The sequence below is a fragment of the Pyrus communis genome, chromosome 17 (genome assembly GCF_963583255.1).
Source record: "Pyrus communis chromosome 17, drPyrComm1.1, whole genome shotgun sequence".
NCBI classification, from domain to species: Eukaryota; Viridiplantae; Streptophyta; class Magnoliopsida; order Rosales; family Rosaceae; genus Pyrus; species Pyrus communis.
The window spans coordinates 11,158,290-11,228,931 of record NC_084819.1 but is presented as its reverse complement, the minus strand read 5'-3'; the positions used below and the strand labels follow the sequence as shown (position 1 = coordinate 11,228,931).

At 37.3% G+C, this 70,642-nt stretch overlaps 7 protein-coding genes and 3 pseudogenes across 7 annotated transcripts; 6 read left to right on the top strand and 4 right to left on the bottom strand.

Moving 5' to 3' along the window:
- The first annotated feature begins 10,682 nt into the window (after positions 1 to 10,682).
- Positions 10,683 to 11,443, top strand: LOC137721998 (protein SEEDLING LETHAL 1, chloroplastic-like; annotated as a pseudogene).
- A 6,409-nt stretch (positions 11,444 to 17,852) lies between these two features.
- LOC137721677 (beta-1,4-xylosyltransferase IRX9-like) lies at positions 17,853 to 20,483 on the bottom strand. The gene is made up of 3 exons (XM_068460701.1): positions 19,702 to 20,483; positions 18,892 to 19,120; positions 17,853 to 18,198 (listed from the first exon to the last, which is right to left on the bottom strand). Exons 1-3 carry the CDS (start codon positions 20,421 to 20,423, stop codon positions 18,049 to 18,051), a joined length of 1,101 nt encoding a protein of 366 aa, XP_068316802.1. The 5' UTR covers positions 20,424 to 20,483; the 3' UTR covers positions 17,853 to 18,048.
- A 10,334-nt stretch (positions 20,484 to 30,817) lies between these two features.
- On the top strand, positions 30,818 to 34,325 carry LOC137722760 (uncharacterized protein At1g32220, chloroplastic). Its single transcript, XM_068461843.1, is given in 8 exon segments — positions 30,818 to 31,061; positions 31,137 to 31,224; positions 31,470 to 31,558; positions 31,671 to 31,726; positions 32,193 to 32,339; positions 33,323 to 33,448; positions 33,875 to 34,056; positions 34,059 to 34,325. Coding segments are annotated over 8 exon segments (825 nt in total). The 5' UTR covers positions 30,818 to 30,957; the 3' UTR covers positions 34,092 to 34,325.
- A 533-nt stretch (positions 34,326 to 34,858) lies between these two features.
- Positions 34,859 to 36,998, top strand: LOC137721997 (pentatricopeptide repeat-containing protein At3g53360, mitochondrial-like; annotated as a pseudogene).
- An 810-nt stretch (positions 36,999 to 37,808) lies between these two features.
- LOC137723557 (DEAD-box ATP-dependent RNA helicase 57-like) lies at positions 37,809 to 42,089 on the bottom strand. Its single transcript, XM_068462757.1, has 12 exons — positions 41,916 to 42,089; positions 41,694 to 41,826; positions 41,478 to 41,599; positions 41,292 to 41,383; positions 40,980 to 41,076; positions 40,744 to 40,824; positions 40,430 to 40,662; positions 40,066 to 40,260; positions 39,874 to 39,964; positions 39,287 to 39,409; positions 38,728 to 38,878; positions 37,809 to 38,195 (listed from the first exon to the last, which is right to left on the bottom strand). Exons 1-12 carry the CDS (start codon positions 41,994 to 41,996, stop codon positions 37,990 to 37,992), a joined length of 1,605 nt encoding a protein of 534 aa, XP_068318858.1. The 5' UTR covers positions 41,997 to 42,089; the 3' UTR covers positions 37,809 to 37,989.
- A 2,027-nt stretch (positions 42,090 to 44,116) lies between these two features.
- Positions 44,117 to 48,639, bottom strand: LOC137723333 (importin subunit alpha-9-like). Its single transcript, XM_068462498.1, has 11 exons — positions 48,514 to 48,639; positions 47,899 to 48,118; positions 47,568 to 47,721; positions 47,123 to 47,225; positions 46,660 to 46,844; positions 46,309 to 46,388; positions 46,030 to 46,180; positions 45,284 to 45,365; positions 45,093 to 45,151; positions 44,699 to 45,013; positions 44,117 to 44,460 (listed from the first exon to the last, which is right to left on the bottom strand). Exons 1-11 carry the CDS (start codon positions 48,563 to 48,565, stop codon positions 44,296 to 44,298), a joined length of 1,566 nt encoding a protein of 521 aa, XP_068318599.1. The 5' UTR covers positions 48,566 to 48,639; the 3' UTR covers positions 44,117 to 44,295.
- Positions 48,640 to 53,012: 4,373 nt separating this feature from the next.
- Positions 53,013 to 55,843, top strand: LOC137723433 (lipid phosphate phosphatase gamma-like). Its single transcript, XM_068462632.1, has 2 exons — positions 53,013 to 53,839; positions 55,646 to 55,843. The coding sequence occupies exon 1, from the start codon at positions 53,151 to 53,153 to the stop codon at positions 53,817 to 53,819; it is 669 nt and encodes a 222-aa protein (XP_068318733.1). The 5' UTR covers positions 53,013 to 53,150; the 3' UTR covers positions 53,820 to 53,839; positions 55,646 to 55,843.
- Positions 55,844 to 57,993: 2,150 nt separating this feature from the next.
- Positions 57,994 to 61,758, top strand: LOC137723448 (uncharacterized). The gene is made up of 4 exons (XM_068462647.1): positions 57,994 to 58,640; positions 59,780 to 60,231; positions 60,820 to 61,084; positions 61,210 to 61,758. The coding sequence occupies exons 1-4, from the start codon at positions 58,193 to 58,195 to the stop codon at positions 61,344 to 61,346; spliced, it is 1,302 nt and encodes a 433-aa protein (XP_068318748.1). The 5' UTR covers positions 57,994 to 58,192; the 3' UTR covers positions 61,347 to 61,758.
- A 1,098-nt stretch (positions 61,759 to 62,856) lies between these two features.
- On the top strand, positions 62,857 to 64,590 carry LOC137723544 (uncharacterized). The gene has a single exon (XM_068462742.1). The coding sequence runs from the start codon at positions 63,495 to 63,497 to the stop codon at positions 64,470 to 64,472; it is 978 nt and encodes a 325-aa protein (XP_068318843.1). The 5' UTR covers positions 62,857 to 63,494; the 3' UTR covers positions 64,473 to 64,590.
- A 2,093-nt stretch (positions 64,591 to 66,683) lies between these two features.
- Positions 66,684 to 67,959, bottom strand: LOC137721996 (isocitrate dehydrogenase [NAD] regulatory subunit 1, mitochondrial-like; annotated as a pseudogene).
- Positions 67,960 to 70,642: the final 2,683 nt, after the last annotated feature.

The following is a 70,642-nucleotide window of genomic DNA, read 5'->3' as shown; positions in this document are numbered from 1 at the left end:
CTAGGCTAGGCGTGAATTCCGCTATGAAGTCCGCCAAGCCTTTATCATCGTGTAAGGTCGGTAAACTAAGCCGTATTGGCCAATCCAACGCCCATTTCATTACTTGTTGAAAAGTGTCTAGACCATTTAAGATTGATCGTAGAGGATACTGAGTCATGATGATGACTGTACGAGCTTGAAAATGTGGTCTAAGTTTCTGAGCTGCAACAACTAGCACTAAAATCAATTTCTCGATCTTCGGATATTTGGTTTCCTCATCGAGAAGAGCTTTAGAAGTGTAGAATATTGGCAGTTAGGCCTCAAACTCTTCTCATATGAGGTCAAAGCTCACTGTTACTTTTGAGATTGCCAAATAGATGTATAAGTCATCTGCTGCTTCTAGCTTGGATAGTAAGGGATGTGATATGAGATATTTCTTCAAGTCTTGGAAAGCTCTTTTGCACTCATCATCCCATTTGTCTCGTTATGCCCTCTTGATTGCTTTGAAAAAAGGCTTGCATCAATCGATAGATCGCAAAAGGAAGCAGTTGAGTGCGGCTACTCATCTAGTTAAGCCTTGGATCTCCTTCAAGGTAGTTGGAGATTTCATCTATAGGTTTGCTTGGATTTGCTTGGGATGTGCTTCGATTCCTCGTTGGGTTACTAGGTACCTTAAGAATTTGCCTGAAGATACTCTAAATGTACATTTGGCAAGATTGAGCTTCATCTTGTACTTTCTAAGGATGTCAAAAGTTTCTGCCAAGTTGCCAATGTGGTCTGATTGCTGCTTACCCTTCACCATAATATCGTCGACGTAGACCTCCATAGTTACTCTAATTTGCTTCTTGAACATCATGTTTACCAGTCATTGGTAAGTAGCTCCCACGTTCTTGAGGCCAAAAAGCATGACTTTGTAGCAATAGGTGCCTCGTTTGATCACATACGCGATTTTCTCTTTGTCGTGCTCATGCATGGTTATTTGGTTGTAACCGGAGTATGCATCCAAGAAACTAAGCAGTTGGTTTCCGGAAGTTGAATTTACTAGTAGATCGATTCGGGGAACTAGCTAAGGATATTTCAAGCATGCTTTGTTGAGGTCGGTGTAGTTTAAGCAAACCTTCATTTGTCTTTCTCTTTCTTTATGACTAGCATGACGTTAGCAAGCCATGCTGAATGTGCTACCTCTTCTATGAATCCAGCCTTCAATAACTTGTCAATTTTTGTTTCGATGATTGTCACTCGTTCGGGTGCGAAATGTCATCTCTTTTGGATCACCGGTTTGGCAGCGGGGTCTACGTGTAGTTTATGGCAAGCTATCTTGAGGTAAATGTTGGGCATGTTGGAAGGTGAACTTGCTAAGATGTTACGATTCTCCATAAGGAAAATCGTGAGTTCTTCTTTTTCTTTCGAGCTCAGACTCAAGCTGATTCTAGCAGTTTTCTCCAGCTGCTGAGGATCAAGAATGATGTGCTCGACGTCCTTTTTGGGTTTCTATCTCATCTTGTTTACTGGTGCGTTGATTTGGACACTAACTTCTTGACCCATCTGCTGTGATTATTATTTGGTAGCTTCATCGCCCTTTTGGACCTTGGTAGTCTCTATGGAGGTAAAGATCTTCTTTGTTTCCTTCAATACTTGCATAATGCATCGTCAAGATATGACCTGGTCAGACTTGATTTCTCTGACTCCTCATCCTGGGATGCGGAATCTAATTTTTTTATACTTGATAGAGGTTATGCCATTCAACTTTATCAGTCAAGGTCGCCCTAGAATCCTATTGTAGGGAGATGGGTCGCTTACTATCGTGAACATTTTCTTTGAGACAACTGGCGGTGTTCTCACATCAAGTGTAATGTTGCCGATGGTAGTCCAGGTGTGTTCGTTGAATCTGGTGAGTACCTCTGCTTGGCCTATGATTGTGTTTTCTAGGCCCATCTTCCAAATTACTGAGATCTGAAGTAGATTGATTACACTTCCATTATCAACCATCATTCTGTCAACTATAGCGTGGGCTAGTTGGATAGATATCACTAGTGAGTCGTCATGTGGGAAATCGACACCTTCGACATCCTGCTCGGTAAAGCCAACGATGGGTCCAGGTTAGGTGTCAACTGCCTGGATCTGGAAGACTAATAAAGTCTGTTAGATCTTCCTTTTCTTGGAGTTGTTGGTGGCCCCCAAGTGCTCGAACTCAGTGAAAATGCCATTGATCTGAATTATCTTGGTTGGCAGCTCTTAGTCTGTGTTTGCATTCCTTATAGGTTGCATAGCTGGCTTTTCCAAGTATCCATCGACCTTGTCTTTTTTCACCAGCTTCTCTAGGTATTCTTCCAAGTGTAGCAGTCGTGGGTTGTATGATCGGGACCTCGATGAAATGCGCAATACTTGGTGTGGTTCAACTTGGAGGTATCTCTCTTCGATTGCTTCAGTAGCTTGAACCATGGTTTACTCTTGATGTCGTGGAGGATTTAATGGATTGAGATAAAAAACTTTGAGTAGTTCGTGGGCGTCGAGCTTTCTTTAGTCGGGGATCGGTCCCTGCGCTTAGCTTTATGCCTACTTTTGTTGTTATACTGTTTCATGTCCTCATTCTTTTGAGCTACTGCCAATTCTTTTTTAGTCTACTCAGGTGTCTTATCTGCTTATCGAGCTTCGTTCCAAAGTGTATGCTTATCTGCCAGAGTGAAAGGGCCTACCAGAGTTAGATATTCTTTCATAATCAATTCTCTGAACATCGGGTGGTTTGCTGGGAGTCTTTTTACGAAGGCTGCACTAGCTATCGAGTCATTGCATTCGACTATCTTTGCCTTCTCTGTTTTGATCCTCTTCACATAATCGCAAAACGACTCTTTTATGTTCTTCTTGATGTTGAACAGGTGGTCAGACTTCTTCTTGATCGAGCGATAGAAGAAATACTCTTTGGTGAAAACCAAAGAAAGCTCATTGAAACTTTGGATGGATTATGGCGGCAAAGTGCGAAACCAATCTTCCGCCTCGCCTTGTAAAGTGGTGGTGAATATCTTGCACATGAGAGCGTCGTTGTTCAGATAGAGGATCATTGCGCCTCAATAGTGCTTTAGGTGTATCTCCAGGTCTCTATCTCCTTTGAATGATGTGAAATGTAGTATGTTAAATTTACGTGAAGGCTTTGCTTGCTCGATTTTGTCTATGAAGGGTGACCTGCTGATGTTGGTCATGTCTCGTTATAGTGCCTCGTCAGTGACCTCATTGCATTAGAAATCACGTAATCGCTCAGGCATGAGCCTCTCTACTTCTTCTTAAATTTGTCTTTGTTGGGTGTATCGGAGCTCTCAGCTACCCTCAGTCATGATATACTAGCCTAGGCTGCTCTTCCATGTGCTTGGCTAGTCTATGTTATGGTTGTAGTGCATATGGTACGTTCCTAGCAAGTAAGCGAATTACTCATAGGTTGTCGGTTGAACTTAAATCGGATTGTGTGACTGCTTATCTCTATCCTTCGTGCTGCCTATTTCGATGTGAGGTGGAGAATGCTCCTTGTGAGTTTAGCAGCAAATGAACACTTCGCTTGGAAGGTTGCTTATGTTGATTATCAGCATATGGCTTTAACCATGAGTGTATGCTCGTCCGTGGGCCTAACTGAGAGTGCACGCTCCTCCGTGTGCTAAGATGAAAGTTTAAGCTATCTTGGGGGCTCAGTTGGGAGTGTATATTACCCGAACGCTCGATTCGTGGCTGGTCGAGGGGCTGTTTGCCGAGACGCTGCTGGAGAGGTTCGTTGTCTACCTTTGTCCTAATTCGGGACATCTTGTCTGGGGCGTGCTGTATCTCAATACGTTGTAAGAGCTAATTCACCAAGGTCATCTGCTGTGTGAGGTCACTTATCAACTCTATAACTTGTCGGGACAAGTGTTATTCGCCATTTGGGTTAAAAGAGGTTGGACGATATGCATCTCCTTGAGTAGTGGAAGTGTGATGGACTCTGGATGTGAGATTTGAGTTGTGATATGTCAAATCTGCAGAGAAATATGGTGAAAATACCCTTGGTTCAATCGTCGGTCCAGAAATCTGAAGCTGAATGGTTGGATCAATCTTGGACCGGTTTGGATTGCTAGGTGGGCCATGGGAGTAGGTTGGGCCAAATGTGTGGGTTGCCCTACATGCGATGCGTATGAGCGCTAGGTATGCGCTCGGCTCAGGAGCGCATTGGGCTCGCACTAGCCTTAGGCCCACGAGCATTGGGCTTGGACAACTTGGGCGTTGTTGCTTCCTGCTCACTGTGGGCTTGCTGCCACAAAGCTAGCCCACTCCCCACTACCATGGTGGTCTCTGTGGCTGTCATTGTGGTGGTGCTCCGTGGTGGCAAAGTTGATCATTTTGTCATTGGGTTGAGCCTCATGGATCGTCGTAATGAGGCTACTTCTCATCCTCCATCATTTGATCTGGATCTTTGAATGTATGAAGTTCTGTTTATTGTGGTTTCCGAATTTCCTGCCATTGTATTTTTCTCTTACACCTATTCAAAGAATTAAAAAATTCTAGGAATAAGAACATACGAAAAATTTACGAACGAATGAGAAATGAGAAACTTTGAATGTGGGAGTCTTCTATCGAACTCTCAATGAAAGCACCAATTTATGGATATGAATTTCCACCGTCTTCTCCTTTGACAAAAATGCACTTGCAAAATAATAACACCCAAGATTAAGGCCAAAAACCTTACGCATCCATGATGAATATAGGGGCTTTGGCCAAACAAAAGAGTGTGTTTAGGAGTTTATGGGTAGCAAATGGCTTAGCTTTTTGGTGGGATAATATGGCTATTTATAGGGGAATGGCCGGCCCTATTTGGAAAATAGTGGCCGACTACGATGCATAGACACGGGAGAAATCCATCGTATCCCGTATCTGACACGCTGAGGATACGGATACGCGAAGGATACGCGTGGATACGCGCCCGATACGTATCGGAATGAAGAGATACGTTTAGGACTGCTAAGATACGCGTATCGTATCGTCCAGATACCCGTATCCTACGTTTCGGATACGTTTGAAACTAAAATAAAAGGATAATCAGAAAAAAAAAAAAAAATCACAATAAATCCGCATAGAATCGTGATTGATCGAAGCTAGCTAACTGAAATCACTCTAAAATCGGAGGATAATTAGAAAAAATAAAATAAAACTCAGATTTACTCGAACCTCATAACATAAATCACTCTTGTTGGGAGACTTTCACGAATCAGACCGTCATCTGCAACCGTTCCATCGTCTTCATCTGCAACTGCGTCGTCTCCATCTTCTCCGTCTACAAGTGCTCTGTCGTCTCCTTCGCTGTCTGCAACTCCAGGTGAGTACTGAAAGTTTGAAAGAAACAAAAAGCTTTAAGCCTTTTTCCTCCTCTTGTTGAATGTACACCGTCAGATTCTGGTTGTCCAAGGCTTTAACAGATTATAAAACGTAAAGCCACTTGCTTTTCCAAGCAATAATATATTATAATACCACTACCCACTTGCTTTTTCAAGCAATAATATATTATAATACCACTACCCACAATAATATATTATAATACCACTACCCACAATAATATATTATAATACCACTACCACTACCCACAATAATATATTATAATATTCTTTACTTTTCTGATGAAGGTTTTTTACCTTTCTGTTTGTAATATATTATAATACCATTACCTTTCGAATCTGATGAAGGTTTTTTACTTTTCTTCTGTTTGTAATTTTTTGTATTATTATAATATTCTTCTGATGAAACTTGTTGCTTTTCTGTTTGCTTTTCTGTTTTTAACTTTTTGTATTATTATAATATTCTTCTGATGAAGCTTGTTGCTTTTCTGTTTACTTTTCTGTTTTTAGATTTTTGTATTATTATAATATTTTTCTGATGAAGCTTGTTGCTTTTCTGTTTTTAACTTTTTGTATTATTATAATATTCTTGTATTTTGCATATTATAATATATTATTGTGTAGTGGTATGAATATTTAGATTATAATAATTTTATGTATATGCTTTTATGATGTGTTTTTTTATGTATATGCTTTCATGATGGATTAACTCTTACTGTTTATAACTTTATATGTTTGTTGATTTAGGAAAATGAATCATCCTGATAATCATGTGAATGATAATACTAATCTGGATGATAATGCTAATCCGGATGAGATTGTTGAAAATTATCACACTCCGTTGTGGAAGTATGTCAAAAAGCTCGAAAAAGTGGGAAATAAAGGAGGAGGAAATACTGAATTTAAATGCAATTATTGTCAGAAAACTTATAAAGGATCCTACCCTAGGGTCAAGTATCATTTGTTAAAAATGGCTGGAAACGGGATCGCGCCTTGCAGCAAGGTTACTAATGAAAATCTTGCAGAAATGAAAAAGTTAATTCGAGAGTGTGAATATAAGCTGAAGAGTTCTGCTCTTAAGAATGTGTCTTTGCCCAATACTGGTTCTTTCTGTTATGATCTACCTGAAGTGAATCTTGATCCAAAGAAGAGAAAAGGAACAAGTGGGCCTCTCAGTAAAGCTTTTAACAAGGAAGCTCGAGATCAATGTGATGCCGAGGTTGCAAGGATGTTTTATACAGGTGGCTTATCATTTAACCTTGCAAGAAATCCGCACTATCGAAACTCATATGTTCGTGCTTCTACACTTCCAGGGTATGTTCCACCAGGTTACAATGCACTAAGAACCACTCTTCTGCAACAAGAGAAGAGTCACATTGAACAATGCCTCCAACCAATCAAACGCACATGGAGCACTAAAGGTGTAAGTTTGTGCAGTGATGGGTGGACAGATGCACAAAGGAGACCACTAATTAATATTATGGCAACTTGTGAAAGCGGGCCTATGTTCTTGAGGGCAATTAATTGTGAAGGTGAATATAAAGACAAGCATTGTATTGCCAACTTTCTCACAGAAGCTATCAAAGAAATTGGTCATGAAAATGTTGTTCAAGTGATCACTGACAATGCTCCTGTCTGTAGAGCTACTGGGTTACTTATTGAGGCTCACTATCCCCATATCTTTTGGACACCCTGTGTTGTTCACACTCTTGATCTTGCTTTGAAGAGTATATGCTCTCCGAAACAAACAGATGTTTCGTACGATGACTGCAATTGGATTTCAACTATTGCTAGTGATGTTTGGTCCATAAAAATTTTTATTATGAACCATAGCATGAGATTGTCCATGTTTAATGAACATTGCAAACTAAAGTTGCTCTCCATTGCCGAAACAAGGTTTGTTTTCTCCACTTTTTTTTTTTTTTTTCCTTATTCAATTATAAGCTATCCTAATTTTAAAATTTTTTAGATTTGCTTCCACACTTGTGATGCTTAGAAGATTTAAGGAAGTAAAGGAAGGTTTACAACAAATGGTGATTAGCCCGAATTGGGCTTTGTACAAAGAAGATGATTTGGTTAAAGCAATGTCGGTGAAGCAAAAAATATTGGATGAGTACTTTTGGGAGAAGATTGATTATATTCTTTTCTTTACAGCTCCAATATATGAGGTTATTAGAATGGCTGATACAGATAAACCTTGTCTTCACTTGGTGTATGAGTGGTGGGATACTATGATTGAAAAGGTGAAAGCTGCTATCTACAGGAATGAGCGCAAGGCATTACATGAAAAAAGCAGCTTTTTTGATGCGGTGTATCGCATTTTATTGGAGCGATGGACTAAAAGTAGCACACCACTTCATTGTTTGGCGCATTCATTAAATCCAAGGTAATGATTTTGCTAATATCCTTATAAACTCTTATAAATTAATCTTTAGCTTTATGATTATATTTTTAAAGTGCTATTTCTTTTATTTTAGGTATTATAGTTCAGAATGGCTCCAAGAAGACCCTAGTCGGGTTGCTCCACACCGAGATGTTGAGCTTACAACTGAAAGGAAAAAGTGCTTTGAGAGATACTTTTCCAATGAGGAAATTAGAAGAAGTATCAATGTGGAGTATGCCTCTTTCTCTATGTGCTTGAATGACTTTGGAGCTATTGATTCTATGAATGATAGGTTTCATTTGGAACCAGTGATGTGGTGGATTGTCCATGGAGCTTCTACACCTAGTCTCCAATCCATAGCGTTGAAGCTACTTGGACAACCTTGTTCCTCCTCTTGTTGTGAAAGAAATTGGAGCACTTATAGTTTTATTCACTCTCTAAGAAGGAACAAGATTACACCACAAAGAGCGGAGGATTTGGTATTTGTGCATAATAATCTTCGTCTTTTATCAAGGAATAGCTCAACCTACAAAGAAGGTATTACTCAATTGTGGGATGTTGGAGGAGATGGCTTTGAAAACTTGGGTGAAGAAAGTGTCGGGATGCTTGATATTGCTAACCTTTCACTTGATGAACCGTCATTGGAGACTACTTTGATTACTGGAGGAGACATCATGAACGTGGAAGTTGAATGAGACTTTTTTTTTATTTTTTATTTTAATTTCGTTTGGATGATCTTTTTACTTTTTCAAGTTTTAAGACTAATTGCTTATTGGATGAACTATCTTTCTAAATGTTTAGAGTTTATTGAAATAAATTTGAATGCTTATTTTATAATGTTTTAGATATGTGTGTGTGTGTATATATATATATTTTTTTTTTTTAATTGCCGTATCCTTGACGTATCGTGTCCTCATTTTTAGAAATTTCACGTGTCGCCGTGTCGTATCGTGTCGTATCCCCGTATCCGTGTCCGTATCCATGCATCACAGGTGGCCGACCATATATGGTGAAATTGTGTGAATAATTGCAAGATATTATATGAAATAATATCTTCCAATTAACATGGCAGTTAATCCTAAATTAAATAGGAAAATTAGGAGTTACCTTTTGAATAAGGATTTGACGAGGAGTGATGAGAAGTATTTGAATAAATATCATTTTGATCACCTTTGACTCTTCCTTGATTGAGTCGTTATTGTCAATTGCATGCGCGTGGGAATTCCGTGTGCCTTAAGGGTAATTTTATCCCTTTAATCCAAATGTTCACTTGTCATCTCCGATGACCTTAAAACTCAATTCTATCAACCACTGTTTATAAGCACATCGGAATGAATGCCCTATTTTACTATTCCTCACTTCTTTTCTTTTTTTCCACTGGCACAGGACAAAAATGACCTTATAATTTTTTTTTTGCTTTTCCTGTTTTTCCCATGTCTCTTTTACTTAGTTTGGCTACCGTTGGTTCTAATGGCTATTGCATAAATTCGAGCACTCATTAATGAAATTTTTTGTAATTTAGACAAGCTTCTATATATTATTTTTAGAGTAAATTGTAGCAATGATCTCTCAACTTTAATCAAATTGGAGCAATAATCCTTCAACTAAAAATCCATTACCATTGGTCCCTCAACTCATCAAAATTGGTAGTTATGGTTCTTTTCATCAACTTCGTCAAAATGAGTTATGTTGGAATGACCATTGCTACAATCTGGGTCCCTCAACTCATCAAAAGTGTAGTTATGGTTCTTTTAGTAAAACTTCGTCAGAATTTGGTCAAAATGAGTTATGTTGGAAGGAGCATTGCTACAATTGAGTTAAAGTTGATGAACCATTGCTCCAATTGGGATAAAGTTGAGGGACCATTTCTCTAGTTGGATTAAAGTTGAGGGACCATAGCTGCACGTTTTGATGAGTTGAGGGACCCATGGTAATGAATTTTTTAGTTAAGGGACCATTGCTTCAATTGAGTTAAAGTTAAAGGACCATTGCTACAATTTACTCTTATTTTTATGGAGAAGGAAACCTTGGTCTCTCATTTTCATTTATCCCCTTCTCTGTTAAGATGATGCCATATGGCATCCCTCTAGTGACTAATGTACAATGGAAGTTGTAAGTTAGTTATAAGTTGTTAGAGTTAGTGGATTACTACAAATAGAAGCTTGTAAGAGAAGAAAGAAAGTGAATGAAATATTGTTGGTATTCAGTTTAGTTATCTCTCTGTGCAATTGTAAAAGACGTATATAGTAAGGTTCTAACATTCTCTTTCTAAACTAGATTTTCTCACTCTATACTCAGTATCCAACCATCCACAGTTTATAAACAGAGTAACGAAAATGACCCTTTAAAAATTTATTCATCTTTTCCTTTTTTGCCTATCTCCCACTGATCTCTCACACTTGTCTCTCACAAAAAACCTTGCCTGCAGTCCAAGATAACAATATCGAACTAGGGTTCTATCCCCTCCTCTTTTCATCCTCTTCCATCCCCTCATCTCACATTCTCTATTTTGTCTTTCTCTTTCTATAAAAAAAATTAGGGTAAAGTACAAAAAACTACCTCAACTATTGGTCTCACGACACTTTCATACCTCATCTTTTTAAAATGACAATGTCATACCTTATCTTATTTATTTGTGCCAATGTCATACCTCCGTCAGTTTTTCTGTTAATTTCTCAGTTAAATGCTGACGTGACTAGAGATGGGGCCCACTCACTAATCCAACTAGACTAAAAAATAATTAAATATTAAAAAATTAAAAATAAAATTATTTTTTTATATATTAAATTATGTTATCCACCTCTCTCTCTCTCTCTCTCTCTCTCTCTTTCTCTCTCTCTCGCCTTTCTCTCTTCTTTGCATCCCCAAAATCCCAAAGCCCATAAACCCTTCCCACCCATCCCCCCTAACCTTCCTTTACCACCCCCCTCTCTCTCTCTCTCACATCTTTCTCTCGCCTATCTTTTCTCTCTTTCTCTGGGCAACCCTTCCCCACCTCCATCGCTACCACCAAACAGCCCATTTTCTCCACTCCCAATCCCATTCCCAAACTCCAATCCCTATCTTCCTCTCACCATGACTCTTCCTACTGCTTTCCGCCGCCGAAGAAAACCCTCCACTTCCCAATCCTCTCCACCGCCAAAACCACCGTTTCCCTCAAATTCCCACCAACCACCGACACCCCCACTCCAACTTCCAAGAAAAAGTCCTCTACCTCGACTCCATCGGCCTCGACTTCTCCCTAATTAACCACCACCCTCCCATCATTTCCTTCCCTCTCTCCCACATCAAACCCACCGTCCACGTCCTCCTTACCTCCATCGACTTCACCTCCCCGGAATTCCATCGCCTGATCGGCATGTGCCTCGAAATCCTCTCCACCCGCATCGTCGAAATCATCCCACTCCTTGTCTTCCTCCTCCGCGAAGCCCACATCAATGGCTCCGATCTCCGCCACGTCATCAATCGCCGCCCCAGACTCTTCGCCTGCAGCATCAAAACTTGCCTTCACCCCACCTTCTACTTCCCACAGAGCATCAACATTTCCTAAGTCAACAAACACACCTGCCTCATCTCCTACAGCATGGAAGACAAGCTTCTGCCCCGAATCGACTACCTAGAAAAAATCTGCTTCTTCTGCCGCAACGCGACGTCAATGTTCCGGTGGTTCCCGCAACTGTTCTACTACAGAAAAAAAGAGAAGAAATGGAGGTTTGATGGGATTTTTAGGTTTTGATATTTGTAATGGGATTCTGGGTTTTGAGATTTTGGGGATGCAGGTTGCCCAGAGAAAGAGAGAAGAGATAGAGGTGAGAGAGAGGGTGGTGGAGGAAGCTTGGGGGAGATGGGTGGGAAGGGTTTCTGGGCTTTGGGATTTTGGGGATGCAGAGAAGAGAGAGGCAAGAGAGAAAGGAGAGAGGTGAATCCCACAATTTAATATAAAAATATAATTTTAAATTTTAAATTTTAAATTTTTAATATTTAATTATTTTTTAATCCAGTTGGATTAGTAAGTGGGCCTTGCCTCTAGCCACGTCAATACTTAACAGATAAATTAACAGAAAAACTGACGGAGGTATGATATTGGCACAAATTCGTAAGATGAGGTATGAAAGTGTCGTGAGACCAATAGTTGAGGTAGTTTTTTGTACTTTACCCAAAAAATTAATATAAGATGTTGACGTGACTTAACCGTGACTGTTCATATAGAAGGAAAAGGAAAAAAAGAGGGGAGAGAATCCAACTCCAACAATAACCTTCTCCACATTTCCTTGCAGTGAGCCAAAACCCTCTATAGAACTGTCCAAAATTTGACCATTATCTTCAATTACATTCCCCATGACAACAAACAATATGTCATACACACACATGACTTCGACTGTGATGAAAATTATAAACTGAATATATTCTCTCCATAATTGGTCATGGACGGTGACCATTTGGTGTGAGGAAGGCGGGTGGTGTTTGGGGGATACTCGATATATTGTTTCAAGTCCCATCTCATTCGTGTGTGTGTTATTTATTTATTTATTTTTTTTTTTTGAGAACTGGTGTTTATGTTTTGGGGAGCGTATGGAAATAATATATTTTTTCCGTCATCGTCTACACGTAGACATATTCATGGAGATTCATCTCTCATATATGCCTAAACAAAGGTTCCTTCATCAAGAATGGTTCAACACACATCACACATCATTCCTTATAACTACCCTCGTGATTTGATTCTCCACGCCAAGAGATATGTAGGGAATCCAACACGAATTCAGTCATACACCCCAATCAATCTCATTCTCTCTCCCCATAACGTTAATGGATGATTCTGACGAGTATTGTCACCATGTGTAGTTTGTGCACAAATTTAATTCCAACATGATGTAGGGATCATTAGAATTAATAAACCTGAATTTAAGTAGAATATTTCGTAAACAAAATGTAGTGGAAGGAAATGGCACAATTGAATTTTGAAGCACAACAAATAATGACTCAAAACGTATTAAAGAAATAAGAAGAAAGTATGCCGCATGATTGACTATTTGTTCATAATGACCAGAAAACTAATTAAGAAACAGTGACAAGTCAAAATGTATTGTAACGTAACCGAGTGATATCAATAACTAAATCTGGAAAATTAAAATCTTTGACATTCATCCCCATTCATACATTGATTTGGACGTCAAAAATAGTCCAAGGATAAAAACCGCAATAAAAAAAAAAAAAAAAAAAGGGCAAAGTGCAAGCTTTAAAAGTATGTGAATAACACAAGAGGAAGGTTGTTTTTTTATTTATTTTTTATTTTTTATTTTTACAAATGATAGATTTTGTTAGATTAGCTAATGACGGGGTTTGAGCTTACGCCATCATACAAGGGTTCAACACCTTTTCACCACTATGGTAAATGACAACTTTGCCAAAGGGAAGATTGTTTAGTTGGATCAATAGCTAGTCAACGGCAATCTATAAACAAAATCTTCAAGATTAAGTCTAATGATTAAGTGTGAAAATGATCCTAAATCTAATTATCTCTATATTTTTGTTCAAAAAAATTATCTCTATACTTTATGGCCAAAGTTAATCTATATTTTTCATTGGATTAGAGTACACGTAAAGCATTGAAGATTCAACTTTATTTTTTGGTGGGTGATGCTTCCTATATTATCATGTTTTGAGATTTTGCTTTTGAAGAATTGTGTTTACGTTTTTTTTTTCTTGTAAGTTCACATTGATTATCTTCAAATTGACTCACAAGTGGTGAATTACCCTGATGGTTCGGTCTTCCTCTTCCATTTATTTTCACCTCCAAATCCTTCCCTTAGCATAAATTAGTGTAGAATATTGTTTGTAATAAATAAACTGAAAATATGACTTTAACCCCTCGAATTCAAATTTTTCCATATAAAACCCGACATAATTGTTTTACTAAAAAAAAAACCAGTGATTAGGATCCACCTAAGTGAATTCATTAATTTCATATTACTTTACACATTTTACATATTTTAGATGCCTAAAATACCCCTATTGCATATATGATGTGCACAATTAATTCTATGCAGATTGTAAGGAGAGAGTTAATGATTTTGCAAAAAGAAAAATAAGACATTAATGTTTAAAAATTCATTGCATATTAATATCAAATTGTTGGCTTAATTCTATGTATTTGGCATTATGAGTTCATAATATATATATATATATATATATATATATATATATTTCTTTTTTTACAAAAAAAAAAAAAAAAAAAAAAAAAAAAACCTAATATATGTACACATAAAAAAAAAAGTAATTTACCTACCATGTACAAAAATGTTATTTGATTCAACATGTGTATAAATATATATATGTGTGTGTGTGTGTGTGTTTGTATAATTAGACCATATTAATTTACCTACCTACTATTTGAACATTTCCAATTATGCAAAATATTGTATACCAACAACAAAATATTGCATAAACTTAGGAATTGGATCATGCTTTTGATTTTATATTTTACCTACAAAAAATCATATACATATTACTTTATATATTTTTACCAAAATACATGACACACCCCGACCTAAGGAGGGCGTGCTGGCCATCACGTGATACCCATCATGGGATTGCTTGTGAGTTCCCAAAAATAAAACCGTGAGGGAATGGTAAGCCCAAAACGGATAATATCGTGCTACGGTGGTGGAGCACGCCCGGGAAGTGATCCGCCCAGGGCCGGGATGTGACATTTGGTATCAGAGCCTAACCCTGGCCGTGGTGTGCCGACCAGGACGTCGGGCCCCTAAGGGGGGTGGATTGTGACATCCCACATCGCCCAGAGGAGTGATCCTTATATGTATATTCTCATCTCTACCTAGCACGAGGCCTTTTGGGAGCTCACTGGCTTCGAGTTCCATTGGAACTCCGAAGTTAAGCGAGTAGTGCGCAAGAGCATTCCCAGGATGGGTGACCCATTGGGAAGTTCTCGTGTGAGTTCCCAAAAACAAAATCGTGAGGGCGTGGTTAGGGCCCAAAGCGAACAATATCGTGCTACGGTGGAGTCGGGCCCGGAAAATGGTCTTGCCAAGGCCAGGATGTGACTTTCCCATAAACAAAACCGTGAAGGCATGGTCGGGGCCCAAAGCGGACAATATCGTGCTACAGTGGTGGAGCGGGCCCGGGAAGTGATCCCCCCCGGAGCCGGGATGTGACAAAACATCCCTAATAATATATGTAATAATACATAAAAAAAAAAAATTACCTACCATGTATACAAAAATATTATTTGATTCAAAATATATAATCTAGGTTTTCTCAAAAAAAAAAAAAAAAAAAAAGAACTTTTTTGTATATATATATTTTTATATAATTGGAATAAATTAATTTACCTACCTACAAATTAATTTCCAATAATTTACATACAAAAAATTATACCCCGTGTGTAATATAATATCTCTTTTTTCACTAATACATGGAGAATAATTTACCCATTACAAGAAGAAATATAATTTGATGTATTATATTGAAAAATATTATGTCATACCTATATTTATACAACAATAAAGCGTGCCAATATATGTAACAATACATGAAAAATAATTTACCTACAAGTTAGAGAAGTGTTATTTGATTCAAAATATATAATAGGGATTTAGTATAATTTTTTTTAATAATTGCAACAAATTTATTTACTTCCCCATTAATGCAAAAAATATATATATATATATATATATCACAAAAAAGGTAAATTTTTGGTATGATATGGATACAATTAATGCAATACAACAGTTCATATATTTTATTTCACTTTTTCTACAACTTTTAATTTGCAATAAATTTAGGGATTTGGGAAAGTAGCATGAGTGTAAATAAATTGTATTAGTAGGTCAATAGTGTTCTGATGTAGCTGTAGATTTTAAATTTAGGCTTTTATTGGACGTTTATATGTAAATGAGTTTTTGTCTAGGAATCATGAATTATAAGAGCCAAAATCTAAAGCATCCTAAAATAAAAATAAAAAACTTCTAATTGACCCCTTTTTAAGACGTGATAGATATTATGCCACTCATTTTTATTTTGTTTGTACATAAACTGCAACGTGATCACTCGGCCTCCAACTAAGTTCAAATAATAAAAACGAAATGAAAATGATGTTTTATATGACTATCATAAAGTAAATGATGTTTTATATGACCATCTTAGAGTACACTTTATTGTGTGAAAATGTGCCTCCAAGTTCGAAGTTTTGTTATTATAGTAAATAGCTTGAGTTCGGTATTGAGCTTGAATTTTTTAAGCACGATGGAGATTAACTTGTATAAAAAGTAAGACAAGCTTAATTTGAGCTTGAAAATATTGAACAAGCCAAATTTAAACATTGATATATGATTTGGCTCAACTTGTTTATAGACAATAGACATGAGTCCATTACTGTATGTTTCATCCAATAAACAATTTACTTTGGCCTACTCACATCTCTGTCTACTTGATTCTAATTAAGATTCTTCGCTGAAAGACCTCAGTACAATTATAAATGTGCTTAATATATCAAACTCATAAGAGCATCTTCAAAGGAGATGTTAAATTTTAAACATAAAATTTAAATTGTATGTGGTACTTTGACATCTTTCTAAAATTTGCTCTCCACCCGTTATGTCAAATTAAAATATTATTTTATTATATTATTTCTTTTCATAATTTCTGTTTTATAATTACAATTTGATTACATTTTTTTTATTTTATTCCCTTATTTTAATTTCCTAATTTCCCAAATAGCATGTACACGAGAATGGGCATCTGAATTGATACCCAAGACATAAAAAACTGAGGCTTCTGAGCTACAAAGTAATTTAAATCATCTCAATAAGTTTCATGCCTATGTAACTTCAAGCCGTCTGCTTTTCTTCTTTTCTTTTAAATTGGATTCAAAATAAATTGAATCAATACAATATCGCATAGTGTCACATTCCGACCCGGGCCCCCATCACATTCCGGGCTCGACTTCACCGTAACACGATATTGTCCGTTTTGGGCCCCGACTACGCTCTCACGGTTTTGTTTTAGGAACTCACACGAGAACTTCCCAGTGGGTCACCCATCCTGGGATTGCTCTAGCAAACTCGCTTAACTTCGGAGTTCCGATAGAACCCGAAGCCAGTGAGCTCCCAAAAGGCCTAGTGCTAGGTTGAGATGGGAATATACAGCCAGTGAGCTCCCAAAAGGCCTTGTGCTAGGTAGAGATGAGAATATACATATAAGGCTTACAGGATCCACTCCCTTGGGCGATGTGGGATGTTACAATCCACCCCCTTTAGGGGCCCGACGTCCTCGTCGGCACACTCGACCAAGGATTGGCTCTGATACAAAATTGTCACATCCCGGCCTAGGTCCCCACCACATCCAGAGCTCAACTCCACCGTAGCACGATATTATCCGCTTTGGGCCCCGACTTAGCACTATATTGTCCGCTTTGGGCCTCGACCACGCCTTCACAGTTTTGTTTCTAAGAACTCATACGAGAACTTCCCAGTGGGTCACCCATCCTGGGATTGCTCTCACGCGAACTCGCTTAACTTCAGAGTTCCGATGAAATCCGAAGCCAGTGAGCTCCCAAAAGGCCTCGTGCTAGGTAGAGATGAGAATATACATATAAGGCTTACATGATCCACTCCCTTGGACGATGTGGGATGTTACACATAGCCTCTTCCCTTTGATTCAAATGCATTGCAAGATTTAGTGGTCAAATATTCAGTACTCAAATATTGGCTGGAGAGAACGCCAAGCTTCAAAGATTTTGTGACGGAGTTGGGTTTTCTCTGAACCAAGAAACTAGGTTTTGCAGTTTGCAGATTGATATTTTTAGAGTTGGAGACGGTGTGGGAGGAAGATAAATGTTTTCAAACAATAATAAAATTAATAAAAAGTATTTAATAATTAATCAATAAAAATTTAAAGCTGCTGTCAATTTTGAAAGCAAGGGTGAAAACTGTCATTCTATGTCATGTCACATCAGATTTGACTTTTCGATTAAAAAACAATGTTACTGCCTTTGACATCTTTTTTGGAGATGCTCTAATAAGCTTTTGGTAGTATATATAAATATAAACACCCAACAAAAGAGTACTGATCCTATTTTATTGTAAGTAGGCAAAGTTGTAATAAGTGTGATAGGGATCCTTCAATGATCATGTAAGCTATTGACTTAAGTATACTGGCGGCGTAAAATCTACTACAAAAATTTAGGGAAAAAACAAAAAAGAGAGAACAAATAAAATTATAAAGAATTACATGCATGATAAAAGAAAATAAAACAAAATGATCGAGTAATATCTCTATTTGGTACGTAATTATTTTGCCAACGAATTAATTTTCCATTTTTCATTGATTAATTTGGTGTGGTGCAGTGGCTCCTCCTGCAGCATGAAAACGAAGACACCAAAGCATGATCTTGGAGCATTCTTCTGGTGGGATTCCCTTTAGTTTTGTTTCGTCTTCAAGAACCACTTCCTTTACAAATTTGATTGAATTCTGTTGCCAAAACAGCAATTAAAAAACCTTCTTGTTAAACTTAAAAAATATATAAACATATATTCAAAAGCAAAAAAAGCATCCACATGCTTATATAATTCAAATAATAATTGAAAGAGAGTAACCTAATTATATATAAATACGATTAGTTCTGATATTGTATTTACTTTTATAATTTTTTTTTTTTTTGTCAATTCCATCTTTTTATCTTTACAAGAGTTTTTATATTTATTTTTTTCAAGGGCATTGTTAGTTGAATGATTTTAAAATGGTTGGAGGATGCCAACCTCTACTAAACCATTTTACTTATAATATTTAAGCATAAAATACTCTGACAGGTTGGTGTGACAGGACCCCAGCTACACCTACACCAACTTAAATAATTTGATTTCTTCCATATATCTTTTTTCTTAATGATACTTTCCCTTTTACTGTAATTTAAACTTTTTTCAGAAAAGTTATGATAATATGCGTTTGCATAGAAGCATGTCTATCATCGATGGGTGCATATTAAATTTCACACAGCTCCACTTTCATGAGGTATATAAGAGGGAAGAATGACAGATATGTGACATGCATTTTATATTATCAAATTATGAATTGAGACATTATCCTAAAAAACATGATTCTACATATTTAATAACTGTAATTTTAAAATTAACGTCATACTATGATAAGAGACAATTCATGTACCTGATAGGAGCTTTGGAGAGATGAAGTGCGACCCCATCTCTCGGGGTCCCAAAGAATTGAACTATTGAAAGCAAAACTTGAGATATGAATGGGAAGCCTAGTCTCTGTTTCATTGTTCATTTGCTTCAAATGCCATCCTATGACTTGTGAAGAATCACATACAGGTCCTTCAATGATCACCTTCTTTCTGTTTGCTGCAAGTAGAGCAATTGGCCATGTCCCAAAAACCCTGCAAATTAATAAACAAATGAAGCACTTGACAAAAGATTATTTCCTTCAACAAATTTCTGTTTAGATATTACAATGTATCCATTTGTATATAGTGATAAATAAATCAAAATTAAATTATACCCAGTTGTTTTTATTTATAAATTTTGATTGAAAACTATACATATATAACAGTCACGCATGCACGTAAACAGCTGTTAGCTATTGATGTGCGTATATCCCACTATGAGACTCGCAATTGTTTCAAAAACTTAGACTTACATATGCACTTTAGAATATTGGCGAAGTCCAACAAAATTCACTAATCACAACCTTTTTAGTCCGAATAAGTAATAAGGGATACTTATTTTTTTTCCCCTTCCGGCAATCACACCTTTCTTAAAAACTACTCGAACTTTGAAACCTCCATCCCTCCAGCTAAAGAACCATAGGTTCTTACGTTCAAAAAAAAAAAAATTCAAGATATCATGATCCATTCCTAACAGCATAAAATACTAGGTAAAATTAATTTACAACATAATATTCAAAGTTAAAAATTTTAATCGAATGAAAGAAATAAGGAATTAAGGAATATTTACGTACTCAATTTCTCTGAGTTGGTCGAAGAAGCCAAGATCGTAAACATTAGAAAGCCCAGCAAAGTGAACAATCCCACTAATCCTGTGCTTTTCAATGTGCTTAAGAGCAATGTTCCTCTGGCGATCCCTTTCAGCTTCTGCGTCTGTAAAATTCATTCTCGAAACCAAATGCCTGTACATAATCCCCGTTCCCATCAGCACTTCGGACACTTCATTCGACTCCGTTTTCGGCGCCACCACGATCCAAAGCAACGGCTGAGGAACCAACCTTATAGTATTGGCTAGTCTTCTCAAAAACACACTTTTAAACTTAATGTCTTTCGTGCTCGTTGCCGTCGCAGTGACTATGATTATGAACCTTCTCGGCGTCACTTCGGGTTCTTTCTTTTCCTCTGCTTCTTCTTCTTGTGTGAACCTCGAGTTTTCGGAGCTCTCTTTGTGCCTTGCAGGTTCTGCTGCTGCTGCTATCGACACATTTGGTGTCTCTGCAGCTATCAAACTTCTATTAATAACATCCGGTACTATTTCTTGCGGCGGTTCTACCGACTGCGGCGGAAAGTCCAGTGATTTATTGGAGGAAACCACGGCATCGGTTCTAGCGAAAAGCGAAGCCTTATCCGTTGGAGCAAAGCCTGAGAAGAACCCCATAACAAAACACAAAGCAAAATGGACGGCAGCTTTCTTCCATAATTGGACCCTCTTCTTTGTTCTTTCCGTTGTACCCATTTCTTTGAAAAATCTATTAAATTTGGAATAATTAAGGGTTACTGGGTTTTTTGGTGGGTTTTGGCCAGTATAATATATAATGTAGGAATTTGCATGAGAAATTTTATATCAGATTGGTTTATGCTTTAAAGGTGTTAATTTATAATAAAAAAGAAATAAAAAATAAAAAAAAAGGTGGAGCTAGCTAACTTGGTTATGATTGATACTGGCAAACTCAAAGAACATTTGTTTTTGTTATGAGGTGCTTCTTCTGGTGAGTAATTTTTCTTTTTGTTAGTTGTTGCTTCAAGTAAAAGGAAGTTGAAGAGAAATGGGAAGGACTTGAGTTGCTGTCTCTGCACCAAATAGTTGTTGGGATAGAAACCCGTCAACTAATTGGCATCAAAATTCAATCGATTGCTAGATAGTGTTTGTTTTATAATATGGAGTCAACCAAACCTTATATATAAGACAGAAAGTAAAAGAAGGATAGAGTATATAAAACTGGTTCAAAGGACTGGGAGAGTCTGCATTATATTTTAGAGTTACTAAGCAATGTTCTTACAGCTTTTTTTAACATAAAAAATGGAATTAGGAGGGAATGTAAGTTATGTTTGAGTTAGAGACTTTTAAGTCTTAAAGGGGTTCTTTCTCAAAAAAATAAAAAATAAAAATAGTCTTAAAGGGGTTGACAAGAGATGTTAGAAAAACATCATAGGAGTATTATAAAGGTATGTAACAAAAATTTATAAATTCTTTTAGAACAATTCTCTCATATCGAATTTCAACGATCCAAACTGTCTATTTTGTAAGTGTTGATTCATAGATCATCCTTGCAAAAATTCAATTCAATCTGAAACCATTTGCCCATTTAATTGTCACAATAAAAGTTCAATGTTTCTTAGAATATAGTGTTCGTCAATTTCTTTGAACTCAATTAGATGCCTCAAATATTTCCGATTTGGCTAATATTTTGCAAAGATCATCTATGAGGTGCATCTTAAAAAATAAACATTTCAAATCATTGAAATTCGATGTGGTATGGGTCTCACAACAAATCCTTTTTTTTCAAAAATTAGAAACCCCTTTTCTTAAAGAATCTGTATACATCGCTATTATTTATTAAAAGACTGATCAGTTTCATTCGTGTAAACTTCTGTAAACGTAATTGAGTTATCTATATTCTACTAGACTCTGTTTGGGAGTGTTAGAGAAAATTTTAGAAAGAAAATAATATTAATTTGGTTGCCATCATCATGATTCACTAGTCACAACTCACAAGCTTGATAAGAACATTTTGGACTCACATAACAGCCAAAGTAACACGTGTGTCTTACAAAGATAGTTCTATTCGCATACTTGTTTTTACTTCTCACACATTTTACCTAATTTTCAGTCGTTGGATCGAATAAAAAGAAGAAGATCAATGACAAAAAATTAATAAGAGGGTGTGAGAGATCAAAATGGATGTTTGAATAACTTTATCCTTTTTTTTTCTTTTTTTTTTCTTTTTTTTTTCTTCTAAACAAACAATATTATCTACAGTAAAGGTGAAAGGTAGGTTTAATTATCTACTCTAAAGGTTCTACAATAAAGGTGAAAGGTAGGCTTAATTATCTACACTAAAGGTGAGAGGTAGGCTTAGCCTCATAATAGACTAACAATAATGTGGTTTAAATTCGCTTTAGGAGAGAATCAAACCTAAGACCTCTCACTTACAAATGAAGAGAAATACTATTAAACCGTAGTATTAAGTGGTAACACTATCCTATTAAAACATAAAAACTCAACCGATTGCTGCCTAGGGTATAGAATTTGGAATTTCACTTCAAACATCATGTGTTATTAAATAAATACATGTATTGTAGCTAGTCTCGTATTTAAATTTAGGCTAAGTTGTAGTAAAGGTCTCTCATCTATACCACGAGCTTAGTTTTTGTCATTGAATTCTATGAATAGTTTCTCTCGTCCTTGAATTATGGCGTTGCACTAGTAGTTCTTTTCGTTAATTCCGTCAACTTTTCTGTTAAATTGAGGGATAAAACACTAATTCATCCAAAAAATATGAAAATGAATTTTATCGAGAAAACTTAGCTCCTCAAGGATTGAGGAGGAACTCCTCCTTAAAATACTTTGTGACTTATTCATAGAACTTCGTTCTTATGATCAGAACTCTTTAAGGATTGACTATACGATATCTTAGTTTTAATTGATTTTTTGCAGAGATGATCTTTATATAAGGATTTATAACATGAACAGTTCTGCTAAAAACAAAATTCTTTGAATAGGCCACAAAGTATTTTGAGGAAGAACTAACCTTAAGGAGTCAAGCTCTTCTCTTTTTTTTTTCTTTTCTTTTTTAATAAATAAATTCATTGTTTTTTCATACGAAAAGACTACTATACCCTCAAAATTGACAGAAAATAAAGCAGATTCGACGGAAGGACCATTCATGCAACACATAGGTAAGTTAAAGGACAAAAGTAACTAATATGAGAATTCAGAGATGAAAACTAAACATGAGGGAAAATTCAAGAATATTTGCTATCACGCACCCTTAAACCTACTAATTGATTGTTGATGCAGATTTAGCTGAAAGCTCAAACTTAATAACTCACTCGTTTTTTATAAGCATAGTACATTAGTGGCCTCTTGTTAAGCTAAACCTACCACGTACCCATTCCTCATATTCGAAGGAACCGTTAAACTAACCCATCATGTCAATCCTTATATATGTTTTGATTGAAAGCAACAAACACGGATGCCACCACACATTGAATACCATACAAAAGACTTCAAACTTATGGAAGACATTTTTTTTTTTTTTCCTTTTTGGTTTGTACATTTATTCTTAATTTGAAGAGTTTAATCTTTTAATCAGCTAGACTCGTATTTAGTTTTAAGGGGCACATATGTAATTAAGCTAAAAATGAATGAGTACTAGTTATACTTGGTTTAGCAGGAGTTGGCGTTTGAATTAGTGAACCAGACTGAATCAAACCGAAAAAAATAAACTGAAAAAGTTGATTTTAGCTTGAACCAGTTCAGTTCTCCATTATGTTATAAAAAAACAACATGGTCTAATACATGACTAATTTTTTTTTGTATGGTCACACTGTAGTTGCAGAAGCATTTCCTCTAGGCTATTCTTCAGTTTTGGAACCAGAAGCCACTGGTCTTAAACGCGGTCTTTTATGGGCATCAAGACTGAGTAGAGAGATGGTGTTAGTTATTCAGATAGTTTTCTTAGCCAACCCTTATGAACAAACCAAATTTCATCGTAAATTAACCGAATCTCATCCCTCATTCAAATCAAAAATCCATTCAAAACCAACTAAATCAATTTGATTCCAAGCGCAATTCAAGAAGTTAGAGACGTTTAATATCTTGCTTGGCTAGAACGACCCTTTTACCAAAGAGGGACGATTTGTGAAGTTGAGCAGCTGGAAGATGCAGGAATTTCTGCTCTTCAGGAACCCCTCAATCCAATGCACTTGAGAGAAAATCGAAACGAAGAACTTAGGATGAACTCAGGTAGAAATAAAAGATTCATCACTTGTGTAATATCTTCCCAAAAATGGAGTATTGATGCCCAATGCTGTTAGAATTCCTCTATCTCACATTGGCCAGAAGGCTTGAGAACAAGATCTTTAAATAGAATTACCCTACTCTAACTAACATCGAGGCCTTTTGTGATAAAATCTCACATCTGACGGATTGAGCAGGTGGCCAAGTGGGGATAGTATTAATGTTGTTGGAGTGGGCCCTCGGCCCGTCTACCTGAAACTTAAGATGGTATCAGAGCCAGGGGACGAGCTCGTACATCCACGTGAACGGGTGGATCCCCTTTGACCCCGCGTGAATGGGTGAGCCCCGACTTGGCTCCATGTAGGCCAAGAGATGCCACATGAATGGGTTAGTCCCCATTGGCCCCATACGAACAAGTGAGCCCCAGTTTGTCTCCATGTGGTTGTCGATGTGTGGAACTCCACATATGACCCATAAAATAGGGTCTCACGTGCGAGAGAGTGTTAGAATTCCTCTGTCCCACATTGTCCAGAAGGCTTGAGAACAAGCTCTTTAAATAGAACTACCCCACTCTAACTAATACCGAGGCCTTTTGTGATAAAACCCCACACTTGACAGATTGAGCAGGTGGCCAAGTAGGGACAGTATTGATGTTGTTGGAGTGGGCCCTCGGCCCGTCTACCTGAAACTTAAGAAATGCCTCTATAAAAGTGATGTCATGGTTGTATCAAGAGGGAGATTCAATCTCATGTCAATCATCTTCTCACCTGAGCTAGTGAGCTTTGAAGCACTCCTCTCACGACCATATTTAAAAGCCTTAACCACGATAAAAATCTCATACAAACACCTCATAGATCTCAAGTATGGTAGCAAAAATCCGCCATTTTCAGTGTTGATGAATTTGTACCTACAAAACAATTAACATTTTTGATCAAAGACCAAAGCCACACTCACCCATGAGGCGGGGAGGGGGGTTGGCCAAGGATCTCCGATCTTTGAAAAGATTGAGTGTTTAGGACCTGTACGCGTGGCAAAAAAACTTACCAAAATTTTGTGGAGATGGGTGCATTTATTGGGGGTGTGACTGGTCATACGGTTAGGGTTAGGGTTTGCCCTACACATGGCAGCATCACGTTGGCCAAGGTGTGTCACCCGCTGTATGAATAAATATAGAATATTTCCAAGATATTAATTAGGAGATAATGCCTGAGGATGATGACGGAAGTATTTATGATTGATTGCGAGATGCATTCCTTACTTGATAGAGTTGATCTTCAATTGAGAATGTATTAAAGATAAGATTTAGTAATTAATCCTAGCTTTAATGCTTTTAACTTTTCCACGCCACGAGCACAGGGGCTTTGAGCAGTCATAGTCAGCTGTTCATGGATGTAGAGCTGCGCATGAAAGTATTTGAGAGCCTTGCCCATTAAATGAAGGTATTTTTGTCTTTATTGAAAAAAACTCACGTGTCATCTTCCAGATTTTTAGGATTATTTTTTGATTCACATCAAGCACAATCAAACTTTAAAAAAAAAAAAAAATCTCCCTTGCTAAACTTGTAGATGCTTAGATTCAAGCCAGTCATTAAAGATGAATTTTTCATTTCATTAGTCACAGAAGATGATTCTCTCCAGATCCACTTTGTAGAGATCTTAGGGATCCCCACATCCTAGTCATTCATCGTACATCGTGTGACCAGTTTTCGCTAGGTACTATTTGTGTTTAATTTTAAATAAAAAGTCAAATAATTTCTGATCACACGATGCACGATAAATGACTAAGATGTGAGGATCCCTGGAATCCCCGCAATTTGGATCCTGATGAGATCCAAATCCATTAGTCACAAGTTGCCATGAAATATGATCAAGGCATCGTCAATAGGGAGAGGATCATCTCCAGAGCTAGTTCCACCGGGTCCTCCTCTTTCCTATTCTTTCTTTGCACTTTTTTGGCCCACAAAGTCGGCTTCGTGCTCCCCCGAAGTGGGCGTCGATCGGAGTCAGCGTCATGGCCTCCCTAGAGCTAGTTATTAGCAATGGTGTAGTAGTCGTCACTGATTGTGTGGTTTTGAAGTTTTTCGATAACTAGCTCCAGGAAGGCCACGACGCCAACTCCGACTGAAGCCCACTCCGGGGGAGCACGACGCTGACTCTGGGGGTCGAAAACCTACAGAGAAAGAAGAGGAAGGAGGAGGATCTAGTGGAATCGGCTCTGGAGAGGATCATCCTCCTCGTCAATACACACACATGCTTTATTTTACTTTGTTTTTTGGCCTAGCGTTGGAACCCTCAACACACCCACTTTGGCAATAAACAATAACAACCTACAGTTGTTAATCATTGAATTTGTTTTGTAATCTTTGAATTTGTTTTGTGAGTTCGAAGTAATGCTAGGGAAACCATCTATTTAAACAGTATTTTGTAAACCATATGAAGTTGTTGTTGATGATTAAATTATCACTTAAATATTGATTAACGTGATTATTACCAATTAGTGAGTCTGACACGTCACATAATTTGTAGAAGTGATCCAAAAAATTAATTTACCTAACATTACTTGTAAATTTGTGTATGAGAGTTGATTTTTAAGTTTGGACTTCAAGTGATTAGAACAAACTCAACAAAAAAAATCAAATAGGCTAAAGCCTAAACCAAGTAGAACTCATCAAGCCAAACTAAAACCAAGCCAAACCGGTCATTGACTTCAGCTCATTATCGATTTTGCCAGCAAATCGAATCGAATCAGATCGTATTTAAGATTGATTGTGAGAGGCATTCCTTACTTGATAAAGTTGATCTTCAATTGAGAATGTATTAAATATAGAATTTAGTAATTAATCCTACCTTTAATGTTTTTAACTTTTCCACGCCATGAGCAGGCAGTTGTAGTCAGTTATTCGTGGATGCAATGCTGCGCGTGAGAGTATTTGAGAACCCTACCCATTTAATGAAGGTATTTTTATCTTTATTGAAAAAAGCTCACGTGTCGTCTTCCAGATTTTTAGGATTATTTGTTTATTCACATCAAGCACAATCAAACTTAAAAAAATAAAAAAATAAAAAATAAAAAAAATAAAAAAATAAAAAAATCTCTCGTGCTAAACTTGTGGATGCGTAGATTCAAGCCAATCATTAAAGATGAATTTTTCATATCATTAGTCATGGAAGAGGATCCCTCTCCAGATCCACTTTGTAGGAATCCTAGGGATCCTCACATCCTAGCCGTTCATCGTACATCATGTGACCAATTTTCATTAGGTACTATTTGTGTTTAATTTTAAATTAAAAAGTCAAATAATTTATGACCGCACAATGCACAATGAATGATTAAAATGTGAGGATCCTTATAATCCCTATAATTTGAATCCGGATGAGATCCAAATCCATTAGTCACAAGTTGCCATCATATATCATTAAGGCACTGTCAATACACACACATGCTTTATTTTACTTTGTTTTTTGGCCTAGTGTTGGAACCCTCAACACACCCACTTTGGCAATAAACAATAACAACCTATAGTTGTTAATCTTTGAATTTATTTTGTAATCTTTGAATTTGTTTTGTAAGTTCAGAGTAATGCTAAGGAAACCATCTATTTAAACAGTATTTTGTAAACCATATAAAGTTGTTGTTGATGATTAAATTATCACTTAAATATTGATTAACGTGATTATTACCAATTGCACCCCAGCCAAAATCAAGGCGTGTTGGCCGTCACGTGAAGGTGACGTAACTAAAAGTGCAAGTGATGAAAGAAAAATGTGAATAAATTAAAACCGAAATTAGAACTAAATTAACTAATAAGGTGAGTGCGCAGTAGTGGTTACAACCCAAAAAATATTTAGAGCATAGATAACATAAAGGTAAAGCAGTCAAACGAAAGAAGTACTTATTACACAACTAGAGATAAGTTCTTACGTTAAAATGAAGATATGTCAGAAACTCTGGGTAATCCTCGAGTGCCACAGAGTAGGTCAGCTATCTAGGACCTGGAAGGGCGAAAAACAAAAGGGTGAGTGGGCACAAAAATAAAGATTTATAAAATCCATTTGTTTTCTTAACATACTAACCTATCGCTATAAAACAAGTATAGTTTCCCGAAAATCATACTAAGTATAAATATGATATCAAATGCATGCCGATAATAAATCTAGAAATATGCCACAATAAAATATCTCAATGGCAATATGAATAAAATCATGCATGTGCTTAACAATCTATATTAGCACGCAAGTCTGAGTCACCTAATGTGACCTGTACGACTGCACCTATGGCTCATCAATCTATGCTAACACACGAGTCAGAGTCACCTAATGTGACTTGTACGACAAGACTAGGTGTAATAATATACGCTCTAGTGCTACAATCACGTGAAGACTAGCGCTATGCGCGTCACCTACAAGTCGAAGTCCTAATGCGACCTGTACGACATGACTAGCACCTACTTGGATCCAAGGCGATTTTGGGGTGCGAGGTGAACATCATGTGAAGGATTGGCCCTAGTCCAGGGCGAGCACTAACACCGGTGCAGCAATGATGATTGAACTATATGAATATGAGTATGCCATACAATTCAATCATTCCTAACAACACAATAAACTCACCTAAACTTACTTGCACGTCCCGTAGAATGACTTGGCATTTCACAATAGCATAATATTTATGAGCAAGTAAAATGCATATGAATATGCCATGATCAAATATAAATCTCAACCACCATGGCATTATTTTAAAAGTAAGTAAAATGTGGCATAACATGCATAAATCAACTTAAAAGTATTTGTGGAAACTATACAACATATATATATATATATATATATATGAAAACAAAATGCTCACTCACTGGTATGTCATAGGATCGTAGCCCCCTAGTCTCGCTTGTCCTCATATATCCTCAGGGTAAGTCTCCCCTATATGCGAAACAACTAAATTAAATTAGTTAATAAGGACATACTCTAAAAACTAGGAATAACTCCCCATAATTTGATCAAATGGAAGGTTTGAATATACGAAAATGTTCTACTTGAAGTCACAAACCTATACGTGTCAACCACTCGTCGCCCGAAGGCCGGACACGCCCTCATATGCAGTCCAACCCACGACCATACGCGCGGCCACACGCAGACAGAGACTGACGGAGGCCTTAAGGGTCGTTAAGAATATTCTGTTAAAGTGACGGAATATTCAGTTAAATGTTAACGCCGTTACCTGATGCCATTAAGATATTCCATCAGAGTTGACATAATATTCCGTCGTCTTCTCTTATCACCCCATTGGCCGCAGTCTGGTTTCGCCGGAAACTGGAAAAACTCACCTGTTTTCTGGAAAATTTTCAAACCTTTATAACTTCTTCATTTCTCAACCATTTTCCATGAAATTTATATGGATTCGAAGCTTATGAAGAGTAGAACAAACTTATACCTTCCAAAAGTCCAAAAGTGGATGGGAAATGGCCTGAAAATGGCTCGAAAGTCTTGGCAAAAAGCTCAACTCCTTAAACGTGCTTGTTTCAACATCAACACTTCTCCAAAGTTAGTCTAATGGCCACGGGGAGTTGAGTAGAAGCTTCCCCACGTCCTAAAACCTAGTAACTCGATCGGGATCACGATGATGCCAACTCGACCAAGTCGGAGCTTCCGAGTTGCTCTGCATTGACCACTCAAAACTCAACCATAAAACAATCGGTTGGTATGGTTGTGATCATGAGGACAAGAGGATCACGATGTTGGTATTTTGAGTCTCGATCTGTGAATGTTTGATGTCGTTCTTGAGTGTTGCAGCGGAAAAATAGAGCTCGGGTTAGAGAGAAAGAATGAAGAAGAAGAGAGAGTGAGTGAAGGTGGAATCTGATTGGCTGAGAGAAAGAAAATCTGATTGGTTGCAATAATGAGGGAAACAAAATAATTGGTGGTGAGGTGCAAGGCACGAATCACCCTTTTTAAGAAGAAAATGGATAAGGTTTGTACAGATGAAATCACAAGAAATCTACTACCTTATCAAAAACAGTGTTTTCGACACTGAATAATTTAACGCACACTCGTAACGACGAGTATAGTTTAATCACGATAGCGAGAAAAGTAATTTAAAAAAATGAATAAATACGTCCACGTCACAGGCCAACAAGGGCATAAATGTCAATTCACAAACTCGGAGAGAAATTACATAGAAAATTAGGGACGGGTCGTCACATGGTGAGTCTGACACATCACATAATTTGTAGATGTGATCTAAAAAATTAATTTACCTAACATTACTTGTAAATTCGTGTATGAGAGTTCATTTTTAAGTTTGGACTTCAAGTGATTAGAACAAACTCAACAAAAAAAATTCAAATGGGCTAAAGCCTAAACCAAGTAGAACTCGTCAAGCCAAACCGATCATTTACTTCAGCTCAGTATTGATTTTTCTAGCAAACCAAATCGAATCAGATCGTACCTACCCAACAGTCCAGCCCAAGTACAACTTCCTTGACTATTTTTTTCCTTTTTGAGTATATAAGTGGAGCTTCAATCACCCCAAAAAAATCAAATGGACTGGAACTATCTCGGTCTCAACAAGGGAGTAGGATTATCTCTGCTTCTAATCGCTTCTTTTTTTTTTCATCTCCTTCTATTTAAACGATTATGATTAGCCATCATTTTTCTTATGTAAAGAAAAAGACAAAAAAAAGTGTGAGAAAAAACGGGAGAAGAGAATCATAAGAGAAGGGGAGGGAATCATACTTCTGAGTAGACAAAGCGAAGCCTTGGTGGCTCCAATGACATCACCCATGAAAAATAGAGCCAAACCCAGTAGGCCACAAGATTTTTTGGGCCTAACCATTTCAGCGTCCCCCGTCAACATTTTCACTTCATGTTTTTGCACCACTAGCTTCCTGCCTCCTCTCTCTCTCTCTCTCTCTCTCTCTCCCTCCAGTCGTTTGCCGGCTACCGCTGTTTCTTCCCCAAATTCGGAAGTCCTGGAAAGTCAAAGCAGAAAACAATCCCACCTCAGAGCTGAGTGACCGTCGACTGTTTCCAGTCAAATGTCGTCCTTTTTGCACTTCCCTGCCGTTTCTACGCTCCCCTCTTCTCTTCCCGGAGCTTTCTTCCCCGCCCGGCCCAAACCCACCTCGCTTCTCCACCGCCGGTCCTCTCTCTCTCCCACTCTCTATCTCTAGAATTCGATCGTATAAACTGTGATAAATATTTGCTTTATGTCCAGCGTTAAATGCAGATATGCAGAGGTGAATGTAAAAACGGATTTCAATTCCACCACAATAGACGTTGTGGCCGATGTTAAACCTGAACGGGTAAGCCTAAGACATTGCTTTTTAATTTTCAATCCCTCAGCTTTAATTTCATGTTGTGATATGTATTTGCGGGCGCAGCCACATTGGTTAGAGCGGATATGCTCCCATTATACACTCGAGTTCAAATTCCCTTCCAGCGGTTTATATTAGTTTAAAGTAGAATATCGCTTAAATAAAAATAAATTAGGTTGCAATTATTTAGAAATTAAGAAAGTAGATGATGTGATATATTCTTGTCTTAGTAGGTTGTTGTATTAGGAGGCACCGGTTTTGTTGGTTCTGCTATATGCAAGGCTGCGGTATCCAGAGGAATAGAGGTCGTTGGCGTGAGCAGGTGCTGAAAATTGCTCTTTTTTTTCTTAATTTTTTTTATATTTTTACTTGGCCTGCACCTTTTCATATTTGAGTTGATTTTTTGTGTCTGAAATGTTTGCTTGGTTTCGCAGGTCAGGGCGTCCCACTTACTCCGGTGCGTGGATAGATCAGGTTAACTGGGTGCCAGGTATGTCACGTTCTTCAAATTTTTCTACAGCTTATTGCCATGTAATGCTGTCAGTCAAGTGTTCTGCTTTCAAACTTCATTTTGCTGCTGTAGAAATGTGAAAATCGGGTTTGCCTTTTGTGATTAGGATATCCGAAGGGGAAAAAACAATTATATGATTGGAAGTATTGCAATATGGGGGGTTTTTGTTTTAGTCTTTGGTCTTTCATTAAATTTTGTGCTTAGAACCATTGTGCTCCTACAACATTGCTTTTACTGATTTTGCATTCAGTGACTAAGATTCTATCAGCTGTGATTTGAAAGTTATTATTAGAAACTGCAATTAAACAAAAAATGTGCAAAATCCATTTTTAATATTAACTCATCGGTAAACTGGGATGAAGTAATCTATCTGCAGTTTGGTAGTATTGGTAATATATCTGCAGTTTCAATGGATGCATATATTGAAGTAAGTTTTGTTTTGCAGGAGATGTTTTCTATGTAAACTGGGATGAAGTACTTATTGGGGCCACCGCTGTGGTTTCAACCATTGGTGGTTTTGGCAGCGAGGAACAGATGCAAAGGATTAATGGGGAGGCAAATGTTGTTGCTGTGAATGCTGCGAAGGATTACGGTAGCAATGTCAATTATCATATTGCAGTAAATTAGTCCTTTGCTTTCTTTTCATATTTTTATTATTTGATTCACTCGTCTTTGTAATGAAGCTTCTATCTCACCCCTCCCTCCCTTTTCTCTTCTGTTCATTCCAACTCATTACTACCCTTTGGTATCACTTCTCCGTGACAAGGCACTGGATCTATCAGTTGCAGTAATATTTCTTCAGTTTTTGTTAGAATTGAGGACTTTGAGTTTTTGTTTGTAAGTCAAAATAGAGAGGATGACATAGGGCTCTCAAAAAGTGAAGAGAAATTTGTAAGATACCTTGCCTACGGCCCTTGTATTCCCATGAGAGTTAGCACTCAATAGGAATGTCTACAAGAAGCTTAGGAATTCTTCTTATCAATTTCTGTGAAGGCAGGATTATTTGAATCAGGGAGACTGTCAAAGTTTGAGGTCTGACTCTGGTCAAGCCGGAGGTCAAAGTATATGTTGGGAAATCCTCAAATGCACAGCACTATGCAACCTAATACACACTGAATAAATCAAATCATTTGTGTTAACCCCATATTGGGTTCCAGGCTCCATGATATGAATGGTTTAGGTTCCCCAAGGTTATGCATGCAAAAGATCGAAAAAAATAAAAATTCAATTAGCCATGTAACACTATTCAAATAATCAGATGAATCACGATGATAATCAAATGGCTAATCGATCTTCGATTTTGTTGATTTTTGCATGGATGGTTTAAATGAAAACTTACATGAACCATCATATTGTAGGCTGGATCCAAATGAGTAGTTTTTCTAGAAGTTACATATTGGTGCATTTGAAAATTTCTCGTTAGATGTAAATGTATCAATGTATTCCTGACTAGAACAATGATGTTAATTTCTCATTATGCATATCGTGGTCACTTTATGCTACTCTTTCTTCAATTCTACGCAGAGGACGGCTGAGATATATAGCTTTCATTTTCTTGTTCTTTTCCTTTGGCAGGAGTTCCCAAGTTTATCTTGATCTCAGTGCATGATTACAATCTACCTCCATTTTTGCTTTCATCTGGGTACTTCACAGGAAAGAGAAAAGCTGAATCAGAGGTTCTCTCCAAATATCCCAATTCTGGTAATACCTAACTCTCGTCTTTCCTTTTCATTTTTCAGAAATTTTAGGAGACTAAATGTGAGGACTTTCTAGAATTGGCTATTTATTATCTTTACTAAAGAAGCGAGGGAGATGGGTGATTTAAATAATTGGAATGCATTATTATTTTGAAGCCATTTGGCCCATTCGTTTAGGATGTTTAGGAATTCTCAGGTATATTGGATCAACTGGCAAAATGAGGGAGTAGTTTTTTTTAATTTAATACTCACTAATTTTCTGGCAAACCTAATTAAACATACTTTTCTGGATTTGATCACTTCTATTTCATTGACTCCCATTTTATAGGCTGAAGTAAGATATATAATTCCAACTTTGTCACGTCCCCTCATATTTATGTGTGTACTGTATTTCTCTCCCAACATTTCTTTGTAATTCCAACTTCCGCAGGTATTGTGCTTAGACCTGGTTTCATATACGGGAAACGGAGGGTGGATGGTTTTGAGATTCCTTTGGATTTGATAGGTGAACCATTGGAAAGATTTATTAATGCTACCGAAAACTTTACCAAACCGTTGAGTTCTCTTCCAGCATCTGATCTGCTCTTGGCTCCACCTGTTAGTGTCGATGATGTTGCACTTGCCGCAATCAATGGAATCAGAGATGATGATTTCTTCGGCATTTTTACCATTGCACAAATTAAGGAGGCTGCGGAGAAGGTGAGGGTGTAAGAATATATTTTGGTATAGGAAATTAACAGGTGACAGTAACGCAAACAGGTCCAAGTATAAATAACACCTGGTTCGGAAACCCCATCTTGGTGGAGGATAAATTACGTTTTGCTATTTTGTAAAGACGAACAAGTTTTTTGTATGACTATCTGAATCAAATTTCATCTGAACATCGTTAGCAATTCGATTTCCTTGAAATCCATTATAATTTTTGTAGTTTTTGTATTTCAAATGTGACTTGCATCGACACTTGGTCACCAGAAGGCCATTGGTTGAGGCCTTTACTGTTTGGAAATGTGAATATGGCTCATTCTCAAGCTTCTGGAACTGGTTTGGTAATTGGAAGAAAGTTAATATAAGATGGGTGAGAAAATATGACACGTGGGTGGGCACAATAGCACTCTCGAGTCTCGGATGATTGCACAAATCGTTTCTGGACTTGTACACAAGACTAAAATTTTTGCATTCAATTTTCGTACACACAATTCCGTCAAATATGGTTTAGGGAGAAATTTTTTTATCTATTCAATTCAAACGCTATAAATGAAAATGAATGTAGGGAGAAAATGAATGAGCGGAAATTATTTTCTTTTCAAACAAAACAGGAGAGCGGGCGATGAGACGAAGAAAAGTAGCACTCTGCTTTTAAACTTAGCACCGTAAGCCAGAAACACAAACAGAAAATCTCCCTCCTCCGACCAAGATGAAAAGATTAAAACCCCCACTGCCGTTGACCTTTAATAAAAGTCAACCAAGTCAACCTCCACCATCTCTTTTACCAAACCTCAAGAACGAACAGCTTAGCAACGACTACATAATCTTCTTGTGCAAGCAAAAGCTTTACAAAGAAGCCATTGAAGCATTTGAGTTTTTACAAACGATCACCAACTTCCCAATATATCCCAGCACACAAATTTGGTTTCTGCTTGCTCATCTCTGAGGTCTCTCGAACATAGCAGGAAAATCCATGGCCATATTTTGGCTTCCAATTACCACCCGGACATTATTTTCCAGAATCATGTTCTTAACATGCGTGGAAAATGTGGGTCGTTAGCGGATGCGCGTAAGGTTTTCGATGCAATGTCTGAGAGAAATGTGGTTTCTTGGACTTCACTGATTTCTGGGTACTCTCAGAATAGTCAAGAGGATAAAGCCATTGAATTGTACTTCCAAATGCTGAGATCGGGTTGTATGCCTGATCATTTCACCTTTGGAAGCGTCGTAAAAGCCTGTTCGGGTCTGGGGAATGAATTGTTCGGGAGACAGCTGCATGCCCATGTTATAAAATCAGAGACTGGTTCTCACCCTATTGCACAGAATGCCCTTACTTCAATGCACACAAAGTTTGGTCTAATTGCGGACGCCTTTGATGTATTTTCTCGTGTTCCGACTAAGGACTTGATTTCTTGGGGTTCGATGATTGCAGGGTTTTCTCAGCTTGGTTTTGACAAAGAAGCTTTGGATCATTTTAAAGAAATGCTCCGTCAGGGAGCTTAGCAGCCGAATGAGTTTATATTTGGGAGTGCTTTCAGTGCGTGTGGCCGCCTTCTTAACCCAGAATTTGGAAAGCAAATACATGGGATGCGCATAAAATTTGGTTTAGGGAGAGACATATTTGCCGGATGCTCACTCTGTGACATGTATGCAAAATGCGGGCATTTAGAATCTGCAAGAACAGTGTTTTATTGGATAGATAGGCCCGATTTCAGGGTTCTCGAATGCTGGAGATTCTGATGAAGCATTATCATTCTTTTCTCAGATTCGGCATAAGGGACTGATCCCCGATGAAGTTAGTGATCTCCCAATACTTACTGCTTGCACAAGCCCTGCAACGCTCTATCAGGGTATGCAGATCCACTCCTACATTATCAAGGGGGCTTTTGATTCTATCGTTATTGTGTCCAACGCTTTGCTAACCATGTATGCAAAGTGTTCAAATCTCTATGATGCATTTCTTGTGTTTGAAGATATAAGAAATCACGCTGATTCAGTTTCCTGGAATGCTATTATTACCGCGTGCATGCAGCACAACAAGGCCGGGGAGGTTTTCAAATTACTAAATTTAATGCGTATTTCTGAAACTAAGCCTGATCATATTACTTCGGGTAATGTAATTGGAGCTTGTGCAAATATAGCATCTCTAGAGGTTGCGAATCAGATTCATTGCTTTACTGTAAAAAGTGGGATTGTGCTTGATGTTACTGTCAGCCATGGATTAATTGACATGTATACAAAATGTGGATCAATTGGAAGTGCACAAAAGCTCTTCGGCTGGATGGAGGATACAGATGTTGTCTCGTGGAGTAGTTTAATCGTGTGTTACGCTCAGTTTGGATATGGAGAGGAAGCTCTTGACCTTTTCGAAAGAATGAAGGAATTGGGCATAAAACCCAATGAAAGGTGTCCTTACTGCTTGCAGTCATATCGGACTGGTAGAGGAAGCGTGGAAAGTATATAAAACCATGGAATCCGAGCATGGGATTGTACTGACAATAGAGCATTGTTCTTGTGTGGTTGACTTACTTGCTCATTCCGGATGCTTACATGAAGCAGAGGCACTTTATCAAGCAAATGGCATTTGAACCGGACATTCTGGTATGGATGACTCTACTTGCTGCCTGCAGAACCCGTGGGAACGTTGAGATTGGAAAACGGGCAGCAGAGAATATACTAAAATTAGATCCTACCCATTCTGCTGCTCTTGTGTTGCTTTGCAACATCCATGCTTCTTCTGGCAGTTGGGATGATGTTGCCTGCATCCTGAGAGAGGTAAAATATATGCAATGCTAGAGGAGTTGTGGTTGCAGATGCTGGATGATGGTTATGAACCGCTTCAGGCATAGGCTTCTAGTAACAATGTTGAATTATAGTTTCCGGAACAAGAGGAAAGTGATACCAGGATCATCTAAAAGTTCTATTCCAAACAAGATTGCGTCAGTAAGTTATGATCTAAGCCCCCATTTCGATCAGAAGGTAGGGAGGCACAGTCCCCACCTAAGGGAGTGGTTGCGTCCAGTGTGTCCTCAGAACCTGAGGAAATCCTTAGACCCTTAACAATGATTGGAGCAGCTGGAGAACAAGGTAGCAGTCAGACCTGCAGCACCAGGTAGTACACAGCGGCACTCTTCAATCGTACGTCAGAATTGAAGTCTGCTGTCAAGAGGAAATCTTTTCACGTTCCAAAGTTTTGAGGCTTAAAACTATGAACTGTAAAAAGATACTTGATGACAGGACGGGCATCGAACTCCCACAGGTAGTTATCATTGGAGCGAGAAGTCCGCTTAAGGCTTCAATTTTTTTGCCCTGTTGTATCGACTATCTCACTTGTGTTAGTTCTTCTACAACTGTGTAATGGGTGTATTAGGCTACTAGCGACCAAAGGACAAGCTACCTTCAATGGAGGATGTTTCGTTGTCGAATTCTAGACCTGCCAGCATACATTTGACTGCAAAAAATCAAACTAGCTTGGACTTGGGATGCAGTTATGGACTTCTGAAGCTAACTTGGACCGTTCAGATGGATGCAAGTAAGAAAAACGAAAATATTAAGACGACGAAACAGCATTTTCCCTCACATCCACAACACTCAAACTGAAATTACGAACAGCTTATTGATGGCTAAACAGATAAAGGAGCTTTGAGTTGTTTCATAACTTGAATAAAATAGATGTTACTTTGTTTTCGACTTCAATTTGTAAATATAATTCTTGTACATTCGATCTGTACAGCATCCCAAACTCTTCAGTTTGTAAATATAACTCATCGATAACAAATGGTTGCTTTGAGGACTTCGGAGTCAAAATTGCAAAATCTGGTTGCCGATATGACAATTGCTTTACTCCTCATCTTTCGGTTGGGTTGATATCGATTCTCTTCCGGGTCGGTGTTTTTTCCACTTCTGTTTGCGCAAGGCCATGATCCAAGACGGAACTTCACAACCTGATGTTGACATCACATTAGCTATATTCCGTAGATATGGAATATCTGCCTCTGTGTAGAAAGTAATAGCTTCTCCGCTCCTCCCTGCTCGTCCACACCGACCTTCACAGAAAAATTACAAACTTAGATTCAGTGAGCTCGTGAAATCATTCCCCGAAAACCAATTCAAAAGGTTATAGCAATAACGTGAAGAAACTTGTCTCGGGAAAAAGTGATAAAATCAATGACTACGTAAATCACATACACCGTAAAACAATTTTCCACAGGCATCAAACGAGCAATTGAAAGCCCTAAACAGAATCATTAGGAACGATAAAAGACAGTTGCAAAAGATGCGCAACAAATATTCATGCATAAATTTGCAGAGTTCAAGATCTGTTTAACAACAAAAGTACTTCAATTTGACAAAAATAAGTCTTATGAAACAAACCCAAAAACCAGTCATATTTGTTCGATAGTCTTACAAATTAATCACGGATTAAAGTTTCTATTAATACATTCCCATAAACCATATACGATATTTCTTCTATAGAATTCTTTTTTGAAAGAAACTACTGACCATTATATCTTTTGTTTAACATATCCCATATTTCATGTACATAGGTTACAATCATAGGGGCAAGGAGAGGCATACCGATCCTGTGAATGTACGCAGCGGCAGAATCTGGAAAATCATAATTAATCACACAGTTGACACCTTTGAAATCCATACCCCGAGCAATAACATCAGTGGCAATTAAAACCCATGTTTTTCCAGCTCTGAAGTCATCTACTGCATTTTCTCGCTGCATTCCAATTTATAATTAGTATAAAGGAGATTGAAATTACTGTTCAAGTACATAGAAATAATAATGCATATAACATGGGGAATCGAGTATGATAGTAGTAGTGGAATCTAATGTTAAATGAAGTGTGCCCAAGTATTAATTATGGAATTCCAATCCACTGTAAAATGAAAATGTAAGCAAGAAAATGTCAAAATTCAAGTTCGTTCTTATTTCCATGCAAACCTCCTTAGAACACACAGATATCCAGACCCAGCCTTTTTCATGATACCATGAAAACAAGTGCATAATCAAGTTTTAACATCAGTTAAATGTTTCCTTTATGTCGATGGAATGGTAGAGCGCCGACATAAGTAGACTATGTAAGGTTTAAGGTTGATCATCTGATAACAATTGGGAACAAATTACCTGTGTTTGTGACAGATCAGAATGTATGGCACCAACTCTTACATTCTCAAACAACAGTTCTCCATAGAGTTCCTTAGCTCGCTCCTTGCTTTGTAAAAATATCAGCACTGGTGGATTCAGACTCTACTAACAAGATAAAACCATAACAAGAAATTGGTCAACACATCAAACCGATCCAGCTGAAAGTCTGGAAATGTTTACTAACAAAACATAAATGCCAATTACATAAATTAAATTCTCTAAGAACTTCACATAATTGGTGGATATTAAATAACATTTGGTTAACTTCACATAATTCCTTGTTTCGCCATTATCTAGATCTTTTAGCATTTTCAAAATTGCCTCTCCTGTGCTTTACTATCAATTGTGTATTTCCAGGACAGGACCTACTGTAGATAATGGCCTTATTCAATTAACACAAGGTCAGAAACTGTATGAAGTGCCCTTGGAATACTATTTGATACACGAGGACTTGTATTCCATATCATCTTTGAACTCGATCCTGAAGCGGTTATTTAGAAGAGGTTGTGAATATAACCATTCTTTCTTAAAATCAAACTGTTGCCTCTATCACCAACGAAGCATACCTCCTTAAAACTTTGACGAAGTGCTAATAGCTTCCCTTCTTCACTTCCAGCAAAGACCAATTTTTGCTTGATAGTGTCAGAAGCAGTATTTCTGTATGGAAACATGCAAAGGAAAGATGCAAGTCAATGGAACCACTGATGCAAGTAAAGGGAACCACTTCATGATTTTCAACAAGATAAAGTCAAACTCACTTCCTGCCAATGATAACTCGAACAGCATCATGCATTATAGTGCGGGCAAGCTCCTCAACGAAATCAGGTAAAGTAGCACTAAACAAGGAGCGAATAATTGAAGGGTTTGAACATGCTTTGACCACAGAATCAATCTGCTTTAACAAGCCAAGCTCAAAAAGCTTATCAGACTCATCCAATACCAGATACTCAACCCTGTACAACACAGAAAAAATTATGAGGAGAAAAATAAATGAGTCACTATAAGAATGATCGTTTTTACCGCAAAAATCTTCATTTGTACACAATGATTTCTTGTTTCTACCAGCATTTTTTAGTTTCAAACTTTCTATGAACAAAAGATGAATATATGCATCAAACGCACCTGCTTAAATCAACCTTCTTTTTCTGGATAGCCAACCGTAACCGAAGTGGAGTAGAAATGAGTATATCACAGCGTATTTTTGAAAAATCGGCATTTCTTGCAAGCTCTTTGGTCATTAACTTGATGTAAAATTTATTTCCTTTTGCCATCTTTCTGCACTCTCTGGTTGTCTGAGCAGCTAACTCACGTGTTGGACAAAGAATAACAGCTCGGATGCCATCCTTAGATGTATGCTAGTTGTATGAAAAAATTTCATCAGAAAATCTCAGCCATCAACATTTGCAGAAAGAAACAGTTGAATGCATGAGCAATACCTTAAGTTTCATTAGCATGGGACAAACAAAAGCAAGAGTTTTTCCAGATCCAGTCGGAGCACAAGCAAAGCATTCTCGACCCTAATAAAAAACGATGACAAAGGCGATGAGGACATCTTTCAAAACCAAAAGTCAACCCGTGCTGAAGTACTGTTGAAACTGAAGCCTTATATAACCCAGTGATCTCTTACAAAACAACGTAAAATTTAGCAGATAGCATAAGTAAGAGACCATACAGATAAGAGGACTGGAATAGCCTGCCTTTGGATTGGCGTTGGTTCTTTAAATCCAAGTTCTGCCAAATTCTGAAGTAAATATGGCTCGCATCCATATCTGGAAATAATCAAAGATTAAAAACTCTCATTTTTATCATGTTATTAAGGAAAATATCAAGCTCGTAAATGAGAACTTAAAAAAAAAAAAAATCTATCCAGCCATTCACAAAAACAATAATATCCACATACGAATCCTCGGCGTTGGAGATCAAGGGCAATACTTATACATATCCTATCTATGAAACACTAAAATAAAATGAAAATAAGGAATACCTTGAGGTTAAGTCTGCAAAATTATCAAGTGGTGAAGGGATGTTATTCCCGGACACATGAATGTCATACTTCTTTCGCGTCAGCGAATCCCGCTGAATCATATAAAAACGTATAAATCCCTCAACTTTAATTTAAGCACAAGGAAACTGACAAACACGAAAAAGATGAAGGAACAAGAAGCACAACCTCGAGCTGCCGATTCAACTTCTTCTTCTGCTCCGTTAGTTCATTGCCAGGCTTCTCTTTCTCCGCTTTCGCTGCCTTCGATGATTTTGAGGTCTTAAAGACACTAATCCCCTCCACACCCTCTATGCCATCACAAAATCAAACAAATCATAAGAAAAAAAATAAATCTTAGGTTTCAAATGCATACAAATTCAACACCAAAAACAATGAAATTACCGGAAACCTGCCCCTTCCGCTTCCTCTTCTTAACCGGCACTACTAGCTCCTCCTTCTCTGCCTCCACCTCCGCCTCAGATTTTGGAATTTCGAACAAGCTCGAATCTTCTACCACTTTCTCGCTCTCTTTGTTCTTCTTAATCAAATTTCAAAATTTTAATTTGACAAATAACGGAAAAATAAATAATGTGATACGCTTTTCTGAGAAGAGAAGAATCGGACCTGGAATCTGGAGAAGTCCGTGGCAAACTTTTTCCGGTTGAAGTTGACGCCGGAGAACAAAAAAGAAGTGCCTTCTTCCATGATTGGCGGCGGGTGACAGGCGGCGAAGTGGCAGCGGTGAAGTGGAAGCTCTGTTACAATTTGCGGGTTTATGAGTCGCTCGTTAAACCCTTCGGCTTTTGCTCTTCCCCGCGACCGCGAGTGCTTCCTTAACCGCAGTTTTAGGTAAATTACATGGACATCCTTTAACTTTTTGAAAATGATATCTCTGCCCATATAGTTACTTTAAATTGCATTAACGTAATTTTATTTAGGGGGATTTTATTATAGGTCACAAAATATTATGAATATTAGAATTGACCCAATCAATATTCGCGCTTTTTTATTAGGGTTTAAAGAGAAATATAAAGAAAGGGGGTATTCACCTTAGTTGCAAGGGCAAATGTATACTGAGATCAAGGTGATCCCAAAACCATGCGGAGGTCGAGAAACACACGTGTAAAGTTTTTGTGGGACACTGTGAATGCTTGGTATGGATTCCTTTTGTGTCCACTAAGTGATTTATATAATGTTCGTTAGGTATATTTTGACATCACTCCACAAAAAGCTCTTAATAACACTTATCATATTGCTTTGGTAATGTTGATATCTGTTGAGATGTGCATAACATGGTTCGACTTACGACAACAAGACCACCAAGCATTCAATGAAATACCTCAATGAATAAACTGAATTTTTTGCGAGCTTTACGCTCTATTTCTATCTAAAAAACTTGAACTTTAACATTAGGCCCCCCAAAGGTGGAATCCTAGATTTGTCACTCCTTAGTTGGAGAGGAAATTCTTTTTATTAACCTTAGTTGTAGAGGATAATTGTTTTTATTAGCCTATACTAGAAAATAATAGGGAGTTTTAACAAAACACTTCTAGTACTGTTCACTCTTAACGAAAAACCACATTTTTACATTTTCCTGATACTATTTACTACATCTTTATTTGTCATTTTTCATTAAAACTAAATTTTTTTTAAGACTTTTCCTTAATTTTTCTAAAATAAAATGATCATTCACTTGTACTGAAATATGAAAATATTTATTGACTTACATCAAATTTCTCATTTTTTTGGTATGAACGGGTATGTTGCATGGACACGGGACGACAAGAATACGACAACTAAAATAATATATGAACTATATATATATACATTCATTCTTTCATATCATCAAATGGAAATTGAAATAAGATGTTATGTTTGGAGGAGTGATTTCCAAGTCATAAAGAATTTAGATAAGTGACGAAGAAATACAGTACAAAGTGGCATTAAAATGCACCACATACTTATTGCAAAAACATGCGTTAGGGTTTTGTAAATTACTTTGTCCAAAACTCATTATTTACAAATATATCTTGTATGTCTTTGCAATGCTCATGAAGTGCCCCTTAGTCTCCTATATCTAACATAGTTACATTTTGTAGTTTATTTCTTACAATTTGACGACATCAATCACTTTGGACTTGGAAGTCCCTTTCCCAAACAAAGCCTAAAGCATGCCCATTCCATGATAAGTTCGTACTTTCATTGTGAAACAAAATACAAAACCTTGAATTTAGAAATTACAATCCAAATTCTAAATTTTCAAATATACCCCCAAAAGTTTCGAGGGCCAAAAAACAGTCAACAGAACAAAAATAGTCAATAGAACAAAAAAAGTTGACGATGGTTACGATACATTATTGTGGATATTTTTATTTTATTTTTTTTCTAAAAATGGGACAACTGGTGGCAAGTCATGGTTATCCATCTCTTTCGGGGGCCGGGAAGACTCACCGAGGCATTTCAACCTTCATCTGACCACAAGTCTAGCTTCCACACAAGCAACGAGTTTCGAACCCGAAACCTCTGATTTTTAATTTAAAGGAAACCTCGTAATCTGCGCTTTATCACTGGGCCAATAGCAGTGGATATTTGATACGTATCAGAGCGTAGCGCAAGGGCATTGGCATCAGATACACTAACCCAAATTTCAAATGTTCGTAGAAAATTCGGTCCAATTTTAATTGGTTTCGCGCCTCAACTACGGCCAACTCAGTATCATTGTTGAGCGGGTGTAAGAAGAGAAAAATGTGCAAAATTATTATTTTCTTTGGGAACAATAAGAATTTCTGTGGACAAAATTGTAAGAATCTCTTCAATCATGTACGAAAATTTGAAATCTCTATAACCAAAGGACAAATCATAAATCGTATTCCATTCCTCACATTTAACGAGAAACCACTTGATCATCAAAATTGTACATCTCTTACAACAACAAATCATCCATGGCATACAAGCATGGAAAGATACAAGATATAAGTCACTGGAAACTCCTGCATCAGTCTGCCTATTCATCAAGCCCATAGTCCTCTCCGAAGTACTTATCCACCAGACTGTTCGCCATGTTTCTCAAGTCCTCGTTTTCGTGAAACTGAAACCTTTCCATTGCATCGATCCCATTTTCTTTCTCAACAAGCTTTGGGCCCTCACCGTTCGGCATCCCTCTCAAAACCTGCATGAACCGCAATATATTTATACTGTGGTTTAGTTGTCAAGGAGTTCCATTATTCATTCGGGAGTGGCAAACTTTAATTTACGGTGCACCACTTCATAACATTTATGACAACAACAAATGTACCTAACGAACCCTTTGGTAGTCACAAAATCAATTTTTCTATGAACCGTATTCTATAAACTCATCAAAAAGTGAAACCTATAATACACCCAATGTTTCACAGATGTTTGCTTACCAGTTCCGTGAATTGTAGTCCTAGTCTTGCAGCTTCAGTATCAGCCAAGTTAACCAAATCAATGAAACCAGCGAGGCATCCTCTACCAACAAGTGAAACCAAGTGCTCCAGAATCAAGCTTGGTTTTCCGTCACCTTCTGTAGGTGAAATAGGAGACACACAGAGGTTGCCTAGTACATATGCTACTTCCTTTCTTATATCAAATGGTGCTGTAGAAAGGAGGCGTAATAGCACTGGCACCGCCTCACTTGAATAAATCAACTGCTTGTGCTCTACAGAACCAGCCGCAATATTAGATATCACCCAAGCTGCTTCCTACATAAATGGTTGAACTTTGAATAAGCATGGGTGAGTAAAAGATCCACCTCATAACATTAACGACAAGCTTATATACCTTCTTCAGGACCCGGTGCTCACTATTCAAACATTTTACCAGGACTTCAATTATGTTTCCTGAAAATTTTATCATCATAAATCAATGAAATTGTCTTATACTTCTAAAGGAAAAACAAAAAGGCAACGAAAATGGTCTTGTATATATGTGATCACAATTACAGTTTCCCATCAAAGGAGCAGTGCACTAGCCTGTGATTTCATGCTCAGGAACAATAACAGCTTGGGTTGTATGTGAATCACCAGCTATAAGATTGCCTAAACTTCTTAGCACCTTGATGGAGTCCATTTGTTAGTACGATCCATATACTATAAAATATTAAAAACATCTAAAATCTATCTACTCCGAAAGCAATTACAGTGTCATCTACTCATGAATGGATCAACTTATGATAGTACATCAAACATCACATGAACTATGAGTTATGATACATTATAACTACAAGACCACAATTTTAGCTCAACAATGGAACCATGTCATACTTCTCTAAATTGCCTTGTCAATTTAGTTTTCCTATAAAAATATGTAAAATTTAGAATTTAAATGTTCGCCTAGATTTTATCATCAGGATAAAATCTAGCAGCATCTTATAGGTCAAGAAACACATAGAAACTTATTTTCTTTTTGGTTAGGGCACAGAAGGGGATATTAGGACCCAACACACAACTCACATACGGTACAAAATTTCCAAAGAAATATGGCCAGGGGGGAGGCTTCTGCAATGGGAACATGTACAGCCATACAGATAAGATAAAACATAAGATGTACGGAATGAAAACTTGAACTAGTACAACCACTCTGTAAATGAAGCATTAAAAACTGTAAACCATTTTAACCTTCAATTAAATACATATACAAAAAGTTGCTCCACAAGGCATTATCTAAAGAAAGAGAAGGTCAATAAAGAGCTTATATATACAGTTAGATTCCACCTTACCGGAATAAGCAACTGCAAACTATTGGACATAGCCAATCTCTGCATGAGCAATTGAAGGACATCACTCTTCACTAGCATACTGGTGGCAAGATTTGAAAGGGCTGAGAGATACACAACCACCCATGCTACTTCAGTTGCTAACTCATCATCTCTGAATTTAAGAAACAAGTTTATGGTACACTGTAATCATAAGGAAAGGCAATCCAAAAGTTTAATGGCAAGAAATCATGATGACAGAACTATAGTGCAATCTGTTTAGATTGATGAAACACAACTTACGCTTTTCTCAAGAGTCGAACAAGTGCATCCAATAACCCATCAACTCTAATGAGCTCCGTTGCAGCCTTTGGATTAGGTCCCTGCATATTTAACAACCAATGTTATGTTGCAAGTTCTTCTCAAAGATGATGTGTAAGTCCACATTGATGGTGATACGTTATTAAGAACCAAAATAAAACACAGTGAAATATAAAATGAAAAACACACTAATGGTGCAAAAGAAAGGAACCCTGAATCTCACACTATGGTGGCAAATGGGGTAAAAAGGCCACCAAAATCCAAACAAGTTCGACTTATGAAGAAAATGTGCATGTTGTTATAAATTTATTCACGAGGCAAGTAATCTAGCACCTTGATTAGGTTTGATAGTGCCCAAGCAGCTGTTCGTACGGTTGAACCCTTGTTTGGAAGCATCATTCTTGCAAGAGGTAACAATGCACCTTGAGATAGCAAAATATTTCTCAGCTCTTCCCCTTCACCAGCAACGTTTCCCAATGCCCATGCACATTGCTCAACAACAGGCAAGGAACCATTTTCTGCAAAAGACGTGCAATTCTAGATGCAATATCAAAAGCAGCCATCTGATCAGACAGCTTAAACTTCTGCACTAAGTATCACATGCCATGATCTCAACTTTGAAGTGGTACTTCAAAGGTTAGGTCCTTACAACCACTACCTATGCCAATATCACATTACATATGCAAAGTGTAGAGCCAAAAATTTTGGTATAAAATATGCGCAAAGATAAAGAAACTTAAACAGGAGAAAGAAATTGTTACTGGGATCTAAAAGGAGGACAGAAGACATTACCAACCTCCAAGATGAGCAATAAGCAACGGTAAAGCGGGCAACAAAGCTTTTGTTTCCTCAGGTTTCCCTGCTGCTATGTTCGTGAGGCACCAAGCCGCCTCAAGCAACTGCATTATATAAAAATAAAAATAAAAAAAAATAAAAAAGGTGAAGAGACAGAATATATCCTCAAGTATTTCTCAAGAAGTTTATTAATTCCAAATCATTTCTGAAAACATTCTCTGGCGTGTGATACTTTAATGCCCAAACTCCATAGGTGTGTCTGATGGGTTTTTAGAAACCGAAATTCGGAAAGCTGCTAATTACTAAATGGAACCTAACAGAAAATAACATCAAAGTTCCTTCTTTCCTTTTTTTCTTGAAAAAAAGTTCCATAAAAGCACTACTTATCAACAGTCTATGCTGGATATACAAATTAGAATTTATAAAACCAAAAAAATTGGCTGGACCTGCTCATCTGGAGAGCCAAATGAAAGACATTGCACTAATAAAGGTATTGCTCCAGCTTTAAGGGCAGCTTCAACAGGAGGGAATTCTGATCTTGACAGTAAGCGTCTGAGTTCATGAAGGGCACTCACCCTCTTTTGCAATGCACCTTTTCCCCTATAAAGTACACAACGAAAATGGTGTCAAATGGGTCTGCAGAAACCATTGAACGGCTCCATGTTTTCGTATCTTTCGATGAAGATTTGTTTTCATATCTTATGTTTTCACAAAATAGAGCCTGATGTTCCTCTAAAATTCTCACAGTATTTGTGTAGACGAACTAGATTCACATACTGATATGCAACCACAGACTTCAACCCTTCCACTGCTGAAGAAGTTTGAGCCTCCAAGATGGATTGCTCTTCATCAATGATCATTTCACTGTCAACCGTATCATCACTATCCCCGCTAATCCCTACTCTGCACAAGCGCTTCGCACGCACCAGCGATTCTCTTCTTTCCTTTCCTACAGAAACTGCTTGCTGCCGCCTTCGCTGTCCGGCAACATTGGCAACTAAATTTTCCACACAATCAGCATTGTACACATAACAACTCAATACAGCTCCAACAAAATTAACAAAAATTACAAGTAGTCCGGTTGCAAGGCCAATGATAAAAAGTTGAATACTTTTGTATCTAATTAATTGTTAAGTGGTTTAGGACCCCCAAAGAACAGAACCCAATTCAAGTAATCCCCTCTTTGTTCTTACTTAGCATCTAATTGCTTGATTTTCCATCTGGATAACGAGAAAAAAAGGTGGAAAAATTACAGAATCAAACTCTGAATTGAACCGAACCCACAAATCACAGAGACCCAATCCAGAATTCAACATAAATTCCATTGAAATTTTGATTTTCCCATCCATTTCCCTAATTTTATAAGCAACCCAATAGCGTAGAGGAACTTACCAGAGGACTTGATAGGGTCTCTTCTATGGCAAGCCATATTATCATCCGCCATTAGAGATGCAGAAGAGAGCTTCGAAACTAGCTTAAAGCCTAGGAGCAGAGAAATGTACGAAAGGAGGGTTTTGAATTGCATTTAGAAGGTGATGATGACGTGGCAAAACGTCATCGTTCGGATGTGAAAGAAAAAAAGAATTTTGCACAAATACCACATGAACTTGAAAGCACGTGAGCAAATACCATCTAAACTTTTAATTTTGTAATTTTACCACCTGAACTTTATTAATTGCTAGAATCTAGGGGCACTTTGATTCAGGTCCAAAAAATTCAACTGTTTTTGAATTGGGTCCAATTTTATTTCATTTTCTATTACACCTATTTTGCCCCTGGAATTTTTTTTTTAATTCTTTAAATTTGAATTTTTAAAATTTGAATCTTCAAACACCTTTATCTACCCGTTTTTTAATTAAAAAGACATTATTACAAATCTTATAAGTTTATCAAAAATTAAAAGAAACATTGCTAGAGGTAGATAAAAAATTTGTGATGTAGGTAGAATCTATGATAGAGGTAGCCTATGAACAAAAACCTATTGTATAGATAGATAATACAAAATAATCTATGATACAGATAGACTATGAACAATACCTATTGTATAGGTAGATAACACAGTTAATTTGTGATATATAGGTAGATAAACACAATTAATCTTATATAGATTATCAACAAAATATGTAATATATAGGTAGATAAATACAATTCATGATACAGGCACAGTATAATATAAAAAGATAAATAAATAAAGGACAAGTGATATAGGTAGATAAAAACCAAAAAAAATCGTGAAGAAAAATGATATTGAGGGAGGAAACACTAGACAAAATGCTAATTCGATAGAACTTCAAAGTTAAAAAAAAAAATATATATATATATATATATATATAAAGGAGAATGAAGCCCAAAATATATATATATGAGACGAAGAACCCAAAACACAAGATTGACTAATACAATTTTATTTTTTTTTTAAAAAGAAACCAATCAAATGTATATTGATCATCCTTATGAAAGGAGGAGCAAAAGAATAATATTATGGTAGAAGACTACTCGGAAAAATAACAGAGGAAGAGAAAGATATTGTGAGGGAGAAACAAGAAAAGAGAAATGAACGATTTGGGGAAGGAGAAGAAAAAAAAGGAGATTTATATCCCTAATCCTATAATTAAGGATACGATTAACATTAATCACAAACTTTAAAAAAACAGTAATTACTTAATTGGTCAATTTAAGGGTAAATTTGGCAAGAGAATACAAATAAGCTTATGTGGACAATGAATCACTGGACCTAACCTAAAAATTAAATAAAATTGGACTATAACTAATAATGGCTCATAAAATTGGACTCATATTAAGTTTCCCCTAGAATGAATCTACCACCTATCGTTATTTTTCATTCATTTTGCTGAAAAAACATCACTTGTGTGGGCTTTTTTGTCAATTAACCTTTTAAATTTCTTGAAATCACTTTATCCGAAGGAAAATGATAAAGTAGCATTCGGAGGGAGGGTCTTTGTTGTAGCTGGATACAAAGGGTTTCACGGAGAGAAAGGAAAACAATTATGTTTGATTTTGGCAGGGGTTGTTGAAGAATTGAAGAAAACATTGATTGTTGGCATCTATTTTGGCGTCAAGGAAAGAGGGATGAATTTCGTTGTGATTTGAGTTCATTTTCTGTTAAATTTATTAAAGATTAAAATGAAGGCATGGATTGCAATCAGTAACTGCAATTTATTTGAGTTCCTTTTCATAGCTTGCAAACTGTAATTGCAATATGTACTAGTTTCATTGAGTGCAATCTCTAATTGCATTCTGAACTAGTTTCGTAGGTTGCAATCTCCAATTGCAATAGACAAATATATCAAAACTTGAATTTCATTTTAATCATTTTATTCAGTTTTTTTAGACTACTTCATTGTAATAACTTGTGTCATTTGATTGGAAAATATACACCCAGCCTTATGGACCGCTGAAAATACATCATGGCACAAGATATATTCTGGTGCTAGTGTGGATTTTGATGACTGCTAAAGCATTGGGATATCGAGAACCTCTTGATTATTGCTATAGAGTGTCAGGTACAAAGTGCAAAATGGGGTGGAAAGTAATTTGGTAACAGAGGAAGCTCTGCTCAACCGTATAATTCAGAAAGTAATTTGGTGGATGTGGATGTACAAGAGGTGGAAGAAGAGGAAGAAGTGGAAGTGGAATAAGTATATGGGTGAATTATGTTGTTTTTAAACTTTATGGAATTACAAAAATCATGAATCTATTGTTATGATGAAGAACTAGTTTTACATGTCATGAAAAACACCGGATAGTCATCATTTCCCCCACCACATCAATTATTTTACCCTCTCTAAGAAGAGTAGCAACCAGAATTTTGGTTCACAAGTTGTCCCCTAATCTGCACAGTTGGAGGCCTAACATTGTTCATCAGTTGGCTTGCCATTAAAATGTTTTAGGACTATGCAATCATAACTATAGCATACTCAACGAATTTATGTAAAAATCTAGTAATTTTTTATAAAATTGGGGGTTTGACTTATGGTTCCAATTTTGGTGCCATATTGACTTGTACAGTTTTTTTAGGAGCTATTTTATTCTAACCAGCCCTATGAAGTTAATTGACAAAGATTACCCCCACAAGTGACATGCTTTAACAGAATAATGGATGGAAAACAACTGTAGGTGGTAGATTCTAACAACTAAGAGAGTTCAGGTGGTAAAAACCTACAATTGAAAGTTCAGGTGGTATTCGCGCACATGCTTTTAAGTTCAAGTGGTACTCGTGCAAAATTCCCAAATAAAAAAAATACCCATGAGTCTTTTGTGCCTATTATTACTAGGAGTGCAAGTTAGGTTGGAAACTCGAATCAGTCCATTCCCAACTCGGTTTCAAACCCGATCGAGAGGGTTAGAATGAAGTAAAACCCTGGTTAGGTTGGGTTGATGCTTTGCTCGTCCATGTCAACCCAAACCCAACATGACCTCAGTCCAATTATTTTATGGGAGTATTCAAATTAGGATTTGATAGGATTCTAATAGACTTTAAAACTAGGGTGTAGTTAATTAGGATTTTAAAAGAGGATGAAAGTGGAAGAAGATGTGGAAGAAATGAAAGTGGATGAGAAATTGGATTCAAAGAAATTGACAAACACTATATTCTAATAAATAGTGAAATTTTTTATCGTGACAATTAAATGGGAACATAGTTTCGGATTGAATTGAGTTTTTGCAAAGATGATCTATAAATCGAGACATACAAAATAGAGGTTCAAATTGTACCTTGGGAAAGAAATTCATTTTATGTTGTAGGAGTCAATTAAATCCTAAGAAATTCATGAAAGAAGTCCATACAAAAAATCTATACAAATCTACCAAAATTCACATAGAATTGTGAGTCTATTAAAATCCTTTAAAATCTGTCACTTCAAAAATGTCATTTAAAATCCTCTAAAATCCAAATTGATTACACCCACTAAAATCCTTAAAAATCTGACACTTAAAAAAAATCTATTAAAATTATCTGAAATCCAAATTAATTACATCCCCCCTCAGTTTTGTGCCATCAACTTCGGAAGATCAACGTGATTACTACATCTGCAATCCTTAGTGATTACTACATCTGCAATCCTTAGTGATTACTACATCTGCAATCCTTACACCATTCAATGGGTTGCTCTTCCTATTGCCCCTCCTCGTGAGGGGTTTATGCCTGTCAGATTTTGTGATCCCTACTATAATAAGAGCATCTCCAATGGTACCCAATATTTAGGGTCTACCACCGTATGATCTTATGCATGAGGAACAAGGCCTCACAATGGACGTCTAAACAAGACTCTAAAGTATAAGGCCTTGTCGAAGTTTGTATAAAAATCCCTACATTTGAGGACTTTATAAAGATTGGAGTGGAGTGGGCTCAGTGAAAATTTCAATGAAAATTCTGACCCCACCAATTGAGTGCTGTTTGTGCGACTGCTACTTACTCACCCAACACACGCGGGTGTCGAAGTTTTTATTTTCTTTTCAATGGTTGCCAAATGCAGGGTCTAAATATATATATATATTTTTACCAAAATGATTATCTCTTGCAATCAATTTATAATCCAAGTGAATTGGTTGTGATTTAGCGTGCAAACAATTAAAGTTATGGGCTAAAAAAGTGAACCACCCGTTTGAAATTTTTTTTGTCACATGGTGAATTGGTAACAAGAAAATAGAAAGAGCTTGTATTAGGTACTTTCATGGGCTGGGTCCAAGGGTCTATTACGGGCCTAATCTCTTCGGCCTTCCAGTTTCTACCCTAAACCCAAGTCCATCTGCACCCGACAGAGCCCAACATTTCTTGGCGGTTCTTTCCCAACCGTCTTATAAAAAAAATAAAAAATAAAAAATGAATTTCACGCGTCAACGTGTTTTTCAACTTTCCCCATATACGAAACAGTTTCACTCGAACCCATCGGAAAAATCCTTTCCCTCACAAACCAGATCCGGCGAGACGCCATTCGCAATCCCCAACTCCCACAACCTCGGATTCAACCCAAAACCCAGAATCCTCCGCCTCTCTCGGCGTCTCCGCCATGGTTTCGGCGTCTCTCAAAGCCGTGACGCTGACTTACGTCCAGTACCAGAGAGGCGACCAACTGGGTCACTTCCTCGCTTGGATTTCCCTCGTCCCAGTATTCATCAGCTTCGGCGGCTTCTTCTGCCACTTCTTCTTCCGCCGTGAACTCCAGGGCATGTTCTTCTTCGTCGGCCTTGTAATCTCCCAGATCATCAACGAGCTCATCAAGGATTTCTTCCAGCAAGCTCGGCCGGAAACCTGCGCTATACTCGAGATGTGCGATTCGCACGGGTGGCCGTCGAGTCACTCGCAGTACATGTTCTTCTTCGCTACATACTTCACCCTCTTGACTTACAAGGGGATTGGGCTCTGGGACACCAATAACAAGTTGGCGGTGGTTTTTCTTCCATGGGTTCTGGCTTTGCTGACTATATATTCGAGGGTTTATTTGGGTTACCACACGGTGGCTCAGGTGTTTGCAGGATCGGCTTTTGGATTGTTTCTGGGGGCGGTGTGGTTCTGGGTTGTGAACTCTGTGCTTTACCGTAGCTTTCCGATGATCGAAGAGAGCTGGTTTGGGAGGTATTTTTATATCAAGGATACTTCTCATATACCCAATGTGTTGAGGTTTGAGTATGATAATGCGCGGGATGCGAGGAGCAAACTGGCTGCCAAGATTAACTGAATTGATGAAAGCTCATTCGGGTATGTGCGATGTAACCATTTCTGTGCTTTTTTAGTTCCTGAATTGAGCTATGGAAGTTATGCTAGAGATGCTAGATATATTCGTTTGGTATATGTTTTGGTGAGCTATGATTGAACGGAATGTCATTGCATTATCTTAATTGAGTGTTGCATTTTTATTGATTAGTTGATCAAGTAGTGATTTGGGTACATTAGGGAAGAGGGGCTCATAGGTTTCTAGCATTTTGTTGTTGCTATGGACTGCGCTTGAATTTTTGTGGCTTTGTTGCTTGAAGGCTATGCTGTCCATTTTTCAAGTGCAAACCTTTTCGGTTTTGGTGTTAATTTAAGTCGAAGTAAGTTTCAAAGGATATTCCTAGAGTTTTGAGGAAGTTGGAAACATAACCGTTTAGGGGAGGGGGGACTTTAGGTAGGGAAGTTATGACGATACACAATATAATTATTTGTAATCTAATCCCATAGAAATTGTGACAAAATACTTAGTGAATGCGTTATCTATGTGGTTATAAAGATAAGCTTCAGGGAAGACCCTGTTGGGGTTATAAAGATAAGCTTCAGAGAACACCCTTCAGCCCTCTAGCTTTAGAGGGTGTCTAGCTGCAAAGCTGACATGAATTGCATATTTAGAGCTTAAAATTATTACCCACAGTTGACTTAGTAACTTAGTATTTATAACTGTTCATGGGATTGTAGGGTTGGGGGAAGAGTGTATTTTTTTTAATAGGCGGAGGCAGTTTCTCTATACCACTATATAGACTTATAACTGCAAGATATTGTAGCTTTAGTTTTTCGTTCTTGTCCTCTGCATTTTGGTTTTCTTTTTCCTGAAGGAGGTCTTTGTCTTGAGGAAAATGGTTCACTTTGTCATAACTCGTGAGATCATAGTTATAATTGTGCTTAATCAAGGATGTTCGATATAGTTTGTACGCTGTAATGGGGCTTCAACTTCACCCATTCTCATGCTCTTTTCTAAACTTTAATGGAGATTCTTTACTTGGATTGAGTGTATGTGTTTTGTTGTTCAAAGATTGGCTCCAAGCAATTTAACAGAGTTGGATAAAGAATCTTTATTGTCATCTACCTTTATATCCCACCCACCACCCTGATCCTCAATCTACTTTAGACTAGCTTTCCGAAATATCACTTATGGTGTAGGGTTTAGGGTAAGAGTGCTGAAAGTTATGTTCCATAATCCATCAAGAAACCACATTTGTCCGAACAGTGAAATGCTGTAGTACTGCCCATTTTGTTTGTTTATTTATTAAGGTGTTTAATAAAGAAACTACATTTGTCGGACATTTTGTTTGTCTGAACAGTGAAATGCTTTCTTTCCAATGACACCCCACAATCCCGATAATTTTGTGACAAGGTAGGTCTGTATCAACGACATAATGGCGGAACTTTAAAATTTTTCCATGGTCATCTGTAACGATGAGAACAGTGATATCAGAAAATCCAAGTTGAAGAAACTTTAGGTTTTGTTGAGAACGACAATGTGTTAATGCCTAATAAATATATCTTGCGTATCTTACATAGTAAGTAACATATATCACAGACTAGCAAATTGGAAGTTGTTGAGTCCCCTATCCACTGGATTCCGTAGTTTAAATTTTGCTTTCTTGTGCCATGGATGACAAAGCAATATTATGTTATTTCCTTTCGATCATGCAGACAATTGCCCTTCGTGTTACAGAACTCTCCATCATTTTACAAATGTTTCCTATGCGTCTCTGTGTTGTGGTTAAAATTGAAACCTTTTGGTATTCACATTTATATTATTAAATGCTCTTATTTTCTCTTTTCCAGGTAAGTTGCTCAAGATATCTGTCCAATTATTCGGATTTTACTTGTATGGACGCGATACTGTTCCGTTTGTATTGCTTGATTCGAAAAATAATTAAACTAGAAGCCAGTTGGACGGATCATTTGGAGTTTAGACTGCTCTTCTGTATTAGAAAAGAGAGTGCGTTGTGAACGGACTGTTATAGATTGAGATTCTTACCGTATGTTGACAATTTTTTACAATGTTTGTTCAGCACACAACATTCAATAGAAGTTGCGTAAATTGTTCAGGACACTTTTCCAATTGCATGGCTCATGAATTTGTGAATGCTTTATGTTTCTCTAAGGATCATAATCTAGTTGCTTTACATGTAACTTGTAGGCTCAACTACACTATTTCACCAATCAGCACTACTGCAGTAATTTTTGTTTTCAACTTCATACAACTCGGAACTCGGACATCCGATCGAATTCCTCGGAAAACTTTTCCTTGTTCCTTCATCTGATAAACTTCATCATTGTGCCATGCCATGGAGGACAGTGTCTTTCATGTTTAAGAAAAACTCAATCAACTGACAAATGTTTTACTCAGTGTCTCTTACTAGAGGGCAGTTAGACGGATCGTTTGGGAGTTTAAACTGCTCTTCTACATTAGGAAATATAGTAGGTTGTGATACTTGAAGTCCTGAGTTACTGTGTGCTGGCAATTTTTTGCATGTTTGTTGAGCACACAACATTCAATAGAAGTTGCGTAAATTGTTAAGCACACTTTTCCAGTTGCATGGTTCATGAATTTGTGAATGCTCTAGGAACCAATCGGCAGCCATATTTCCGTTAAACCAATCGGATCATTGAAGTTCAATGTAGCCTAAGTTCCACAACTAATTTTCATTTAAAAAAAAAAATAAGCATCCCTTCTCTTAAGACCATCTCTAATGGTTAGGCTAAAAATCAAATTTTTTAGCCCGAAAAATTTAGCTTTTAGCCCAAAAACAGCTTTTCTACTCCAACCATTCTACCCTAAAATTTTAGCCCGGGATTATTAAAGAATGAATTTAGGCTATTTTTTTTGTTAAATTAAATTTTTTTAAAAAAAATAAATATGTAGACTATCGTAAATTAATTTTATGAACATTTTAATCTAAAAAAATTTTAATTCCGATAAATATTGGGTAGAGTCCATCCCGATTTCTGGGCTAAATTTCGGGGGGAATTTGGCATTGGTTTAGCATTTAGCATTTAGCTCAAAATTTCCCCTTGGGTTGGAGTGCATTTGGGGGGAAATTTTGGGGGATAATTTGGCTTTTAGCCCACCATTGGAGTTGGTCTAAAAGGTCTGTATAGACACAATCACTAGTATAGGCATAGCTGCCGCAACATGACATTTATGCAAGAGACATACATTTGATGTTTTACTCAAGGTTCTAAAAAACGCTATGCACTACTCGGGCGGCGGGCTAGCGCCTAACGCCCAGGTGGCGCCTAGGCGGATTTAGGTAAATTTCTTGTATATCTTGTAAATAAGTGCATATTGACACTTACAAAAAATTATACTTGTATGAAATCCATGAATAAGATAATTAAAGAATAATAAAATGCAAAAAGAGTATCCAACAAGTCCAAAATTTAAAAACACATTAAGCATATATGTCATATAACCATAGTGAGGAGTATAGTAGGATGACACATGTACAACAAGTTCACAATTTAAAACGACATAAAACGAAAAATAAGAGGAAAATAAGGAAATTTAGTAATGTAAGATACTTATCTTTAGCATCCCGGAATTTCCCGGAATTTAAGTTGATACACAACACACATATTCTATAAAATTAACAAAATTTCAAGGTATAATTAGAACTTAGACTTGAAACAAATTTCACTAAAAAAAAAAAAAAACCACCCAGCTACCTAGCACCGCCTAGGCCGCCTAGAGCCACCTTTATTTTTCCAGCCGTTTTGCACTAAATCGCCTCGGTTCCAAGGCGCCTAGGGCCTAGGACGTTTTTTAGAACACTGGTTTTACTCAATTTTTACGACATGTACTTATACAAAAGCGTATATGTATAATATGAGACTTGAGGAATAAGAAATTAAGTAATGTTAAAAGAAATGAGTAATGTTAGACTAATTTTTTAAATCACATTTTTAAACCATATAATGTGTCACCAGTTGAACTTAAACATGTTAATTAACATTTAAATAATAAAATTATAAATAACCACACTATTTAATTTATAAATTATAATTTAAATAGGTAGTCGCCTTGGCATCTTGGTGCTGACTAATGACTACATTGAAATTTGAATAGATTGAAAATTTTCAAAAAAGGAATTCAAATTAATTGTTTTCCCAACCTCGATAGCGGACAGCCCGTGAAAGCGGGAAGCACGTGGAGTTCCAGAAAGGTCCCAAAGCGGACAGGGCAACGCTCCTAGTGGAGGTAGGTGCGACGCTGGGTAAATTGGTAATTACAATGTCTTGCACCTGCAGAGTGAGAGAGAGAGGGCTGCCATTTCTTCAGTTCCAGTGAGGGTGTGAGACACAGTGAAGACTGAAGTGCCTTTTTCAATGTGGCAATTATTCGCCGCAGCTGTTGCGGCCTCCACCGGGCTCCTCGCCCGGAAACACATCTTTTTCAAACCCACCGCCGATACCGATCTGCCCGCCGATCACAACGCGGACACTGCCTGCCCAGGCCCCTACAATTTCTCGGTCGCGTCGGCATTTCAGTCTCAGCCGCCTCCGTGGGAGACCAGCGACTTCGAGGAGCAGCGAGAAGGGACGATCTTTAGGTTTTCGAGCGAGGCGGCGTCGGGTCGCGTCGGGAGTGGGACGCGGTTCCGGTTGAGGAAGAGAACCGGTTCGATCAAGAAGAAGGGGGTTGCTGCTGACGCTGAGAGATCTAACGGTGCAGAACAGAGGAGGACTGCTAGGAGAGGTGTTGGTGTTTGCTTGAAGAGGAGGAAGACTGGGAAGAATGTAGCTGCTACCAAATGTGGATCGTCTTCTTCCAAAGGTTAGCTTCGCGATTTTCCCTCTCTTTCTTGCTTCTGTTTGGTTGCTGAGAAAATCATAAGGCAAAAAGAAAAAAAGGTTTTACTGTTTTGACGTTGATCATAGAAAATTATGAATTATGATGCTGCTGATTGCTGAATCATGTAAAATTGTGAATATTTCGCTAACTTTTCGGAATTTATATCTAATTAGTCATGCAAGAAGTATTTATTGATAGTCAGGTCCCAGATTCCCAATTGTTTATGATATTTCAACATCAGTGTGCACAATGTAGGCCCTGGATTGCTTTCTGGCTTTATTTTAATCTGGGATTTTATGAAAAGCTCTCTTGGAAAGTTTTTGTTGTTATGTTTGATCGTTTTTAAAGTCATACTTTACAGCATATGTCATCCATCATTACCCAACAATCAACATTGGAAAAGTAGAGTTCTCTGACCTTTTATATCGGTTATCGGATTAGTGTTGAATGTCGTTGATGAGCCTTAAAATTTTCATTTGAAATCTAATCGCTTTTGAGAAAGCATTCAGTGGACCACGGTTGTTGTTTTGCTACAAAGCCTATCTAAACATATCGAAATCTCTCATGTGGTGATTTGTTCTGTTTTGTTACATATTCGTATTTCCTGCAAAAAGGCGGTGATGCTGATTGTATATTATTGCAATTCTGTTTGTCATGTTCAGATAAGCTAATTGCACAAGTTCCAGTAGGTTACGGTCTGCAGGCTGGCTGCCGCAGCCTTATATGAATTCTTACTGATGGTGCTTAAGTGGTTGCCAAATGATAATAGGATTTTATATTAACAGTTGATTCCGAAGTAAATTCCAAATTCAAATGATTAGGTGGTCATAATTGTCAAGTGATCCTTGAAGTTTGCTCTTGAAATTCTAATTAAAAGTTGAAACCATGAAAGCGTTTGATCTTTATATTGCGATTTTAACTCCACACAACCTCTAAATACAAAATTGGTATCCAAGTTTTGATCAGCATTTTTGTAGTAGTCTTCTAGAAGCTTTTCCTTGGGCATGAACCTGTGATGATTTTGTTAGTCTGTTTTTTTTTAGAGTCACAATTTACAAACATAATATTCGTGATTCTAGGAGTTTAACATTTCAAGCTACTTCTTGTTTTATACTATTCAGATTCAACGTTATTTGGTTGGGGACTTAATGTTGGGATCATGTACATGATGTCTGCTGGAAAAGCTGAGATCAATAAGCTGAATACAGCTATGGATGAGACTGCAAGAATTGTGCAGGAGTTAAAATCTGAGCTTCATAAAAGAAAATCACCGCACAATCTGCAAGTTTCGGGCTCTGCGGGTGAAGCCAATACAACTAGTTGCACGCTTACTCAGCCAGAACTCAACAAGTCAATTACAGAAAACAGAGGCCCCAGTAATATGAAAATGTCCAGTTTTACTGTATCTGAGGATGGTGAATGTGCTAGTAGTGTTCTTACAGAAGAGCAGGAGCTACATCCTGAGGTTATGGACATGGATCAATTGGAAGCAGAACTCGAGTCTGAACTACAAAAACTTCCATGGTGTGCCATGGATACTCCTTGCCATGATGGATTGAGTAATCTGGGCCAGGTCAGTCTTTTAAGGTCGTTATATTATTCTTCAAATAGGTTGATTTACCTTACTGTGGTGTGCCTTTTGCTGGTGCTAAAATCTACGGCTAACATTTGATGATCAAGTGTAGGTTATACAATTTAGTAGTGTTTTGAAAATGTTTGGATGCTGGTTTTGCATCCTTATTTAAATACAGTAGATTCTGAACCAACACTTTGTCCGAGTTATTTACCAAGAACAGTACAACTTTATCCTTATTGGATTGCACAATCTTCAAAACTAATCACTGCTTTGATTTTAAGTAGCAAATTCGATGTAGCAAAATTTGGCAATCATACTCTCTGTGTATGACTTGATCATTTTGTATTATAAGGATTGTTATTTTGCTCCTTTTGTTGGTCGACAAGTGAAAAGGCTAATGCTATTGTTAATGCTTAAATGGTGAACTTCACGTTCAAACTCTCCATATTACGATTAGTTAAGGATTGTAATTTTGTTCGTTTTGTTGGTCTACGAATGAAATGGAATATGCTATTGTAAATGCCTAGATGATGACATTCACGCTATGCCAGCCTAACTGATTTTTCCCTTCAAATACCATTTCAGGACATTATCTCTGAAGTTACAGCTCAAGGGTTTCATAACCTAGAGGGACAGGGTTTGGATACTGAGCAGTTCCACGGAGTATTGCCAGCTCAACTAGATCAGAAACTATGCCATGTGCTCATTGAACAGCAGGAAGGCCAAATTGTGGAGCTGGAATCTGAACTGCATTCAGCCCAATCAAAACTCCAACAGAAAGAAACTGAACTTGAAACATTGAAGGACTGTGTTAGACGCCTAACTGAGTTATCTCTTGGAAATGTCTCAGGCAAGAATTCATATTTGCCTTTCAAGACCTTGCCCATTTTCATTAGTTAAATTTTCATGCTCTATTTGGTTATTCGACAATGAAATATTTCTTCGGCACTCTTAACACAAAACATTGTTCCCCAGATGACGAAAACGAGACATGCATTGGACAAGAGCAGAGCATTGAATGGAACTGCAACATGGAGGGATGCGAGTCCACGAAACCAATGGTTGGGATGAAACGACCTATTGGTTCCGAATCCTGCAGTTACAATGCATGATGAAACTGTCTCGTATAAGACTTAATCCCGTTGTCGGTAAGTATCTTTTGTCGCATAGGGGTATGCGTGAAGGTATTAATTCACTAATTTTATCGTCGATAGGCCCTACCGATCTAAATCATAACAGCCCTACATTTCCTGTGCTGTATGAAATGCTATAGTTATTAGTACAGATTGTGGCACCCTACATTTCCTGTGTTAACAGTCTCAAAACTTTGCAGTTGCTTTTTCTTGCATTCTGCAGCCACATGTAATATTAAATTCTCAAATGCTTATATTATTTACCAAGTGATTCCCAAAATTCCCAATTGACTTTCTTGCCATGCCTGTTTTTGAAACCCAGGAATTTTATTTTGTTAGGAGACCCAGTCACACGGAAATTACTGTATTGCACCTGATGAGACCATAGGGTGGTGTGAAATGGGTAGTGGCAGAGATGGGAAAGTGAAAAAGTAGTGTGAGACTAATGAAAACTCTAGTGGAGGTGGTGGTCGCAGAGAGAGAATCGATAGGAAATGTAGTGGAGCCATTAAGTGGCGTGTTGGGAGTTTGCCTTTCCCTTTCCCTTTCCTATCAAAGATGATTTTTTTGTGGAAAAATGTTTTGACTACTTAAAAAGATGAGTAGGAATTTCTACTTAAAACTCTTTGTGTTCGAATCACAGAGCTTTGTGCTTATGATCAGAACCGTTCATATTGCGAATCTTTTTGTAAAGATCATCTTTGTAAAAAAATAAAATAAATATAAAACTAAAGTTGTTTGATCATTCTATTGTAGCAAATACCTTTTACCAATTTCATTTATCTGTTTTTATATAGTTCGATGACTAAACGATCTTAGTTTTAATTGATTTTTTGTAGAATCGATCTTTATTGAGTGATTTATAACATGCATAGTTTTGATTATAAACACGAAGTTCTATGAATCGGCAACGAACAGTTTTGAGTAGGAACTTCTACTCATTATTTGAATAGCCAAATATTATTCTTTTTTGTGTGTACGTTTTGAGTCTCGCAAAAAAAGTAGTGTCGGAGTGGCGGCTTTCGACACAATAATTATAATTTCCCATCAAGGAGATGAATCTTTATGCAATCGGAATTCTAAGATAGCGGTATTTTAAGTCTATCGTGTATTGCTAGCCAGTCATGTGTTGTAACTTATTTAACATCGTGTGATTGGATTTATTGATTTCAAAAGAGCAATTTTCTTGAGTTTTCATTGTAGGTTACTATATTGGAGTTATTGGTTTTGATTCATATGTTTGTCTTTATCTTTAATTGGAAAGGTTAAATAGCACAAATCCACCATATGGTTTTGTCATAGATCAATATTACTTACTCAAGTGGTGACACTTTGTGGTTAAACTTGTCAATCTCAATCTAATTCGAGCTTTACATCTATATTTTCTCTAATTCGGACAAATATGCGCATCACTTACACGGATAAAAGGATTCTTATAAAAAAAGCAACCTTTTTTTCCAAATAACACAAAAATGGGTCAATTTAGAAGATGAAGTACAGACACTTTGAAACACTATAGAATTTGAATGGAGAGTTGTATTCAACCTAATTATTGGTTGAGCTTTAACTATTGTCTTTTGCATACGCGTTCTTACAACCAAAAATCCAACGTTCACACGTAAATCTAATAGGTAATGATTTCTGCCTTGAAAAATAGGCATATCATTATCAATCACCATTCCATAGTCTTGCTGAGCAAAAATCATTTTAGTGGACGACCCCAACATCAAGATCCAACGGTCCACGTTGTATCAAGATGTAGAGCACAGATGCACACCATATTTCACTCCCACTGCACCACGTACGCTTCAACAAAATCCCAACAAAATAACAGTTAAAATACTAATAAATTGGAAGGAAAAAAAAAAAAAAAAAAAGAAACTGACCGAGAGAGATAGAGCCACTATTCACCCATCCGTTCGAAGATTAAAATACCAAATTTCAGACACAAAAAAAATTCAAAGAAAAAAACAAAAGAAATCGGAAGCCAACACACGGAGCTCTCCACAGTCACCCATTCCCCAGAGAGAAAGAAAGAAAGCAGCTTTCTTTCTTCTGAATCTCAAAAGCCTGAGGAAGCAAATCAAGTCAATCGTTCATTCCGATTGTTATTCGGGTTGGACGGAAATGAAGCTATCTGCAAAACCCATACCGAGTCCGGGGCGGACGGACAAGTTCCCGCCGCCGTTGGTGAGGTTTCTGAGGACCAACGTCGGGAGCAGAAGCAGAGGCCGGTTGCGTTCGAGCCCAATGTTCGTGAGGAAGAAGAACGCCACCGCAGCCGCTGTCGAAACCCAAGAGCCATCTTCTCCTAAAGTCACGTGCATGGGGCAAGTCCGAGTCCCGCGGTCATCTAAGAAAGGCGATTCGCGGACCGGAGGAGCTAGACGGGCCACTGGAGCTCCGACCCGACGAAGGTGCAAATGGATCTCAAACAGCCTGTTTTGCCGCCATTTTCCCGGGAAAATCAAGGCCAAGTCTTTTCGACCCGTTTGGCCCAAATGGGTACCCTTTTTTCAACTGGGTTTGTGCAGAAAAGGCGAAATCAAAGAGTACCCACCAAAAATTGGATCGAAATTTGAAGACCCAATTGAAGGTTGTTCAGATGGGGAAGATTTTATCGAAGAACAAGAAGACCAAGAATTCGAAAGAAAGGCCAAAGCTTTCATCTATTCTTCTTCTGCCTCCACGCCGCCGAAGAACGCTTTGCTGTTAACCCGATGCAGATCTGCGCCGTACAGGGCGTCGTCTCTGGCGAGCAGATTTTGGGGGTCGCCGGTGAGAGCCGAGGAAACAGAGGCACAACAGAAAGCTACGTCAGAAGGGGAGTCGATTTCCGGTCAGGAATCAAGATTGGAATCGGAGAGCGAAGAAAAGTTGGAATTTTTCAGGGAATTGGAGAGCGAAATTCGAGAGAGAATGGCGAAATCGGCGAGCACCGAAGATAAAGACTGGGATTTCGTCGGGTCGGGTCGGCCGCTGACACTAACGAGGTGTAAATCGGAGCCGGCGAGAACGGCGGCGGAGAAGCTCGACCCGGAGTTGTATTTCTGGAAGACGAGAAGGTTGGGAATTGTTGATTCATGCTCACCCAGTATTTTGTGATTAATTAATTATTAGTCTCATTTAATTCTTTTTTCTTTTTGGTAGCTGGATTGGTGAAAATAGAATTGAGAGATTAAAATTTTAAACAAAATTTATAAACTAAATGATGCGTCATTAATAGAAGGTAAATACGTTAATTAATGATTAAGTAATAATCAAATCATAAATAATCACATCATTTGAATTGCACGTTAATCAATGATTAGATATGAATTGTAATATGTATGTAGTAAGTGTAACATCACACGTATTTTATTATTTCGCAAAAATGCCATGATGACACGTCGTATAACACAAAACCATGTGTTTTTAGTTTTTCACTTAGTGCCACATAATTGGTTTGAGATGCAGCAACTTTGGCCTTTTCGTTTCATGTAAGTTAGCCAACTACAAGTAAGTTGTAGAAGCTTTAGGGCTGGTTTGGTATTGCTGTGTTTTGAAAAAAAAGCTGTTTCTGCTGTGCTATGAGAATAAGCAGCTGTGAAATAAAGCAGCAGAGTGTTTGGTAAACTTTTTTGTAAAAGTGCTTTTGAAAAAAAAAAGCAGTATTAGAGTGTTTGGTAAACTTTTATGTAAAACAGATGTGAAAAAAAGCTGGTTTTTCAAATCTAGGTTTTGCAGCTTCTTGTTTTTGGCTTTTTTTCATCCAAAACTGTGAAAAAAAGCTGAAGCTGAGTGTTTACCAAACACAAAAACAGCTCCCAGCTTTTTTTGATAGCAACTTTTTTCAGAATCACCTCAGTACCAAACCAGGTCTTAGTAGTTAGAGTCTTGTTCTTAAATCTGCTAATTTCCGAGTTTAAACATTTTTCCTTTCCAATTAGTGTAAAATGAGGGTTGTGCTTTGAAAAAAGAAGTTAAGCTGCCTACAAAATTTTATATAACCATACGCATTAAACGGACATAAACCCTTAATATAAAACAAGTTAAGTACTTTTTATTGTCTGTATAGCGTTCATCCAAATTAATTTTTGCAGGTTTTTTTTTTATATTTATTGTCTGTTTGGTGTTTCTGTAGTTCTACTTGTGCATATTTCTTGGTTATTAAGGGCTGGTTTGGTATTGTTGTGCTTTGAAAAAAAGCTGCTGTGAGAATAAACGGCTGTGCTGTGAGAATAAACGGCTGTGAAATAAAGTAGCAAAGTGTTTGGTAAACTTTTTTGTAAAAGTGCTTTTGGAAAAAAAAGTAGTATGATAGTGTTTGGTAAACTTTTATGTAAAACAGCTGTGACTGTGTGAAATGACCAAAAAGGGTATTAATTTTATTTTCTTAACAAATAAAAGTGAATTACTAAATATATTTTATTTTTAGAAGAAAAATATTTATAAACTTTATCTTAAATATTAATTAGTATGACAAACTACTTCAATTGAAATATTTTAAACTGAATAACTAGGATTCATTAGTAGAATATTGTTAATGTACTTGAAAGTAGTCTAATTAGATGCATTCATCAAACTTGTTGCTATTCTATTTCTTAATACCTCTATCTCATGTGATCCTTCAACTTGTTGCAAACATCTACTTTAAATTTCAATAGACAACTCATTTTTAGCTCAACAACATAGATAGGTCTTTCGGCTAAAATGAAGAGCAAGCATAAAGCATCCGAAGCTGAGGGTTAGGCCCAGATCAATACGTTTTCTCAAATGCAAGATGATCTAATAAACAGAGCATTTTGCCAGTGTGGGGTCTGGGAAGTGCCACATGAACAGTCTTACCATTTTGTGGAAAGGATACTTCCCATTTGGAACCCAGATTACAAGGGCAAATACCAAGTCCTAGATTCAATACCGAGTCCCAGATTAGTATCTTTCTATGTTTACTTCTTGACCTACCACATCAACTAAACATAGACATCAGACTTGAAAAACTCAGTCAATGTTTTGATGTGACTCATAGGTTTTCAACTCTCAAACTCTTTTCCATTTACTCTTTTACTTCTTCATAGGTCATCACAATATCATAATACCAAAATGTAGCTCAATGCTGGCCAGTCTTGACTTTTTAGGCACGAATAAGGTTGACAAGCCCAAGCTATGAAGTAATTCTCCACTTAAAATACATAATTTCTTCAAACCAAAACTAATAGTAAAAGAGAATGTCTAATTTGCATCATCAGTTGGCGTATGAGCCTTTGCAAGATTCTTAACAGACGATTCTGACATGTCATAAGCACCTAATATTTCATCTTATATCCAGCCTTTGTATTACTGGTCAAACCCGATCTGAAGCATATAAGAAGATACGAATAGAACCACTTCTTGACTAAACATTAGAAATGGTTTTCACAATTCAAATCATAGATACATCTCACAAATTCACAATTCAAATCACAGAAACTCCAAAGCTCGAAACTTTTCACATTGGCATCATTTCAACAGCCAAAGTATATTTAAAGGCGAATACCAGTAATTGCAAATTCATCACAATCCAGTCAACCAAGTATTTCCAATAATTCCTAGTCCCAGATCATCATTCCAAGAAACTTGAACTTTGCTTAAAATCGAATCAACCCAAGTTCAAGATGTCTTTGCTAAAGCCTAAAAGGTAAATAGAACAGGGTGAGATGAAAATTAAATTACTTGGCAGCCGCCCCATCTAGGCAGCAAGTCTATTCCAATGCATTAACTAACGTCTTATTAGTTATTCCAAGCTCTTAAATACAAGAGAGAAGGACATAATTTGTTGCAAACAAACTCCTAATCACTAGGCAAACACATATGCCAAACAAAATCCTAGTAACTGATGTCAGACCAAGTCCAAAATTAAACCAAATTATCCACACTTAGTCAAAGAAGAAGCAAAAAATAAAACTTTAATCATGTCATGAACACATCCACACTCCACATATAAAAACCATATTCACAAAACAGAATTCTGAGCTGAAGTCGCGTTACCATCACATTAAATTGCTCGGGCTACGAAACAAGTTGCATACATCAATTGTCCACAATGATTTCATTGCAATTAATACTTGGGTACTTTGTAGCAACCTCTCTGCAGGACTCCAAGAACAACCCATCAGCCAGCTTCATAATGTTGGCTTTGTGCACAGCAGTCACCTTCTTCCTGTTGTTCAAATAGGCATACTCGAAAGCGTACTTGGCAATTCGCTCCGAGCAGAACTTGGTGATCACCTAACACATTCACAATCAATTCCCAATTTTCACAAAACTGCAGAGCTAAAGATTGAATTTTGGGTTTTTGACTACCTTGAGGCTCTCAATGACGCCAGGGACGACCTCGTGCTCGAGCCCGGCGTATTCGCCCTCGGTGTTCTCTCGACAATGTCCACGTTCTCGTGGCGGGTGGGGAGGCTGGTAGGTTGAAGCAGTTTACTAGCGAAGCGTACAGGTCGAGCTCTTTTCTAAGCTGCACATTGAGCGAGCTCACGCCGTCGCCCACTGGAGTCTTCAACCAGCCCTTTAAGCACACCTTGTTTTTCCGGATCGACTCGATCACCTCCGGCAGGACTCGCTTCATGTCGCCGTGGACATGAATTTTTTCCAAGAGAATTTTTTTCGAATCGACTCGTTTTTTCCACAAACCATATCACCTTCCCCAATTAATTTTTTTTCCCCACCCTCCATCCCCAGTTGTTTTTCCCGACGCCCATACCCTCATCCCTTTGCTCTTCCCACCCCTTTTTCCCTCTCAATCTCCCATCCCTAAATTGAAAAATCCAAACAAATAAATAACAAATTTTTACAAGAGAAGCTTACCAAAGGAACCTGGAGAAACCTGGAGAACGAGAGAGTGGTTTTCCTGGTTCGGGTATGCGAGAGTGCTGAAGGTGAGAGCTGAAGACTTGAGGGAAAGGAGGGCAATTTTGGGTTATTGAAAATTTCATTAAACGCACGCTGTTCACCCGTGTTTTTGAAAATAAGCTGTTTTTGGAAGCTGCTATTTGCAGCTTCTGGTCAGCTTCAGGTTTTGGACTTTTTTTCATCCCAAACTTTGAAATAAAGCTGTTTTTCAAAGTTTACCAAACACCAAAAATCTTCCTAGCTTTTTTTCATATCAGCTTTTTTTTTAATTACCTCAATCCCAAACTGCACCTAAGACTGATGAGTCATGAGTAAAGTGCAACACCCCATGGACATGGTCCATTTGGACAGCTTTATTAATAGCGTTGCCAGCAAATGAATTGATTACTGAACTCAGTTTCTGCTATCAAGTCTCGGTTCTTGGCTTTTTAAAGCAAACGCTCTCGTGAATGACGAGAAATTTTTAGTTATAATGGGAACACGGATAGTACAACACGTGTTTTTATGTAAGTGGTGAAAAATTTTAATTTTTAAATTACACATAAACCACTATTTATATAGGGACACGTGATGTATCATCTCGTGTGACGGTCACACTGAAAAATCTCTCGTGAAGGACGATCTGCTCTGAATTTTCTTTGTAGGGATCTGGATGATCAACTAATTGTGTTCGTTTATTATATATCGTGCTATTAATTTTTATTAAATACAGTTTGTGTTCAATTTTCAATAAAAAAAATTTCAAAATAATTCTTGGTCATGATGTACAATAAATGAACATGATTGATTGATATTTTAAATCCTCACAAAGATGATCCAGTTAGGATCCTAATCCGTTCTCATGAAACCGGTTTTGAAGAGATTTTTTTAGTTTGCTTGGAATACGGAATAATACATTATGTATCACTATACAAGTGGTTAGATGCTTGTATTAAAATATTAATAACTTAAATAATAAAACTTTCATCACTTATAGTAACACGTGATATACTAATCGTTTTCCGAGCACAATAAAACATTTCTTATTTTTCGGTGTTTTTTCTTGTCTTCTAATTTTTGTGGTAATGTGGGGGCTTTTTTTTTTTATTTTTTTTTATTACTATAACGCACACCCATTGGATACTTTGAACTAATTTTTTGTTTTTGCTACGTTCTTATAATTCGGGCTATAATTTTATAGTGATAATTGTTATTAGTATTTAAAAAAAAATTTATTCTGCATTATTCATAAGTGTATTTTTTTAATTATAAAAAGTTTATTGTGCAAAATAAAAATTTTCCTTTTATGTTTTGATATTTTAATTGTTAACTTTTTTATTGAGTAGTCAAAATCTCTTTGATACACCATAAACTTTTTGCTAGATGGGTTCAATTGGACTTCTCAGTATATAAAATTGTTTTTTAGAATTGTTATTGATACTTCAAATAAAAAAATAAAAAAAAAACCCAGCCCCACCTCCAAAAGACCCAAGCAAAGTAATAACATAACCTTGGCCCATATACAACCTTCAAGCAGACAAACATAAAAAAAGCAAAAAACCCAACTGAAGGACACACCACCATAACCCCATGTAAATCAGCCAGCGAACCCCCAAGGTCACCACAATCCATGCTTTTCTAACGAAGGTCGTACTACTAGTCGAAACCCCATCACCCAAGGATCTTCCAGATTGAAACTCAAACACATAGGAATTCAATCCCATTAGAGCAGCCGCAATGGAAGGTGGCGGTGCAAGGACCAAAACTAAAGTTCTTCGCACCTTCATGTGCATGAACAAACCTTCTTTTATGGAAAGTTCACTTTTGAACTGGATGTCAAATGTAGGCATGGTAAACGTTGTGTCTATCGTGTTCGTGTCGTTTTCAAGTTATATCCATTATCTTAACGATTGTGTCGTGTTAAGCTCGTTATCTTAACGAGTTCTTAACATATGACCTAATAACGACTTGATTCGTTACAGGGTTATGTCGGGTTAATAAGTCATGCAAGAAATTATCTGTCCAATGTCTAGATCTAGCAAATGATATCTTATTAGGTTCTTAACAGGTGACCCGATAATGACTCGAAATGTTATCGAGTTACACGATAACAACTAGGCTTGTTAACAGGTTGATCTGAAACCCCTTATTTTCGTGTCCTTTCATGTCGAGTTAACGGGTCGTGTAAGAAATTACAAGGTCTGGTCAAAGGCATGGGTAGAATGGGAAGTCCAAGAGGTAATATCATAGATCTATATAGGGATACATCAGAGAAACAAGAAACATCCAAAAGGGATATAAAAAACAAGCCAAAGGAAAAATGAGGAGGCACAGGGGTTGCCACCGACCCAGGCTGCAGCTAGGGTTATTAGCAACTAGGGTGTGGAAAAAACTATGAACCAAATGGGAAAGAAACTGAA

Bases quoted from the DNA above. Each gene is read 5' to 3' on its own strand.
- LOC137723433 (XM_068462632.1), top strand. From the start codon at position 53,151: ATGGTTTCGGCGTCTCTCAAAGCCGTGACGCTGACTTACGTCCAGTAC.
- LOC137723544 (XM_068462742.1), top strand. From the start codon at position 63,495: ATGAAGCTATCTGCAAAACCCATACCGAGTCCGGGGCGGACGGACAAG.
- LOC137723448 (XM_068462647.1), top strand. From the start codon at position 58,193: ATGTGGCAATTATTCGCCGCAGCTGTTGCGGCCTCCACCGGGCTCCTC. The intron at 58,641-59,779 runs GTTAGCTTCGCG...TATACTATTCAG, and splicing joins TGGATCGTCTTCTTCCAAAG to ATTCAACGTTATTTGGTTGG. The intron at 60,232-60,819 runs GTCAGTCTTTTA...ATACCATTTCAG, and splicing joins GATTGAGTAATCTGGGCCAG to GACATTATCTCTGAAGTTAC.
- LOC137723557 (XM_068462757.1), bottom strand. From the start codon at position 41,996: ATGGAAGAAGGCACTTCTTTTTTGTTCTCCGGCGTCAACTTCAACCGG. The intron at 41,077-41,291 runs GTATTCCTTATT...GATTATTTCCAG, and splicing joins TTTGCAGACTTAACCTCAAG to ATATGGATGCGAGCCATATT. The intron at 40,261-40,429 runs GTGCGTTTGATG...TGTGTTGTACAG, and splicing joins AAGAAGGTTGATTTAAGCAG to GGTTGAGTATCTGGTATTGG.
- LOC137723333 (XM_068462498.1), bottom strand. From the start codon at position 48,565: ATGGCGGATGATAATATGGCTTGCCATAGAAGAGACCCTATCAAGTCC. The intron at 47,226-47,567 runs GTCCAGCCAATT...TATATAATGCAG, and splicing joins TTGGCTCTCCAGATGAGCAG to TTGCTTGAGGCGGCTTGGTG. The intron at 45,366-46,029 runs GTAAGGTGGAAT...GACTCCATCAAG, and splicing joins GTTTGCAGTTGCTTATTCCG to GTGCTAAGAAGTTTAGGCAA.
- LOC137721677 (XM_068460701.1), bottom strand. From the start codon at position 20,423: ATGGGTACAACGGAAAGAACAAAGAAGAGGGTCCAATTATGGAAGAAA. The intron at 19,121-19,701 runs GTACGTAAATAT...ATTAATTTGCAG, and splicing joins GACCAACTCAGAGAAATTGA to GGTTTTTGGGACATGGCCAA. The intron at 18,199-18,891 runs GTACATGAATTG...TTTTGGCAACAG, and splicing joins CTCTCCAAAGCTCCTATCAG to AATTCAATCAAATTTGTAAA.